The sequence below is a fragment of the Cupressus sempervirens genome, chromosome 11 (assembly GCF_028749045.1).
Source record: "Cupressus sempervirens isolate cs-2001-9-10 chromosome 11, ASM2874904v1, whole genome shotgun sequence".
In the NCBI taxonomy this organism is placed as follows: Eukaryota; Viridiplantae; Streptophyta; class Pinopsida; order Cupressales; family Cupressaceae; genus Cupressus; species Cupressus sempervirens.
In genome coordinates this window covers 558,485,243-558,557,331 of record NC_143128.1, presented here as the reverse complement: position 1 = coordinate 558,557,331, position 72,089 = coordinate 558,485,243, and positions in this window count along the sequence as shown.

The following is a 72,089-nucleotide window of genomic DNA, read 5'->3' as shown; positions in this document are numbered from 1 at the left end:
ATTAAGCACTTATCATTGTAGAATTATATTTTATATCCTTGACTTTCAATTTGAGATATTGAAAGTAGGTTTTTAATTTGGGGACTAACTTCACATTTTTGAACAAACCATTATCAACCTTCACATCACCAATCCCTTTAACTTCTAAACCACTATTATCTCCCAAATATATTTTCTCTATAATATTTTCACTTATTGATTCAAGTTATTCCATATTGTGAGACGTGTGTTGTCTAGCACCAGAATCAATAACCCAATCATCTTTGAAAGTATTATTTTCTTTAAGTGCAACATAGTAATGCATTTCTTTTAGAATGACCAAATTTTGAGGAATTATTTATCTTCTTCTCTGTATATCTTTTCTTCTTTAATCATTCATTTTCTTTATGACCAATTTTGCCACAATAATTATATTTCCATTTACTTCTATTATGATCTATGGAAGAAACACTTTTATTTTCGTATTCCAATTTATTTCTTTAGATTGATTATCTTGTGACTTCTTTCTTGGCATAACTTAGCACACAACTCTTCGGACTTAATACTTTGTAATTTATTTACAGTATCTAAACCCCTTATAAATGATTGATAAGATCCTAGAAGACTTATAATAAAATTTTCTCAAAATCTTTATCATCTTTATCTTTTCCAAGAAAAGCAAGCTCATTCTTCTTTTTCGTAATCCCTTACAGCTCAATACCGCCACAAGAACCAATTTTTGCATCAACACAATGAAATAATCCCTAACCCTAAGCCCTTTTATACAAGTATTGTTATGTCGCTTTAGGGTTACAACATGTCAGCCATATGTCTGTCATATGTCGGCTACAAACCGAAAAAATTTCCAAAGAATTTATGAAGTATGTATAGTACTTTCCTGATTAACCACCACAAACTAATAGTGTGAATGTAAACATGTGGGGTAATGTATTTGTATGCATGGATGGTGTGTGAGCATATATGCATGCAGGTGTGTGTGCATGTGGGTATGTGTACATGTGTGTGTATGTCTATTTGTATGTGCACACATGTGTGTGGGTGTATATTTATATGTGTGTGTTTGTATATGAGTGTGTGCATGGAGTTGTGCATATGTGTGAGTATATGTTTATCTATGTGCGCATGTATATGGGTGTATATTTATGTGTGTTTGTATATTTGTATGTGAGTGTGTGCATGGGGTTGATGTGGGTGTGCATATATGGTTGTAGGAATGGGTGTTTTCATGATCAGTTGTGTGTTTATGTATGTTAGGGAATGGATTGTGAGTGTGTGGAAGTCCAGGTTAATGTATATGTATGTCTAGGTGTATGTGTGCACAAGTGTGTCAGTGTATGTCTATATGTGTGTATTATGTTTTGGTATGTGTACATGTGTGTGTAGGTGTATGAATGTGAGTGTGAAAATAAGGGGTGATATTGGTGTAGGCATGAGTGTGCACATGATCAATTATGTGTGGGTGTGTGTTAGGGAGTGGAATATGTGTGTGTGGAAGTGTAGGTTAGTGTATATGGATGTCTAGGTGTACATGTACAAAAATGGGTCAGTGTATGTCAATATGTGTGTATTAATGTATTGTGTGTGTACACATGTATGTGGGTGCATATTTGTGTATGTGTGTGTGTGTGTGTGTGTGTGTGTGTGTGTGTGTGTGTGTGTGTGTGTGTGTGTGTGTGTGTGTGTATGTGAGTGTGTGAATGGTGTTGATGTGGGTGTGCACATAAGGGTGTAGGCATGAGTGTGTGCATGATCAGTTACATATGGGTGTGTATGTTAGGGAGTGGATTGTGTGCGTGAAGAATTCTAGGTTAGTTTATATGCATGTCTATGTGTATGTATGTGCAATTGTGTCAACATATGTTTATATGTGTGTATTCATGTGTTGGTGTGTGTACACATGTGCACGCGTGTATGCATGTGAGTATGTAATAAGAAGTGATGTGGGTGTATGTGGTAAAGAAGAATCATGGAAAAACATTGATGACTAATTTAATAGGTTATATTTTTTTTTTCTTGTCTATAAGGCCCCATGGATCATTTGATGTAAGTATGTAATAGGAAGTCTAAAAGTAGAGTCAAGTTTTGGGCCTAAATGGTCGTAAGACATATTGATTAAATATGTCTAATATTGGTTAAAAGGATAAAAATACCATGTAATGATCCATTTTCATAAAAATTGATGTAAAATAACCTAATATGGTCTTTTTAAGGGTTCTCATAGAGCAGGTCAAAATTTTTGAGTCAATAAACAAAAAGTTGCAAAATTGACAAAAAGTTTTCAATGCAACTTTTGTAAAAATTGATCCCAAATGGTTAACCAATTCAAATAGTGGTTGGGATCAATTGGGATAGTTGTAAAATGGAAATATAATCCCTCTAATTTCTTCATGTATACAATGTATTTCTATATGTGTGTATATTAATGTGTTGGTGTGTGTATACACATGTGTGCATGTATGTATGTGAGTGTGCACATAGGGAGTGATGTGGGTGTATGTAGTACATGAGCATCATGGAAAAAATAAGAGGCCCTATCTAATAGGTGATATAATTTTCTTGTTTTCTATAAGGCTTCATGGATCATTTGATGGAAGGATGTAGTAGGGAGTCTAAAAGTGGATTCAAGTTTTTGGCCTCAATGGTTGCAAGCCATATTGATTAAATAGGTCTAATATTGGTTAGAATGCTATAAATGTCATGTAATGATTCATTTGAATAAAAAATTATGTAAAATGACCTAATATGGTCTTTTTAAGGGTTCTCATAGAGTAAATCAAATGTTTTGAGTCAATAAGAAAAAAGTTGCAAAATTGATAAAAAAAAGTTGTTAATGCAACTTTTGTGAAAATTGATCCCCAATGGCTAACTAATTCAAATGGCAGCTGGGATCAATTTTGATAGTTGTAAAATGGATATATAAGACCTCTAATTTATTCATGTATACATGTGGTTGGAAGAGTAGGTGTTGAAAATGCAATAAAATACTAAGAAATTTCCTATTTTTACATTGTTTCTATAGATTTTTTGTACATATATTGATTGGCCTTGATCCCTAACTAGTATAAATGGATTATAGAATGTGCTATATTTCATTTCAAATTGGTTTGAAGTTTTTTTGTGAAGATTAAAATATTTTAGAGAAACATCTTTGTGATTGGCCTGAATATCAAGGTTTTTCTAGTGTTTCATAATAAAATACCGCTAGTTTAATTTCTAACCCTTGAAATTTTATGGCCTTGGATGGAATTCAATCCAAGAGGATACTATAATAATTTTATAGTTTTGGAGAGGAAAACCTTAGGAATTGTGAAAAATACAAAGCCCTAACCCAACATCCCAATGTGCTTGGGTGAAAACAAATTGAAAAACTAAGTGGATTTAACCAAAAAAATGGTGGATTTGTTTTTTTTGTATGTCTTTTGGAGTGCCTAAATAGTTGAAAGTTGTGGAGCCTAAAAAATTAGGCCTAATTTCCTAATCATCCCTCTAAGTGATTAGAGGTTCATTGGATTAGTTGATAATTAAAACTTGGGGTATCAATAGATACCCCGTAATGTTGTCTAGAAGGGTAATTTATTTTGGGGGGATTTTAAAGTTCTATGGAGTCAATCCTCAAAAATAGAGAAGACATAACTAATTGAATTAGGCATATTCACTAGGTCTTAAGGGACCTTTTGTGTCTAAGAAATTCTAAGGGATAAGTCTTGTTCAAAATAGTTTAGTTAAACATAAGAGGGTATAGGAAAGACACTCCACCCATCCTAATTTCTTTAGAACCTATTGTGTTGGTTTTCGTGGTTTGGAAGGAGAGTAACCCTATGGGGAAGAGTCATTGTTAAGGAGATCACTTGATGGGAAGAGGTTGTGAGTATATAGTGGTGTTGGGTGATTCATATTGGACTCCTAGATTCTATGTCTAAGTCATTCTACATCACATTTCATCCATTGGTTTTGAAGGTGATAGATAAGATTGGTTAATTAAGTCACTCAAACCCTATAATTGAATCATAGTGATTGTGTTAGGCCTATTCACTAGGTCTTAAGGGACCTTTTATTTTTAAGCAATTATAAGGGATACGTCTTGTTTAAAGTGGTTGATTTGAATGTAGGAGGGTATAGGTAAGCCACTCCACCATCCTAATTTCTTTAGAACCTATTATGTAGGTTTCGCTAGTTTAGGCAATGCTTCCATGTACAAATACATACATACATACATACATACATACATACATACATACATATATATATAGACACACACACACACACACACACAATGAAGTACACTAGTCATATGATTGTTTATTCTTCCATATGACATTGAAAGACAACATTCAAAACATAAAAATTAAAACTAAATATAATCAAACTCCACATTGATGAGCACTAGATACACAAATCTAAAGGAATGAAAACTCAATAACATCAATATGTATCAAAAATACAACATACTAAACCACAAGAAACCTCTACTCTAAGCCATCATATATACTGTTATGATAAAAAAATGTATCAAGTATAGCATGTGCATAAAGAATAGAATAAGTTCCAAGTAATCCATAAATATTAAAAAATACAACATACTAAACCACAAGAAACCTCTACTCTAAGCCATCATATATACTATTATGATTAAAAAATGTATCAAGTATAGCATGTGCATAAAGAATAGAATAAGTTCCAATTAATCCATAAATATTAAGCAATATAATTAAGGACATCTAACAATGTATTCTACCAATAACATCTCTAGATCATGGTAGTGATAGTAAGACATGAAGTGCACATGTGAATCAAGAAAAAAATAAGATACAACATCATGATAAGACAAGGCACCAAGAAAATAAATAAATTTACAAGTGACATAGTTTAGATGCATCAAAGCTCCAAATGAACATCAAGCTCTAGCCTCAAAACTAGAAGAAAACCATGTATAGGTAGCTATAGTTCCCAAACATGTGGTACCTATAGGCCCATACCTATCATGCTGATGGATATTATAGTGACCCAACCATAAAAATTATTCTCAATCATACAAGGTTAATACTCATGCCAAAAATAATGTAAAACCAACACCACTATCATGAGGATGATGAGTTATAATAGATCACCAATCATACACTGTATGGGATAACTATGTAGTGATTGTACTAGAGTCTAATCCACCTAGTATATACAAGCCAAGATATATATGGTATGGGTTAACTCCATAGGAAGGCCACATACCTAGAATGCCTTAACTTGAATAGAAGGTATCTATGTGTTCTCATACAAAATTCCAAAAAAGAATGGTATTAATATAGACAAGGCGTGCCCTCATACTGGGTCCCTTTGGATGCTCAATAACTATACACAAGCTCTCTTATCTTATCATTAATTTTTATTACCAATTAATTAAGTTGGTTTATCACTTATTATAACCTCTTCACATTACCTTATTAGTCACTTCTATGCTGGGGTACACAAGGGAAGCCACTACACACATCTACTCTACATATCAATTCTCATTTCATGATGAATTCCTGTAGACAATGAAAGCTACCAACTCAACTTCCAAAGAAGAATGGTATTAATATAGATAGGGCACCCTCATACTGGGTCCCTTTGGATGCTCAATAACTATACACAAGCTCTCTTATCTTATCATTAATTTTTATTACCAATTAATTAAGTTGGTTTACCACTTATTATAACCTCTTAACATTACCTTATTAGTCACTTCTATGCTGGGGTACACAAGGGAAGCCACTACACACATCTACTCTACATATTAATTCTCATTGCATGATGAGTTCCTGTAGACAATGAAAGTTACCAACTCAACCTCCAAATGAAAATTCTCTCAACTAACCTATATCTAGGAGTTCAGACCTCATAAGATCTCATTATAAGCACACACATGTTCTCATATGTGTGCACAACCAACTTCACAAATATAATAGAAAAAACCAATGCATAGGCTAGTTATGAGACATGTAACAAAATCATCAAGTCTAATAAAATTAGTCAACTGGCCTAAATATGGGAGTATGAATTTGACACAAATCCCAATGTTAATAAACTAAAACCTTGACATAAAAGACAACATAAACTATAATCCATTTTTACAATCTAAAGAAATGATACAAAAAATTGAGAAAATATCGGTGGTAGACAAAATGAGGAAAGAGGAAATTGCACAAAATTCAAACTTCTAAGATCTCAACGAAAATGAAAACCTATTTCTAAATGAGATAAAATGACGAAGGGTTTAGTAAAATTCACAAATGAAGATTAGATTCACAATCTAGAAAAGCTAGAAAGAATCCCAAGTCCACCAAAACTAATTTGAAAACACAACTTCAGATTAGGAAAAAGTACCCCTGAATGTTGTCTAGTCATGTTGACTCCATGGTCCTACTCATTGTAGAAAATGATACTAAATCAAATCTCTAATTAAACCAAACCTAGTGACAAGTGAAAAATGGATGGCATGCAAAAATAGATGATGCAAGAAAAGCTCAAAATTTTAAAACCTTATAATTTAATGAAATCAAAAACCAATTTTCTAATTGTGATCAAATATCCAAATATCACATAAAATTCAATCTACAAGACCTGAGGAAAATTCCAACATAAAAGTGCTAAAAGTTACATTTCTTAAAACCAATGATAAAGAAATGTTCACACATGTCCAACCATTTTATGGAATCACATAAAAATGGAGGGGGGCACTATTTTTCTAGTCCCTAATATTGACCAATCAAAGGAAGCACTTAAAATAGAGTAAAACTAATTAAACCAAAAAGTCCTTTCACTAACATTTGATATAACCATGGACAAAAGGATATAAAAGAATACTCTTTCAAGTCAGTTAAAAACTTTAGTAAAGGAGAGAAATCCACAAAAAAATCCAATGTGGCTAATCTCATGAAGATCCATCCAGCCAAGCTCTAGCAATAAGAAAAATAAGAAAATCACCCAAAGAGGGTTTGGAAGAATTTCCCCAAAACCATGAAATAACAAAGCAAGAAGTGAAAATGAACTCACTTTTTTTGGCATGATATAAACCCTTTAGCAAGTGACTTATAATACAAATTATTAACCCACTTAATAATATGTTTGACCCTTTCACAACTTAAATTAGATAATTCCAAATAAGTTAGAATTTAACAATGGAAAATTAGTTTATAAAGTTGGATGTTATTCAAAGAAATTTCCTATGGGCTAGAGTTGAAGAAAAAAAGAGACTTTCTATTTTTAAATGGGAAATGTTCTTCTCTAGCAAAGATCAAGGTGGCCTCAATGTAAGGGACTCCCATCTCATGAACTTAGCCTTCATTTCAAAGATAAGATAGAACATTATGAGGTTAGATTTTAATGAGCAAAAATATTAAAAGTAAAGTATCTCAATAATTGGAATGGGATTAGCCTATTGTTAAATCCTCCTAGTAAGGGGTCAATTATTTGGAACAATTAGAAGAAGACCACGCCTCTCCTTACTCAAAGGCTCCTCTTTTCTTGTTGATAATGGGGCTACTCTATATTTCTGGGGAAATTCTTGGGAAGATATTCTTTTGTTGGATTTCCATCCCCTAATCTCAACTCTTAAGATTATTGTCACTATAAAGATGGGCCTCAAGGTTTGGGATTATTGGGAAAGGAAGTACAATTGGGTGACCAACAAGATATACATAATTAATTGGTTTGAAGTAGCTTTGAAGCCCATTTATTTAGAACTCCTCAAGCATCTTAATAATTTAAGATTTTATAGGCTTGACCATAGGGATGAAGTTATGTTGAAAAGATCTAAATCAAGGGACTCTACAAATAAAACTTGTTTTAACCTGCTATTTTGAAGTTGGCCTAGTATGTTTTATTGAAAAAGGACTGGGAATAACAAGGCTATACCTAAATTCAAGTCTTTTAACTAGACTATATTTCATAAAAAGATTCGTACTATAGATAATCTTCAGAAAAGAGGCATTCATGTTGTTTTTGATAAGAAAAATAGGTTTTGAAGGGAGTTTAAAACCCTTTACAAATCATGAAATTTTCAAAGAAACCCAAACCAAAAAAAACTATAGTCCAAAGGTGTAATAGGTCACTCGACATGACACAGTGACCAAGGTGGCATCACAGAGAACACAGAACTCATCAGCAACACAAATAGGCTTTGACTGATCACCTAAAACCCCTAACAGGCTTTTTAGGGTGCCTAAAACCCTACACAAAACAACAACTCAAGGTGGAACATGTCACCAAATAAAAGGTGACTAAGGTGGCAACACATATAAAATAGAACACTACAACCATAAAAAATAGGTTTTTGACTAAGCTCCTAAAACCCCATGGTGAGACACACTATAAAGAACTATAGGCCAAAAGAGCCAAGGGACACTATAGAAAACAAAAGGCCAAAAGTCAAGAGATCCAAAAAGGACAACCACTTCAGACTTTTCCTTTTGACCCCTTCTTTTTGGACTGTAATGCCATATCAAGAGAGGGATCAGAGGGTTTGACCCTTTTTCCATTTATTGTGGTTCATCCATCCTCCACCAAACTAGTAGCCTTCTGCCATTGAAAATTAGCACCATCATAGCCAAAAATTGAAACCCCTAAAACTAAGGAAAAGGGCACAGTAGAGGAAGTGATAGCAAAAACCTAAGATGGAGCAACAACACCCTGAAAAGGAACCATAGGAGGAGCCACCTTAGAAACACCAAAAAATGGGATAGCAAAATCTAGAGATAGAACATCTACCACCACAGAAGGCATTGAAGGTGAATCCAGCATCAATATGCCAAGAGTGGATGGAATAATAGAGACAACATTCGAGTCCATGCTGCCAAAGGAGTGGATGGATTAAAAGAAATAGCAGCAAAATCCACATCAAAAATTGGGACAATAGAATCTAGAGACGAACCAGTAGCCAGGGCAGGAGAGACAACAATATTAGCCACCACCATAGGGAAAACATGTCGAACAACAAAAGAATCCACCTTCAAATTATCCTAAGAATAAACACCCAACCCATCCCCAATAGAGGGAGCTTTCTAAATAGAGTAGTGATTATCCAAAACCCCCTTCCACTAAGAAGATGACTTATTTGATCTAACCTTTCCAGTGGAGCATCTCGCTATGAGGTGGCCAATGTTTTGGCATATCTGACATCTAAATGGGATTTTCTCATAATCAAGAAGCTGATTCCAAGAGCTATTGGGAGAGACCAATTTAATCATTTCTAGGAGCCCATTAGATACATTTATCTCCACAAGGATGTGTGCATATGTCATTTGAAACACATTGCAAGATGTAGAGTCAACCATCAAAAAATCCCCTAGGGCATCTCCCATGGCCTCCAGAACTGACTTGATCCATAAGAGAAGGGGAAGGTAAGGTAGCTTTACCTACAAAAGAATCTTGTTAAATGATTTAGTAGATAGATCAAAACCCGCATACCAAGGTTTAGCCATCAAGGGGAACCTCTCCTTCCAAGAGAAACCATGACTTAGGATGGCATTTCAATCCTCCATAGAAGCAAATTTCACAATGAAAAAGCCCTTTTCTATAGGGAAAATATGGACAATACCTAAAACTAAAGGCTCCCAAAAATTGGAAATCAAAGCATGCAGATCCAACAGAGAGGGCTAGAAACCCTTGAAACAAAATCTGGCAGTAGTAGAGGAGTAGTCCTCCACTTGAGTATAAATCTCATCAACAATATCAGAGTCAAGAATAATCACAGGGTTACTTACTATAACAGGCACAATAGCATGAGTCCCTAGATGCATAGCCTAACCACCAAGACCAGCTTCATAGGAAGCCACATTAGCAAAAGAAATGGCTAAACCACCCATAATTCCTATGGAATGAATATCGCCACCAAGAATAGAAAAAGCCCTAGCTCAAAAATTTGCAGCAGAAACCACATCAAGACTGGAAGTCAAAGTAAAACCAGATGCAAGAGCCAAATATTTACAAGGCTATGTTGACTCAGATTTGTTAGTAGATATTCATACTAGGTGGGGTACTACAAGTTATCTATTTACAATTGGTGGGTTAAGGCATTCATATTGTTAATAGATGTGTTCGATGTGAAAACAATGTTGAGTCTATTAATCATATCCTATTCTCTTACCTCTTTTCTTTGGAAGTCACACAAAGCATTATGATTCTATTCAACTTGCAATGGTGTTGGAATAATGACCCAAAAGTTATTTTCAGCTCTTTGAAGTCCCCATCACCTCATTCTTTGTTACTGAAACTTTGGTGGAAGTCTCTCTTGTATGGTAGATGGTGCATGTGGAAGGAATGTAACAACAAGTTCTTTGAGGACAAGTGCAAAAATGAAAAATATGTGATTATGGGTTTCATCCATAGTGTGAAGGAAAATATGAAGACACCAATTCCTACTAACCATTGTTCCTCCCTATCTGCTTTTGATTGGGATTTTAGTCATCTATGGGGGTTATTGGGTAATTTGAGAAATTTCAAAAATTCCATGAAAGTTATCCACAGGAATAAAATTCCCCCATCCTCCCACCCCCTTGACTCTAATTAGGTTAAGAAAAATTTTGATTGTTCTTCAATGGGTAACCTGAGTCAGGCATGTGGGGGTGGCCTTTTTAGAGGCTCAAAAGGTGAATTTTTTTGTGGCTCACTCTGTCAACTTGGACATCCAAATAGCTTGCTTGATAGAGATTCTTCCCCTTTATCATAGGGTTATTGTGTTGACTAGGAGGAATTTGAAAAAATTCATTATTAAAGGAGATGCCTTAAATATTATTAATATTTTTAATGACGCGGCTAAGATTAGAAGGAATGACAAAGATGTAATGCGAAATATTAGACACTTACTAATGAATTTGGAGGAGGTGCCAATTTTTGATACCTATTGTGAAGGCAATCATGTCATAGATAGGTTGGCAACTATGGAAATATATGGAAGGCTTCAAAATTTGGGATGACCCTCTATGTATACAAATAGAGGCATATGAAGTGAACTTGCATGAATGCTATGAAATATCACATTTATAACTATACCAATATTTCCTTTATTGGAATTGGATTCTCATAGACTTTTGATGAGCTAGGTTTCTTTTTGGGTGTTGGATTTATTTAGCTTGTCTGTGAATCTAAGTACTTGTTATTCAACTTTTTTGGGTCTATTATTTCTTAACATAGTCTATAAAATTTAGAGTCACTAGAGCAAGAGAAGAATGGGGGGATCATTATAAAATTTATCATAATAAATTGGGGGAGTATTAGAGTGAAAAAGAGCTTTGTGAGACCCTTAAGCATGGTGGGATCACTAATTATATCAAGGTAATCAAGGACTATAACCCAAACCTCTCCCAAAAAATTGTGGAGTCTTGGGGTTATAGAAAGGTAATGGTGGGTTGTGTTTCTTTTGTGATTACACTAGAGCCCATTTTTGCAATTACTAGGTTGAGCATGGATGGTTGAAGATTTTGAACAACACAAAAATATCCTTCAAAGAGGCTTTGGAGAACTTTCTTGACCCAAGAGAAAAATTCCCAAGCTTCATCATGGGTTTAATAGAGAGGTGATTAAAGGGGTGAGATAGGCCCTAATGAACATGTTCATATAATTCATTTCTTTTGACAAAAGGTACAAATGGTTCCATTCCCATAATTTCTACATGTTAAATCAGTTTTGGAGGAGTGATCTATTCAATTTCCCATTTTTGATTAGTTCTTCTCTTTATTCATCTATAGAAACTAAAAAGTTAAAGGCATCTTAATCAAACACCAAGGAGCCTTTAGTCATCCCTTGACCTTGTGGCTGAACTCAGTAAGAAGATTTGTAAGTTCATTGCTTCCTTAGGAAGGAAAGCTTGTACCCCCACCATTCCCATGAACTCCTCTAGCTTAATTATTGGGACTATGTCCCCCATCCCCTCGCAAGCTAAAAATAAGAAAGATCTCTCATTAAATTATGATGATATTATGTTCATCTTGGAGGACTCTATTAGGGGTTCTTCCTTGGCTACAGAGATAAACTAGACCCCAAATAACTCTTCTCTACTTTTTATTCCCCTTTCCATGGGATCCATTTGTAGACACCTAAATCTGATTACATCATTTAAGTTATCATATTTAGTCATCTCCTAAGGCATTATTGATTAAATATTTAGTACTAAATTTATTTATTTACATCCCTTAGTTAATTAATTCAGTTAATTGACTATAGTCCAATTAACATTCTAATTATCAATTAAATACCTATTCTCCTATTGAATTAAATAATTGCACCATGCCTATTCAATTTAATTCTACAACCCCTTTTGAATTAAATAAATTATTTTAAATCAAATCCCTAACCTCTAGCTATTCCTAAATCCACATCATTAGATAAATCCAACCCATTGAATCATGCTAACCTCACTTAGCCAACTAATCAACCCACCTCATTAATGCCACCCACTTTCATTTTACTAACATGCTAGTCACCTCCTACATCCCCTCCTAAGCTAAGCCTAATCCTTTCCCTAAACATGTATGAAAATTTGAGCAAGGGTTAAGAATTCCTAAGCCAAAGAAAAGTCAAACTCCATTCCATCCCTCTTACATTCCTATCCAAACATGACATTATAAGCTCATACATGGACTTAATAGCTCTTACATAAAAATTTAAAGCCTCTTACATCCCTCTTCCAAACTCCATCTTCCTTATAATTCATTTGATCATCCATTTTTCTCATCCTCTCACATCCAATCTCCTTCTGACACTTGCCACATGGCTATGAATTTGAGAAAGCACAATCCACATGCTTCCCTATCCTTGAATCCTATCCTTCCCTCATCCCTCATCCATCCATGCATCTTGGCCCTCCATCCTCACATCCTTGGCCTATAAATGAACCCCTCTCCCTTCATAATTTGGAGCCAACTCCTATGCAAACTTATAATGCCCTTTTGGAGAGAAAATCACAAAACCATACCCTTACCATGTAGGGATTCATACTCACCCCATATACAAACTTTCATCCATTGAAGTCTTGGAGCACACATATTTCCATCTTGGACACATCTACTCATCAAAGGAGGCTTGGAATGTTGATCATGTGGTTTGGATTCTCTTTTACCTTGTTTCCTCTTGCCAATTCATAGGTGTTAGCCTTATTTTTTTGTTGAATGCTTTGTTTAACCACTGTATTCCGTTGACACTAGCAATTTTTAGGTGATACATTTTGGCATGCCCAATGAGAGACTACATATGGGTCATTTTCTTATCCATATCTACTAATGTTGGTTTATAAACTAATGAACTAATAAGTTAATGGTGTTTTTGTTTCTTGTATGTGGTTAGGAATGGTTGTTATTGATTATGCAAGTTGGGAGACACATGTAGGAGGAAGAATCATACCTTGAAACACTAAACAATACTCAGAAACCTCTTGGCCATTTTTCTTCTCTGTCTTGGCACTTCTAACTCTTCTTTATGTGAATCTATGCACTTGTTTGAGATATTCATGACTTTTATTGACACATTTCCACCACATTTGCACATTCATCATGCTTTTTAGCACTTTTTCACAATATTTTTTGTAACTAGTGATACACACTCCTAGAAATTTCTAGTTGTGTAGTTATCCCTTACAGATGAACATTCATTTTGTATACCATCATATTTTCTTTGTATACTTGCTAGTGAACCTCTAAAAGTCCATTATTTTGAGAACCTTTTATCCTATTTTTAGACAATTTTCTTGCAAAAACATTTTATCACTCTATGGTTTAAGCAAAGGAACTTATGTTTTTATGAATATATTATCTATATGTTAAGACATGAAGATTGAAATATAGATAGTTTAGATATGTTGTGTTTGTTTGAATCTATGGACTTCTATGGTATAATGAAGGAATATTACATGTTGATAAATGTTTCCTCATCCATGCTATGTTTGGGTAGATTCCTTCCTGTAGCCATAGGATTTGCAAAGAGTGATAGTTTGAACATTGTACCTTTTCTAACATTGATGATGAAATGAATATATATGTATGTGGAAGCTTTTGTGTTCAATGTTTTTTAGGTACTTGTCACACATATTCAAAGTCAACATTTCAACACTAAGTCAAAGCTGACCAATTGATGAATCACTACAAAAAGTAGATTATTGTGTGATTCCCATTATGACAGCACAAAAATATAGCTCCCTCAACCTGCTATATTGTTTGAGGAGTTGAATCACAATTAATGATATTTCTATTGTAAACTTTATGAATCTGTAATTGATCCTTGTTGGTGGAATGATCGTAGAAGTAGGAAGTTGATGTAGTTTCCCATTAAATAATGCACATTGTAGCTTTGAATGAAGTTCTTTTTGCCGAAAGAAAGAAAGAATAGATTGTTTATTCATAACAATAGTGTGTAATCTTGTTTTTAATAAGATTTAATCTCTTACTATGAATGAATAGAATACAAAGTTCAAGGTCCCATTTTCTATCTTGATCATTTTTTTGTTTGCTTATCCAAGGGGGCCCACTTGGTGAGTGAATTGCTTGTTAGAATAGATTTCATTTCCTTGTTTGTTTCTTTGTAAAGTAGACTTCTATTGTTCCTATAGCCATTGATAACAAATTATTGAATTATTTTTGTAGCATAGGTGCATAGATAGATTTAGTGTTTGTAGCAATACTCTAAGATTTCAAATAAGATGTCATTTCAGCTTGTAGCTTAGTTTCCTTTAGCATTATTTTTCTATTTTAATTGTAATGACTTAAAGAGGAATCAGAGCATATAATTTGCAACCACCCTCTCAAGATTATGCTCCCAAGTTGAATAAATAAAATGAAGTCAATGTGTTATTCTTAGAAAAATACATGATTCTATCAAATCATGGAATCGATGTGAAAGGACATCCAATCCTTTGTTACTGAGGTATTTAGCTAATTGACCATTTTTGGTGCCACTTCCAGGGAAGGTTCCAATCTAATTCAAACTTGAAGTCATTATGTTAGTTTAGATTTTGCATTGTTTCGCATGCATAGAAGAAGAGACCTCCTTGGGAGATTTCTTCCCTGTAATATTTATGAAGACATTTTTTATCCTGAACTTGAAGAACCTCATAGCAAGAATGAAGAAGAACCTTTTGAAAATCCATTTTCTAATACTCAAGAAAAAATACTCTCATCCTCTAATGAATCCTTGTATCTGAATGATCTCTTTGTTGAAACTGAATAACAAGATAATCGACTTTCCCTTGTTATCTATCAAGCACTACTGCTAGTACCCCCTCTAGGAATGGCTCAACCTTGGCCTCAACCAACATTTCCTTTTCCTATCCTCCTCAAAAAGGTAACCAAAATTCGAAGAACATGCCTGCTACTACACTTCCCAAGTTTTATGGCTTGATCACTAAAGACCATGAATCCTTTCTCCTTGAGTTTGACACACTATGTAGAAGTTATGACTATAAAATTGATGTCCATAAACTAAATTTGTTTCCTTCTACCCTCAAAGAAGCTTCTCTAAGATGGTTCATGGAGTTGGGTGCCAATGCTATAGAAGATTGGCCTACAATGAACAATTTTTTTCTAACAAAGTATAAGGAATACTGCAAGGGATGAGATTTGAAAGGGGATTACATTTTCAAGATGTCCCAAAAGGATGATGAAACATTGGAAGATTAAATTTCTCGATTCATATTCAATGTACAATGTAATACAAAACATCAATTGAATGAGGAATGAAAGAAACATCTTTTCGAAGAGGTGTAAATGATGGAAGCATTGAAGCTCTAGACCTTGTGACAGGACTAGATATCACTCAAAAGACTTGGACTGATATATAGAGTATATGCTTGAATTATTCTAGAGCTACTATGAAGAAAGGTAGGGGGATTCAAGATCTACCACATAAGTCCAATGGTAGTTCAAGAGTATCCAAGATGGAATTATCTAATTTGGTGTCAGACTTCAAGCAAGACATCATTAATGATGTAGTCACTCAACTAGACACCATGCAACCTATAAGAAAGAAAGATGAAGTTGATGCCATGTTGACTAAATATTGTCCACATTGTAGAGAAAAGAAAAATCACTATAGATGTAAGTCTGTTGCAAGTGTGGAGACACAACCAATGTTGACTAAGTTCAAAGCCATTGATGAAAATGGAGAGCTACTTTATGTTTCTCAAAGAATTCCATGGGCTTAAAGATAAGGTATGCCACAAGATCTTCTTCAAAGTTATAATAAAAATAATCAATGACAAAATTTTAAAAATACTAATTTTAGTAGAAATAATAATTGGCAACAACCATAGCAAGGTTGGTAGCAATCTCAATAGGGTTGGAAGCAACCTCAAAATTGGAATACCCAATCTAGTTAGAAAACCTTATTGCCACCACCTTAGTAGCCACTAATACTTCTCCCAAGGAGACCCAACTACTACTTCAACCTAATCCTAATATGATCAATACTAAATAGTAGGCTCAATAGCAAAGCTATACCATCTCATTGAATGATATTCACTTAAGGTCAAGCATCACTCTTCCTACACCCCAAAAGCCTATAATAACTAAAGTTGAAGATCCTCTAACTAAGCATACAAATGAGTCAAATTAGCAAACCTCTCCTATAGCCAAAGAATCTCCATTTACCCATATGTTGATAGAGCAAAGCTAGCTCGTGGAGAACCAAGTAGTCATTGATTTTCTTAATCAGCTAAAGTCAATTATAGTAAAGATACCATTGTTGGATGTTATTAAGGAAGTCCCTTCTTACACTAAAGTTATTAAGGAAGCATGCATTATGTAGCACCAAAGGAAGAAGTAAGATCCAAAAATAATTCATGTCCTAGGACAGTTGTCTAAATTAATGCTAGAGAAATTAATTGTACCTAAATGCTTTGACATTGGGAGTCTTGTAGTTATAGTCACTATTCGTGGGATCTAAGTTCAAAATGCTTTGGTTGACCTAGGAGAATCTTTTAATGTCATGAAAAAGGAGGTATTTTCTTAGCTACATATCATTAGCCTAAGAGAGACACCCACCATACTTCAACTTGTTGATTGCTCTACCATTAAACTAGATACGATGATATAAGATGTTATAGTCACCTTAAATTCCTAGGAGTATCCAATTGGTTTTTTTGTTTTCTCCCCAAAGGCTAATATGGGAGGATATCCTTTAATATTAGAAAGACCATGGTTGGCCACTACAAATGCCTATATAGCTTGCTGATCTAGGAAGATGATAATATCCAATGGTATTCATATGAAGAACCTAACTTTATACTCCCCTACTCAACCATTATTACTAGATGACCAAGTAATCTAGCTAGACTTGGGTGATGATGATCTAGAAGTCAATCCCATCCATCAGTTGATGATGAAAGGTAGAGAATAATTTATAGCTACTTGAGAAGAAGATGAAATAATTTCATCCATTATTCTAAATGAATATGGAATAGAATCTCCAATGTGTGGACTCAAGCTGAATGTATCTTAGAAACCATTCTACCATCCTTGAATTCACCACATCATTCAAAAGCTTTAGAGTTTCTCCATTCATTATTACCTCATGAGATGGATTCTTCTCCTATTGCCCAATTATTCATGGTAGATAAGCTTGTTAAGATGGAACTTGGTCTAGACAAAGAACTGAATGTAAACAATACCTGATCACCCTCTCAATAGAATGCTATGTTGCAGTTACTAGGATAGAATCAAAGCACATTTTCTTGGGATTACATGGAAATGAAAGGATTAGAACCTATGCTCTATACTCACAAGATTTAAATCAGCCCTAACTTCAAACCTATTTGACAACCTTAGAGGAGAGTTAACCCTATCTTAAAGATTTAGTTAAGAATGAATTGCAAAAACTATTAAGTGCCAATTTTGTATAGCCCATCTCCAATAGCCAATGGGTCTTACCCCTAGTTATAGTTCCCAAGAAGGGAGGAAAATGACGAGTTTGTGTAGATTATAGGGGGATCAATTCAGCCACTAAGAATGACCATTTTCCCTTGCCATTTATAGACCAAGTAATTGATAACCTAGTTGGCAAATGATATTTTTCTTTTCTAGATGGTTTCAGTGGTTAAAAATCAAATTCAAATAGCCCTACAAGATCAAGAAAAAAAAACTTTCACCTGCTCATGGGGAACATATGCCTACTCACTATTGCCTTTTGGCTTGTGCAATGCCCCAGCCACATTTCAATGAGTTGTCATCAGTATCTTTTTAGATATTTCTACTAATTGTATGGAGATCTATATGAATAATTTTACTATTTATGGTGTTACTTTTGAGGAATCAAAAGGAAATTTAGAAATAGTACTCAAAACATGTCAGGATTATAATCCTTCCCTAAATAGTGAGAAATTTTTTATGATTATGGAGGAAGGGGTAGTGCTAGGCCATTTCATTTCATCTAAGGGCATCCAAGTAGATCCAACAAAGATTGAAGTCATTAGTACCTTGCCTATACAAGAGAAGGAGAAGCATGTACATAGTTTTTTGGGACATGTTAGATATTATAGAAGATTTATTATAAACTTTAGTCAACTTGCAACACCTCTCTGCAACTTACTCAAAAAGGATTCTGAATTTTCTTGGGACTCTAATTGTGCAACATCCTTCCTACAAATTAAGGAAGTTCTTACCACAACACCTATTTTGAGAGGACCCAATTGGGGCCTACCTTTTCACATTCATATAGATGCCTTAAAATATGCCATTGGTGTTGTGCTAGGATAGAAAGTAGACTTAGTTGAACATGCCATTTATTTCATCAATAAGAATTTGAAAGGTGCAAAATTTAATTACATAGTCATTGAAAAGGAATTACTTGCACCCATCTATGCCCTTAATAATTTTAGGCACTACATTATTAGATATTAAATATTTGTTCACATTGACCATTATGCTATAAAATATTTGGTGAACAAACTTGCAATTTGAAGAAGATTGGTTTTCTGGTTGTTGCTCATGCAAGAATTTGACATCACCATAGTTGATAAACCTGGAAAGGCCAATGTGGTAACTAACTTTCTCTCTTGGTTACATGTCCCTAATGATCGTGCAATCAATGATGATAATTTTCCAAATGAGTACCTTTTCTCTATTGTTGTCACAAAACCCATGGTATGCAGATAATGTTAACTACCTCACCACAGCTAAAATGCCAATTCACTTCTCTTCTAAAGCAAGAAAGTTACTAGTAGAGAAGATCTTTAATTATTCATCAATTATTGGATTTATGATCAATATTGGACTTGATCAAGTCATGTGTAGGTGTCTAAGAGAGGATGAAACATATGATGTCTTAAAGGCATGTCATGATGAGCCCTATGGAGGTCACTTTGCAACCAAAATAGCAGCCTTCAAAATCTTGATAGCTAGGTATTATTGGCCAAGCTATCACAAGGATGTAGCCAGATGTACGAAGAAATGTGAAAAATGTCAACAAATAGGAAGACCCACTAAATAAGATGAAATTTCCCTATAGCCTCAAGTAGTTGCCACACCCTTTGACAAATGGGGATTGACTTTCTAGGCCCCATTGATCCTACTTCACAAGGTAAATCCTACATTCTAGTGTGCACTGACTATGTAACCAAATGGATAGAGGTTAAACCTATGAAACAACCAAGGGATATCAACATGGAATTTTTTTTGTGTGAATCCATCTTTACATAGTTTGGCATTCCTAAGAAATTGGCATCTCATCAGGGGACTCAGTTTACATCAAATTTGATAACTACTCTTATGAAGGAGTATACTATCAAGCATGGTAAGTCATCACCTTATCATCCCTAGGCTAATGGTCAACTAGAAGTTACTAATAGGAAGCTGGAATCCATTCTCACAATGACTGTAGCACTCCATAGGAAGGATTGGGCAACACACCTTCCTAAAGCTCTCTAGGCTTATAGAACCACTTGGAAGTCAATAACTAATTTTACTCCCTTCGAGCTTGTTTATGGAAAGTTAGAAATAATGCCTATAGAATGTGAATATAAAACATTGAGGAGTACCTTGGAACTTAGGATATAACTCATTATTTCCCAACAAGATCAAATCCTATGTTTAAATAGTCTTGATTAATGGAGGAAATCTATACTGAATAATAATGAGCTCATTCAACACTAGAGAAAATAGTTTCATGAAAGGTTTATCAAATAGAAAATGTTTTTTATATGAGATTGCACACTCCTTTATGACTCAAAGTTCCAGCATAACCTAGGGAAGTTCCAAACATGCTACTTAGGTTAGAATGAGATTGTTTTTGTATTTCTCAATGGTGCAGTTTAGCTATCTACCATTGATCTTATTCTCTTCAAGTTGCTTGTCAATGGGCATCATCTCAAGCCATAAAATAAACCAATTATCCGTGAAGAGTTTTTGTAGCAATTCCAACACAATGAGGATATTTTCATTCCTATAGCCAAAGAGTTTGGTCTCCTACCCTAACTCCTAAAACTTCTTGACTTCATTCAAGGAATTCATAATAAATACTTTCTTCTTGAAAGTACCTTCTTCACATCCATTTCACTTCACCTTCTCTCTCTTCCATCTTACCATTCCATCCCATCACTTTATCAATTTTGATGATCTTTTCCAGAGCATCTTTCCTATAGTAGTTGCCAGGTACCTACAACATAACTTTTCATTTTAATTTATTTTATTTTATTCATGCTTTGTTAGGTTTTAGTATTTTTTATAATTATTCACTCTTGAATATCCTATCCTAGTGGGACCCATGCATTTATTTAGTTTGGGGGAGGGAAATATATAATATTTTCTTTCAAATCAATTTCAAATTGCATGTAACTTAAAAAGTTCATTGAGATGACTGGAAATAATTGCATGCTTAATGTCACATGTTGATGACTTGTCCTTCGATGATTGTGTCATTATGAAATTAAGGACATTAAAATTAGTTACTTAACTTTTAATGATGATTTTCAATGTGTTCAGGTGACAGACCTATACATAAGTAGAAATTATGAAATTTGATGCAAGAAGGATATTATGAGATATTGTCCATTAAAATCTCCAAGTACACATCATTTTTCTCAAATAACTAGGGCTAGTGTCATAATATTATAAAGTTTAATTCACCAAGTTCTGAAACATCATAGTATTTCCACAATTTAGCTATAATTAACCATGGTTGGAGGTCTACAGAGGAATGAGCCAATTGATCACTGAGTTCTTTTGGGTGATGCAGGTAGTTGTGAAATGTTTAGAAGGGGATGGTTGGATTATTGTCTTAGTTTAAAGGGATTTTATGAAGAGTTCACTCTTCAATTCATGGGCACCTTAAAGGATGGCTTTGTAGTAGTTAAAGGTCTAAGAATTGAGTTTTCAAAGGAGGTGGTAGTCGAGGTCACTAGCTTTCCCCAAGAAGGAAAAAATTGGGAGAAAGTGTTTGACCTAAAGATAGCTAGGGCACAATTCAGTATAGATTAGGATCCTCTACTAGACATTGATAAAAAATAAGGTACTTCTAGGTTATCCTTTCTAATGGAGTTTATACAACTAGCCTTGTTTATCATCTAGTCCTTCATGTATGAAGGATGTTACACATACTTGCATGCCCTATTTTTCAAAATGTTGGCTCACTTACGACATGATTGTAGACAAGTAAACCTTCCAAACTTTTGGTTTGACATTGTTAAGAAGCAAGCTTCTCTAGTGTAGTTAGGAAAAGATCAATCTATCCCTCACCATTACTTAATAAAATTAATTGTAGAAAGGGAATTGAATAAGCAAGAAATTGGGTCATGGGAGGAGTTCTTGTAGTTAAAAGAGGTAGAGCCTAGGTTGGTCAACCCTAGAGGCTAGGGTGTTGGGAAAAGGGAAAGAAAATTCACTAGTTTATGTAAAGTTTTTCCTAGAGCTGAAAATTCTCCTAAAGCCTCTCCCTCTAGTCCCAAACTAACTAAGAGGAGGATTTACAAAGCTTAACCCTCCATTGTTAACAAAAAGAGAAGCAAAAGTGGAGATGTTGCTAGTGCTCTTGAGGTCCCATCATTTTCTAAGAATAGGTGTCCCAATGAGAAAGACAAAAGTAAAATTTTGGAACCTAAAGCAGAAAGGTTCGAACAAAAACTAGATGAGGAGAGTAACCTTAATGAAACCCTACACTCTCAAGAGGAGTAAGAACTAGAAAAGAATCCTGAAGCACCTATGGTGGAAATACCTTTAAGCAAGAGGAAACGAGGAATCCTCCATGCTTGTCAACACCAACCATGAGGTGAAGTGCAAGAGTCTCCAAGAGTAGGGTTCCAAAAGAATCTATTACCATAGTTACCCCTAAAGTTTCTAAATGTGAAAAGGAGTCCCCTCTAAAGGAAAAATTGTAGCAAACTGAAACTACTAAAAATGAGAGCAAAACCCAAAATCTACAGCTAGAAGCTGATTGTAGTGTTGATTATGTGCTTATTGATAGTGATAAGGAGTTTGGTGAGCTTGAAATATCTAAGGAGTTTAAACAAAACCTTCACATTCAAGATATTAGTGAAATATTTGCATAAATCCCTTTGGAGAATTATCTAGAATTTAGACCCAAAATTGTTGAGGAAGTACTATAAAAATTGGATCAAGAAGGGTTAGACACATTAGCTACAATAGACACTAAATCAAGTAGGAAAGAAAATGTCAAGACAATAGTTGTCATAAGAAAAGGAGAGTGCTCCATACTATAGAGTGTCAATAAAACTCTCCATTTGGCACTTGAATGGATAGACCTCTTTAATCAAGAGTCATTGCCACCACCTGGTCCATCTACACCTTTATCTACATGAATTAATTTGTTTCAATAGTTGTTATGGGAGAGAGCTCAATGGAAACTAGAGAAAGGAAAATTAAAGCATGTTATTAATGAGAAGAGTTGCTAGTTGAAACAAAGTTTGTATCAAAATTAAGTCCTAAAAAGAAGAATTGAGTAGATCATAGGATTGATTCTTGAGTTAATGGAATGTAGATTGTCATTACTAGTATATGCTTTATTTCTTAAAGAAAAATTTGTAGATTATAAATTGACTAGAATTATGGAAGGTCTTGATCCCTCTATCTCTACCCCCATGAGTTTTATGATGCATTTCGATCTGTTCCCATGGCTTTGAAAAATTTATAGTGTGAATTGTATCTTCACAATCTAGCAGTGCCTAATGACACTAAATGGAACCCAGTCCTGTATGTAGGGGATGTGTAGTTAAGAGCCATAATATCATTGATACAGAATGAAATAAGTAGAGAACATCAAGCTACATACTATAGGGAGAATGAAATGACAACACCCTTGTTCACAAGACCAAAAGTTCAACATTCTAGATGAATATATCTAGATTGGATTTCTATTTTGGGCAATTCTACAAGATTTGGTAAGGTGAGTATAGTTAGAGAGTGGGCCTTTACAGAATGGGAACAACACTTATCTTAGAATGTTGAGACAACAATTGTTTCCTCAAGGAAATGATGGCTTAGAATGACACATGACCTAAAAATAAAAAAACCCCACTCTCCACAAAACTTGACACTTGCTACAATTAGGATTCCTTGGTATATTGACTTGGGGAGAAATTAGTGCAAACATTGGTCACCATTAAGGTATCAACCCCTGATTCTCCTACAACCATTACTAGTAGCAAATGACAATGAAGAGGATCATGACATGACTACTAAAGTTTGGTACTAGAAGAGGCTCAAGAGAAATTATGGTTACTTTGATTATATGAAGAATGAGCCAAGAAAGGACACCTAGTGATTGGAGAGTGTGGGCCCAAATTCGGAACTTCATGATTGTTGAGGACCAGTAATAGATAAGTTGAGGGGAATGACAAGCCTCTAAAAGGCCATTAAATTGAGAACCTTTTATCTTATTTTTAAACATTTATCTTGTAGAAACATTTTATAACTCTATGGCTTAAACAAAGGAACTTATGTTTTTATGAATATATTATCTATATGTTAAGACATGAAGATTGAAATATAGATAGTTCATATATACTGTATTTGTTTGAATCTATGGACTTCTATGGTATAATAAAGGAATATTACATGTTGATAAATGTTTCCTCATCCATGCTATGTTTGGGTAGATTCCTTCTTGTAGCCATAGGACTTGCAAAGAGTGATAGTTTGAACATTCTACCTTTTCTAACATTGATGATGAAATGAATATATATATGTATGTGGAGTTTGTTGTGTTGAATTTTTTGTAGTTACTTGATGTGCATATTCAAAGTAAGCATTTCAATGCTAAGTCAAATCCACCAGACTAATGAATCATTGCAACAAGCATATTATTGTGTGATTTCTATTATGGTAGGACACAAATATAGCTCCCTTAATGTGCTATATTCTTGGAGGAGTTCAATCATAGTTAATGATATTTCTATTGTAAATTTTATGAATCTATAATTAATCCTCATCGATGGAGTGATTGTAGAAGTAGGAATTTTTTGTAGTTTTCATTTAAAATAATGCCCGTTGTAGCTTTGAAAGAAGTTTTTTTTGTTGGAAGAAAGATAGAATAGATTGTTTGTTCATAATAGTAGTGTGTAATCTTGTTTTTAATCAGATGTAATCTCTTACTATGAATGAATAAAATAAAAAGTTCAGGTTTCCATCTTCTATCTTGATCATCTTTTCTATTTACTCATCCAAGGGGGGGCACTTGATGAGTGAACTGCTTTGTTAGAATAGAGTTTATTTCCTTGTTTGTTTCTTTGCAAAGTAGACTTTGTTGTTCCTATTATTAAGAGAATTTTGCAAGCATGAACACTAATGATATTCCCATGGGGGAGTGTTATAGATATGTTACTATGATGTTATGTTATATTCATGACTAATTTTGTCATTGATGTCAACATAGCAGCCTTCTATGGTATCTGACAAAAGAACAATAGAAGATCAAGTTGGTACGGATGACTGGTTGAGTATTATCACTATTTGAGGTTATGAGAGATACTTCTGAGTATCTAGTATATGAAGTTAACATCAGATAAAGAAATGATAAGTCTTGAAGAAGTTATGTATGTTTTGATGTCTATTCTGAGATAGAATTTACAAAAGCATGTTCTAATAAACTTGTTATATCTCTTAGAAGAATTGTCATTTTGAGAATTGAGGATGAGGATGTGTAGAAGACATGTTGGTGATGACATGGGAAAGCTCACTTGTCATAATATTGTGTGTACATAAAGGTATTCAAGTTGCACGGTGGAAGATTAATGTTATCACTAAGTGTAACATGTGTTTTTAATATGATCCTATAATGATTAATTGAGAAGGTCTAAAAACTGAATCAGGGAATTATTTTATGGACTTGATATAAAAGGAAATTTTCCTTTATCATGATATGGATGGATATGAAGGTGTATAGATGTCAAGTGATAGTAAGAAACAGAGAGAGCAGAATACGAAGTTGAGCAAAGCAAAGTGGAAGTGAAGGAAACTTCATTGCCAAGGTTTTTTCGAGTGATCTAAGGTTTGACATTTGGATATAATGTTTGTGACTTGGTCTACAAGGTCTAATAGTCTTTGGTTTGGTTGATAGAAAAAAGGAAAGAAGAACATAATAATAAATTGTATGTTTGAGTAGTGAGCTCTTCTTGTAATTGAAATTGCATATTTGGGTAGTGGGCCTTTCTTGCATACATTGTACTACAACTCCTAACAGGGTTGAAATCTCCTAACAAGGATTCGAAGTCTCCTAATCGAGACTATATGTACTAAATATTGTGATAGACACCTAATAGGGTCCATCCTCCAACAAAGAATATTTATATTAGTACATCATCTTATGAGCGTCATTCCCACTGGGGCTTTCCCTCTTATCAAGGGTTTCCCTAGTTAACATATCTGGTGTGATTGTCTATGTGCATTCTATTATGGTTGTTGTTTACTTTGGTTGAATGGTTAAGTTTATTTTAAAAAGATAAATGTTTTAATAGTTGGATAACTAGTTCACCCCCCCATCTTAGTTATCTTGGCAGACTATTGTATCTAACACCTATAACCATTGATAACAAAATCATTGAAATGTTCCTGTAGCATAGGTACATAAAAAACATTTATTGTTTGCAGCAAATTTCTAAGCTTTAAGATAAGATGTCATTTTAGTTCCTAGCTTAGTTTCCTTCAACATTCCTTTTTTGTTTTAGCTATAATGACTTAAAGAGGAATCAAAGCATATACTTTGCAACTGCTCTCTCAAGGTTACACTCTCAGGTTGACAAAATAAAATGAAGTTAGTGTGTTATTCTTAGGAAAAAACATTATTCTATCTAATCATGGAGTCAATGTGAAAGGATGTCCATGTCATGCCCTAATTTTAACAAGGAAAAACACACCCAATTTTTTTTTCTGAAAGGGAAACTAAAAGTAACATGTATAGAGCTATGCTAATTATGAACATTCTATCAAATTGTGATGTTGTAGTGCCTGCCCCTAGTCTACATTTTCGAGTTACATTTCTGATATCATTGCCAAACTCTTTTAGGCCAATTTATGTTTGATGATTAGTATTATTATTTTAGAGATAATCAGATGTTGTTTTACACTCAGTTTATTATATGATGAGATTACTTGGTACTCTATATTTCATGCATGTATGATGATTATTCAATGGTTTCAGTTATCAATGATGATTAGTTAGATGGTTTATTATTCCATGTGCTTCTTATGGATACTTACCCCATACTACATGTGTATGGTGTGCGTGTTGTTTTATTTATGTATGGTGTTTCTGATGTGGTTAAGGAAGGGAGTCATAGTCACCTGCTAGTCAGGATCTACACGATGCACCACTTCCTGCCATTGTCTGTTTAGCTTAGAATATTGTGTTTGTACATGCGTGAATTTTATGCAGGTTGCAGGTATCGGGTATCGACTTTCCTGAATTGTCAGGATGAGCGTACCCTATCACACTGTCTCAATGGTAAGAGAGGGGAGATAAACTCTTAAGTCCAATTCCTAAAACCTGTAGCCAATTGTCCTAATTGATAATTAGGACAAGTATCTGAGTTAAGTACCCTCTGAATGCATCAAATGATGTAATTTCAGGATTATAACCTTTTTGTTTTGATTTAGTATATGCTTTTCTATGTAGGGTTTTCGTATGTTGTTATATGAGTCCTTGATGTGTTTTCTATTAATTAAGTCTAATTAAAAAGATTAATTAATGATTTAATTTAATAGAGAATTATTATGATATCTTTATATTTAATTAATTAAGAAATTAATTAAATAAAAGAATTAAATTTGGAGATTAAAGTTCAAAGATAAATTTAGAACAGGATAATATTTATTTAATTTAATAATAATATATTTGGAGTTCATTTTTAAATAAATGCTAAATATTATTGTTATTTAAATTAATTAAATATGTTATCAATTAAGTTCTAAAATAAATTAAAAGTTGAAAGATATTAAATTATTAAGAATTCTAGATTGCATGATCTAAGCATGAGTTTAAATATGAGAATTAAATTAAAAGATTAAATTATAGAAATTAATAATGTTATTTTAATTTCTTAAAAGTGCACATAAGATTTAAAGTAATAAATTAATTTAAAATAGAAGTCAAGTGGAATATTAAATAAAGTTATTTAATAATTCAACTTAATGTGCATGAAAGTTGAGTGCAAAAGAATAAGAAAAGATAATAAAGGTTAATTTGGAGTTAACTGAGTTGTGCAAAGAGTCTTCTCGGGTAAACGCACAATTAGTGCCCCGAATTGAGGAGAAATTGCTTATCACAACTTTGGGGGTTCATTTTTGAGATATACGAAGTTGGACGAGAATTTTTGGAGAGACAACTTTTGGAAGCGAATTTCAGAAGGCTAATACCAAAGGAAGATTTTCAGAAGAAGGTTATTGAGAGGAGCGAATTCTCTTACAGTTCCTGGAGATTGCATAATAGCATCAGGATCAGGTAGGGTCTTGTGTTTTTGATTATCGATTAAATACGCAATTATCCTTTCCTGTCTTCTTCGTGTCTGGAGTTTGTAAATCTGGAATTCTCTGTGATGAATGTTAAAACATTACGATATTGGAATTTATTAGATGCTTGTCAATAAACTTCTGTATACATAAGATTTAAATGGGAAGGGTTGAATCTAATACCGAAATTCTAAATTAGAAGTTCGAATGGTTGGCTATATTTTGTATATCAATTTAAAGAAGGGAACCAATTTTTCAATGCTTTTATTTATATATATATATTTATAAATATATATATATATATATATATATATATATATATATATATATATATATATATATATATATATATATATATATATATATATATATTCTTAATTAATTTGTTTATTAATAAAAATCTTATTAATAACGAAATGGTATTCTTTTGTTTAAAAAAAAATATATATATATATTCATATGTTATTAGTGGGGGGGAGGGAATTATCCCGTGACCACCCCCACGGTCGGCGGAGCTGACAGTACCTGCGTCGCAAGTACTGCAATGGCAGGTACAGAGTACCTGCTGCCGCAGGCCTGTGGCAGACCGCAGGGTCTTATTCAGCCGACGGGCTTTAAAACATTTTTTTAAAAAAGATTTTTTTTAAATTCATTTTTTTATTATGTATAAATTTTATTACTTTTTAAAATTTTCAATTTATAAAATTTTAATATATATTAATTAATAAATATTTTTAATCTTGATTAATATTGATTAGTTAAATAATAAAACATTTAACATAGTTTGTGAATATTAATTTATTAATAATGTTGGATAAATATTAATAAATTAACAATTAATGGATAGATTAAAATAAGTAATTAGAACAAATGATTATTGATTAATTTAATTAAAATTAGTTTAATTAAAATTAATTAATAATGAATGTTAATTGATTAAATGGTAGATTTGAAATATTGACTTAATGGAAGTTATTATAGAAATGGGTTAATCGTAAGGGGTAGCTATGAAAACTTAGTTACTTGAAATTCGACATTAAACTGAAACATAAACCTTACCTTAACTCAAATAATATACTTTCTGATCCAATCTTTGAGACTTTGATGTTGTCTTTGTGCTTTGAATGTTTTGGGGTTGGTTTAGCGTTGACCAGTTTAAGTTGTTACCAGAGGCTCGGGGTTGTGAATGTGATGTCATGATGATTTGGTCTTGATCTTTCTTAACCCGACCATGGTAATGTGATGAAGTGCTCTATGACATGATTGTGTTTACTGTTTGTTATTGCTTTCCAGTTTCCTTGTGTGAAGTTGAGATGTACGTATTTGAGATACTTGACTTAACCATTTTCGAGTCTTGATCAGTTATATTTGATAACCATTTTTGAGTCTCGATCAGTTATACTTGGATTGCTTTTCAGTCGCTTGAAAGGACTAAAGTGGTTGTTATGTTCTTGATGATGTCATGTGTTGACTTGACCATTTTGGAGTCTTTGATCAGTATGGTAATTTACTATTGGGATACTTTCTGGTTGCTCATTGGAGAACCATTGGATTTTGTAACTTATCATTGATGCCTTCAGTTGCTAATAGAGAACTGTCGTGATCATATGATTACTAATTGATATTATCTGTTGCTCATGAAGAACTGATGTAATTTTGTGGATTATCTTTTATGATGTTTTTCAGTTGCTTGTATAGGACTGAGGTGGTTTTATTATGATTCTTTGATTTATGATTTCATGAGCCTAGGGTAGGTTATCTATGTGTAGAGTCGGGAAGTGGCTTGCAATGGGGGTCGGAGCCCTAAGAGGCTGCCTTGAGAAACCCATTGTAAGTCATTTTTAATAAGTGAAAACATTTACACTAAATGAGAGAAAATGAACCTAACAAGATAATTGTATGTTCTCTCCCATGCCTTGAGTGCTAGTACAGGCTAGGATGGGGTAGAGAGGACGCTTGGTTACGACCCTGCATTCCATAGTAGGCCTCGTCAGTACGAGAGGATACTAGTGGCCGCAGGATCAGTAGGGACCTGGGATTCCTAAGGGATTGCTCGAGTAACTTCTGCGTGACTTTTGCGATGACACTTTCCCGCTTGCATATTAGGTTTCCTACGTGTCTTGTGGTACCTCTGGGATTTAGATGTCGATCTTTTTAAAAACCCTTGAGTTAGCATACTTATAGGATTTCCTAGACTTAGAGAGTATTTATGATTATAGGTTTCGTTATCCTATTTGGGACTTGAGACTATCTCCTCAGCGTGGTGGGAGTGGACCATTTAGGTTCCACGCGGTCGGGTGGTAGTGCTTTTACTTTTACCATTGAGATCCGTTCCGTGGTCACCGTGGCTGGAGTTTTCGTGATTGACATTTACCTTCACTATGTCCTTGGATTATTATGATGGATGGTTAGATTTTATGATAGATGTTTTATCATTATGGATGTATGGACGTATCAAGTATGGTGAATAGTTTTGTATATATCTTTACTGTACTTTGTATCATGGATTCATGGAGGTTGATGTATTTCTATTTTTACATATATATATTCTTTTAAGCCTTTCATACCCAGTGACTTGTACAGTGGATGATTGAGCATTTTGAATTAATTTGCCGAGAGGCATTCGGAACAAATGTATATTATGGACATGGGGCTTTCTGATTATTCTTTCATATGTATGTGATAGTTGTTAGACTTAGATTTAATTAAATTTTAAATGTGACTCAACGTCTTGGGATCTTTAAGAAATGTAACTTACAATGTATGTTTGTCGATGATTACATGTTATTGCTTCCGCTACTATGTGTTTGATGTGTATGTTGTACTTTCTTACTTTAAAAAAAAAATGTTTAGCAAACTCAGTAAAACTTTAGGTTAATTCTTTTGGATCCCTTGGCGGGGCGTTATAGATGTATCTAAATAATCAATTCATGTTTCCTTGGGGATGTTAGAAAGTTACTACTTTGATCATTGGGTTTACAGATGATATAGGTAGTTCGTGACAAGGAATTTGTTCATTCAAAATCTAGGCTTCAAGTTTTGCATGAGAGGTCACCTAGTTGTTTATCATTGATTGCAATTCCAAGTTATAAGGATAGAGTTAAATGATGTTATTGTTTTTGAATTTTCACCTTCTATACCCCAATTAAGACACTTCATTTATGCAAGTGAAGTACAATTTTCGTATCAATTTAGTTGCAATGATTCAAGGGTTTGTGAATGTAGAGATTGTTTTATGATTGTTCCAAATGTTCCAAATACAAGTTTCCCTACCACATACATATATATGCACCCTAATTTCATGCCTTGTCCATTTATCTTCATTTCCACCTATTTGTACATATATATCCCCTTTAATGAATAACTCACATCTTATCCCTTTTCAACTTCAATCATATTGGTAAATCACTAATTAGGTAGTACAATCTAGGTCATTAGATTAATTATTAATTATTTATTTGATTTGATTTTAATTAATTAATTAATTAATTATTATAATTCTTTCAATCTACTAATTAAATCCTACAATTCTATGTCTATTCACTACAAAATCTATTAATCTGTGTTTTGCTTTAATACACCCAAATACTAACTTAATTATTCATGATAACTACTAATAGAGAATATTACACCCCCAACATTCCACAATTCCTTTAATAAGAACTTCCCTAGATATGCTAATAATATTAATTAATAAAATACATTCCCCAACCATCCTAATAATTCCATTTCATAACATATATTCCTTTATACATAAATATAAAAATAGAAAAAAAATAATAATTTAATACCATTTCTCATTCTAACTTACCGCCTACACTTCCATTATGCAACCTAAGTGATGCAGAGGGAATCAATTAAGGATTCAAAACTGCATCTATCTTTTATAAGCTTTCTTGATGTATAGAGAATAATCAACTGTGTTCTACAAACCTGCAAACTTCACAATAAATATGATTCCTCTTGAATTTGCATATAATTCTATTCCCTCTATGAACATTGATTGAGAGGTTCACACATAACAACGTCAACTAAATATAACCACTTTAAGTATATCTTATAGTTCATACTAAATCTTTGATTCATCTCACCATTATTCAATGACTGGTATAAGTGTTACAATTCCTTCATCCCGCGTCTGACTATCATAGCATGAACAAATATTGTATTTGCCGCCATTTATATCTTCAAAGGTTGAGAACAAATGTGATGTTATTCCTCTGCAGCACCCACAATGTTCATTGTTATGAACCGATCCCACACCAATTTCCTTCACTGTATATCTTTCATAAACAATATAAAAAGAACCAATATCAATAACATAACTTCTTCAAATGAAAAACTGATTCAATACACATTAAACTATAATAAACTCGATACATAAACTAAGAAACAAATAACTAAATCTTCACCAGCCAACTTCAATCTTCAAATACCGATTTCAAATAGCTTTTAAACTCCTTCCTTTGTCAATGCTCAGCTTCCAAACTTCTTCGAAGGGCCTTCAACACTCTATTCCAAACACATCGAACTCTGATAACGATAATAGAAATCAAGTCACAATAATATAACGGTTCTTGAAATCACTTTAACTTACACATTCAATTATTTGTAATCGAATTCTGATTTCAATCCTTGCCAAGTAAAACTGATCTTTAATGTCCCCACATTGGGGCTATTGTAAACAGAATATTTGTAGACAGCTCAATACCCAAAATGAAAACCAAACTCGATTACTAACTGTTAATAGTCAATTTTGGACACCGAATTCAATACAATCAAATGACTTCCATCCATAGTTGGGACATGATATAAATCCATGAAACATGATCAACTGTGTTGGTTTTGAAATCGTTATACCAATAAACTAATGATATTCTCATAGAACAGAAATTCATGACATTATTTAATCCATTCACATTAGTATAGTCAACCAAGAATGTAAGAACAGAGAACTATAAAGGGAAAATGAATGAACCACAAGATATGAACCAAAAACTTAAATCTTCTTTTCATTATTCTGTTTTTGGCTTACATTCATCATTCATCGATTCTTAACTCCTCTTTTCCTATTCTATCCAACTCTCCATTATTTCATCCTAAGCTACCCTACTACTATCTCTCACATGCCATTCTCGGGTTTGACAGAGTATATAAAGTTTTTGACAACCTGATAACTCCCATAAATGGCTTGATAACCACCCAACTATTAAATTATTAAATTGAAGGACTGAATTCCACCTGACTAATAACCACTAAAAATACTTAAAACTCTATCCAACCAGCTACAGTCAAAATGACATATAGAATCTCGATTGTTGAAATTTATTGAATCTGGCAATGCCCCTGCATAATGCTCTCCAGGAAAAAAGAATTCAAGTCCCTTTGAATTAGCCTTCTTTGAGACTTCCAGTTCAAGGGCATCATTCTATGAACCCCTACAAAAATAAACATATTAGCCAACATTTCACACATCTATTATCTTGGGTGAAAAATATTGCTCAAAAGTAAAGCTTCAAAGTGCATGAAGCCATCAACAATAGGATTCACCAAATATATTTCTTCATTGCCTGCATAAAACATGTAAAAAAAAGCCAATATTTTATCTCCATCAAGATGAACAATGAATTGTTCCTCCAGGCAAATGTCTACATTGTCATTTCCAGCCACTAAAAAAATTTCTTCATTTGCAACCACTACAAAAACTCCTGCATTGTGAAAAAATTTCTTGTCATCCTCCATTTGATCATCATGAACCATATTACTATCCTCAACTTTTCCAAAATCATATTGTTATTGCCCAAATCAACAATCATTTCAGCATCGTTGTCTACAACTAGAACCTTCTCCACACAAGGCTCATCCACAACCTTCTGCTCTTCATCAGCATCGATTTTCTCCTCTTGTCCTACCAATGTACAACTCTTCTTCTTTGTTTCTACTTCTTCTAATGCAATCTGGGCTTCAATTAATTCCAATATCTCTTGTTCTCTTTTCTCCATCAATTCTAGCTTCATTTCATATGCCATTAAATCTTCAATCTTCTTTCTTCTTGCTTCTTCTTTTCTCCTTTTCTCTTCTACTTCCTCATAGGCAATCCAAGCATCTAATTTCAATAGGAATTATGACATTTCTTCTTTTCCTTTCCATGAATGTAACTTGTTTCTGATACAACACTAATAAATGCTTGTGAAGGATGCAAATCCAATTAGTAAGGTTGAATTTGGTCTCCCCCAGCAATCATCCACAAATGGGTACTTAGCACCAAGAAAATCTATCAACTTATTAGCAAAACATATTGAAAGAATACTTAAATATCAAAGAAAATCTAGAAATTTTATTTTAAAAAATTTGTGAAAAGTATGTTCAAGAAAACATAATTTGTCACTGCTATGTCCTGGTGTGATTTTCCCTATCAGATGCTCAGAATCTTCTGAGCTCTGATACCACCTAATGTAGAGGGAATCAATTAAGGATTCAAAATTGCATCTATCTTTTATAAACTTTCTTGATGTAGAGAAGATAATCAATTGTGTTCTACAAAACTACAAACTTCACAATAAATATGATTCCTCTTGAATCTGTATATAATTATATTCCCTCTATAAACATTGATTAAGAAGTTCACACATAACAACATCAACTAAATATAACGACATTAAGTATATCTTATAGTTCATACTAAATCTCTAATTCATCTCACCATTATTCAACGACTAGTATAAGTGTTACAATTCCTTCATCACATAGGTCTGACTGTCACAACATGAACAAATATTGTATTTTATGCCATTCATCTCTTCAAAGGTTGGGAAAAAATATGATGCTATTCCTTTGCTACACCCATAGTGTTCACTATTATGAACTGATCCCAAACCAATTTCCTTCACTGTATATCTTTCATAAATAATATAAAAAGAACCTATATCAATAACATAACTTCTTCAAATGAAAATTCGATTCAATACACATTAAACTTTAATAAACTTGATACATAAATTGAGAAACAAATTACTGAATCTTCACCAGCCAACTTCAATCTTTGAATACCAATTTCAAATGGCTTTTAAACTCCTTCCTTCATCAATGCTCAACTTCCAAACTTCTTCGAAGGGTCTTTGATACCCTATTCCAAACACAGCCAACTCTGATAATGATAACAAAAATCAAGTCATGGCAATATAACGGTTCTTGAAACCACTTTAACTTACACATTCAATTATTTGTAATCGAATTCTGATTTGATCCTTGCCAAGTAAAACTGATCTTTAACATCCCCATATTGGGACTATTGTAAATAGAATATTTGTAGGCATCTCAAAACCCAAAATGAAAACCAAACTTGGTTACTAACTATTAATGGTCAATTTTGGACACCCAATTCAATACAATCAAATGACTTCCATCCATAGTCGGGATATGATAAAACAATCACTGATATAAATCGATGAAACAAGATTGACTATGCTAGTTTTGAAATTGTTATACTAGTAAAGTAATGATATTCTCATAGAACAGAGATTCATGACATTTTTTAATTCGTTCACATTCGTATAGACAACTAAGAATGTAAGAATAGAGAACTATAAAGGGAAAATGAATGAACCATAAGATATGAACTAAAAACCTAAATCTTCTTTTCATTATTCTATTTTTGGCTTACATTCATTGTTCATCGATTCTTAACTCCTCTTTTCCTATTCTATCTAACTCTCCATTATTTCATCCTAAGCTACCCTACTACTATCTCTCACATGCCATTCTTGAGTTTGACATAGTATATAAAGTTTTTGACAACCTGATAACTCCCATAACTGGCTCGATAACCACCCAACTATTAAATTATTAAATTGAAGGACTAACTTCCACTTGACTAATAACCACTAAAAATACTAAAAACTCTATCCAACAAGCTACAACCAAAATGACATTAAATGGCTTACCAAGCCATAGGACAATGCAAAACATAATCATTTATAATACATATAGAATCTTGATTGTTGAAATTTTAATACCATTTCTCATTCTAACTTACCACCTACACTTCCATTGTGCCACCTAAGACACTACCTTTTTCGAAAGCATTAAAAGCTGATCTCATAAACTTTGTTTGTGCTAACTTGATCATTTTTAAACCTTGCACTTTCCCCCTAAGAAAATTTCCTAAGTCCTAGTCTTAGTCTCATGTGCACTTATCTCTCTCTCCAAGAAATTTAGCAATGATGTTATTACCTCCCTCATAAAGCACCTAGTCGCAAGGCCTAGCCACATTGATCCTAAGGTTCATAATTTGACATGGATCATGCTTCCAATACCAAATTTCTTCTCCCACATTCAAATTCCTAACTCCCCTTCTTCTAGGCATGATGTGTTGAATAAAGTTAGAATTTAATCTTGCACAATCCTAAATATGCTAGGTGCCTAGGAAGGAGAAGTAATTCTTATGTCATGTCTAAGGGTCACCATCATTACCCTTTTCCATAAGCTCAAGGTGAGACAAAGACAACTTGCCTAGTGGGGACAAAAGAACTTTCTTTCCATGTTACTTTTTGTTTGCATATGGTATTAAGGTGATGCCTAGGTGAGATGGATTCACCAATAGTTAAGTTTGGAATAAATATAGTAATCTCTATTTTGCTTTGGTTAAAGTGTTATGAATTTATATTTATTTTTACTTTGTTCAAATTTAAAAGTGAACACACCTCGACCCACAAGACCAAACTTAGAGATGGAGTGTTTTATCACATCCCAAGGTAAGTAGACATAGCTTAGGTACCTAAATGGGTTCATAGGTTAGTTTATTTATTATTATGTTTTATTTTGTTTTAATGTATTTATTTTTAATTATGTCTTCATAAAAGTTTCTGATCATATGTTCTTAGAATATTTTATTACTCTATAATCTAGGTAAGGAATTATTCTCTTTCCCCTTACATTTTCTAGAGAATGGAATATGCACCTACAACAACTATTCTCATATGGTTTTTTTTAACTATGTCATTTAGGATTTATTTTTGGCTACTCTTATCTTAGGAGGCCGTGCTTATGAGTTGACATTGATTTATTTTTGAATTCTCTATTAATTCTTAACTTGCAAGGGTATATTATTATAACATCTATCTCATCTAAGGATCTATTAGAAGTTGGAATCCAAATGAACCAATATACATGCATGTATAATGAACTATCAAATATCATAATTTTATTCCATTACATTGAATGCATAACATACAATTTTGCAATGCAATCATCAATATTAAATCAATTATACCAAGTGATTTACAATTAACATAAGAAGAAGGATCTCACTACATAAATTCTTCATAATATGTCAAGTCACATATTGTGAAACTCATAATGAATATTTCTTGCAAAGGCTACTTCATTAAGTTTTCTCAACTTCACAATTTCAACAATATGCTATAAGATGAAAATATCATTTTACATCACATTGAAACAAATTTTTTTTGATAACATGGGAAAATTGGTCTCTCTACGCACTTGATTTCTCAGCATTGTCAAGGGTGAAACCCTAATATCCTTAAGGAATCCATCTTCACAAAACTTGCACACATACACAAACTAGGAATCATGGAGGCTGACCTCCCATCCTAGGAAACTATGAAGCCACCCATCGAGCAAGGAAAAAAAAGTCCAAACAAGATACAACACATCACTTGTCAATGTATGAATCACATCACATAACACAAAACAGTCCCATCCCAAGGGTATTTCACAATGGTTCACCAATGGAACCTTGAACATAGGGTGAATGTGTGCTTTCAATTAGGAAACTTGCCATATCATACCATATCTACAATAAAAACATACTACCATTAGTTATAGTTTCCTTGAAGCCCATACTCCATAAACTTCCTTTCTACACCATCTTTCCCTTATCACCTCCAAAGCTAGATATGAATGAATATGGTATACAATGGAGCCCATACTCCAAGGTTCTCAACTATATTTCAAGCCCAAATAAGCTCTACATCCTAGACTTCTCTTCCCTTTCCAAAGGGTGAGTGAAGCCCTCACACCCATAACAATACTTGACATTCAAATCAAAATAAGGAGATTCCAGACAGAAAATAAAAAAATTTCATGAAACATAATGCACAATTACACCACCACAACACAATAGCAATACAAGATCCCATAACAACACTCCATTCTTGTAGATTCATTATGCAATGCTAAAAGAAAAATGATCATGGTTTGAACACCAACCTTGGTCCAAGCTAAAGGTAATGATAGTTGTTGTAGATCTCCCTTAGTATTCCTCCAAACCCTAACTATCTCTAAACTTAGAGAGTGGGTGAACACCCCACTATTCTATCTAAGACTCCCTAAAAAGGCCTTCCCACTAACTCTTTTAGCAAAAAAACCAAGTCACTTCCTCTTACAAACTTGTCTCCCTCCAAGTTTCTATATTTGACTTAGTGGAAACATGGGAGATGATGCAGGAGCATCCAGAGGTATAAGGGCAATCCTGTGTCAACCAAAAAAATGTACTTAGGCTTAGTTTCTATTTCATGTGTTTTCATTTCTGGATACCCATTTCAGTCAAATAAAGATTCCAACTCTCACAATTCCACTATCAGTGTTCTAGGATAGAGTATTTGAAAACCTTGGGATACGTGTAAATGTCAAAAAATAGGAGTAAGCAATTGAGCCATCATTTTGGTGAACTAGAAGGTGTAAATTTTCCAGATGAATGTAATTGTAATTTAGAGCATTCCAGAAAAAGAATCAGGTCAAAAGGCCCCACGGTTTGAAAGTTAATGCAATTTTTTGGTTTTTGAAGACCTCCTAACAATGCTTCAAAGTCAGTTTAGGGGCATTAAATGACCTCGAAAAGGGCTGAAAAATGGGGTATGAGAGAAGTTGGTCCATAGGGCTATAGAGCGCTTCAAGAGCTTTCCGAAAATGTAAACGGTTTGTCAATCGGAGCTATAGTTCAAAAGCTATGCCTCCCAAAAGTTCGGTTACTGTTTCTAGATTCTTCTAGATTTGTGTTGACTTCTAACATAGCTTCTGGAGCCTTCTATTTGGTTGGTGTATTCCAACTAGCACTTTCTAGAATGTACTCCTAATTCTTAACCCTTCGGGGTCTATTTAAGAAAATTTCTAGCATTGTAAAAGGTAGTTCGGAGTGGAGTTTGAGAGGAGGTACTGAAAGGATAAATTATCTCTAGATTTATACTATTGTAAGCCCATAGGGCATGTTTTGAATTCTATTTTCTTTGTACTAAATGTATTAGCTTATTTACAAAGTTAATAAAATTTCCCCTTTCTTGTTGTGTCCATTCTGTGCTTGGGTTGTGTCTCCATTAGGAGAGAACACGTGTGACAACTCTAATTTCGAATTGATGGAAGAATGCATGGGTAGAGGGGCTCCCTAGGCTATCTAGTCACTATCATGGTCAAAATTAGGTCACTAACATGCTATACTATCACATGGGTAGCTCATTTTCACATAAAAGACACTTTGGGATTACCTAATGACCTCTCAAAACCCTAGTCAAGTCCAAATTAGAATTTCCTTTGATTGTGACCCATCCTACCCCTTGCAAAGTGAGTTTACTTACTCATTAGCAAGGTAATTAGTCTTAGGGTAAAATGCCACCATAACTAAAACCTTAGATGATATTTCATTGCACCCCAAATCCACAAGTGTCAAGTGACACATAAAAGCACATTCCACATCACCATGACATGTCCCTAATGCATCTTTATGATTAAAAATTTCCACATACAAGAAAACTTACATTTACAAAATAAAATAGATCACAATGAGGCTTTCAAATCTTCCATAGATTCACCTTGGTTAAACTATATTCACATAGGTTTCGATCTTGTTTCCCCCAAAATTTCCATGGCTCCACTTCCTACACATTAAACTCGAGCATCAGTAGTCCCAAGGAGGTCATATAAATATATATCATAAATGCATATAATTTCAAATGCTATGCATTCTTATTAGCATAATTCAATTAAATTTCCTTTCCTAATCATTTCAAATAAATCATTCAAAATGTTAAAATATCAAGATTTGCATATCATAAACCATCATAATCAAATCAACATTTATCTACATATCATATTAAATCATAAATCATCATTATGAAATTAACATTTATGTACATATCACAATAAATCATAAACCACCATAATCAAATTAACATTTATCTACATATCACATTAAATCATAAACCATCATTATCAAATTAACATTTATTTGCATATCGCATTAAATAATAATCCATCATAATCAAATTAACATTTATCTGCAATTCATATTAAATTATAAATCATCATAATCATCATATCATAATCTATTTCTATCATTTCATAAAGTTTCATCCATATATGTTCAATCATTCTCTTCACAATATTAGGTTCATAGTACATATCATAGATGTAGAACACTATTGTAAATGTCAAAATAAATAAATAAAATAAGTCATTGTCATACTAAGTCTTGAATAATGTCAAAATATCCAAATCCTAAATATCAAAAAGCAAGTAACATACCCCCACTTAAACATTACATTACAAGCATTTATGTAATTTAGCTTCTATCAAAGCAATTGAAAAAGGTTAGTAGAGGAACAAAATCATTAATTATATCATTTATGTCTTAATGTGCAGACATAAGTGCGGATCATCAAAATGCAAAAATTAAGATAACATAATCCTATAGTCTCAAAAGTATATGAAAACATCAAATTAGAAGTATCATAATGAAAATATGTCATCTATACTATGATGAATTGGGTGAGGCCTCATAGTCTTATCCTTTATTACTAAGGTAGTTAGCTAACGGGCCACTTGTGCATATATGATTTTAGTAGTCACTTTTATCCCATTTTTCTATGCATCTATTAGTTAATTTGGCTCAAATGTAATCCTTTTTTAAATCTTTCAGCCACATAGTAAATCCAAACCTTTGCTATAGTTACACCTCCATTTTGTATTTTGGTGCATTATTTGTGTTTTTTGGTGCATTCACCTTGTCTTTTGGTGCATCCGTCCAATTCTACAATGCTTTTTTTCATGCTACACATTTGACCCTTCCTATTGCACTTGTTCTTGTTGTTACTACACATTTGTTTTGTTTGGCAACACATTTTTAATCTTCTATTGTGTGTCTTTTTTAGTTTTCTTTCCTTTAGAATTAACTTGCATTTTTTAATCATTATTTTAGAATAGATTTGGGCTTGAAGTGAACCTCATCAAATATTGAATGATAATAGTCCAATTGACTAATTTCTATCACACTTAAATCTTGGAATTTAAAATGAACATCATACTTCAATTTTGGGACTAAAACAAACAAATTGCATCAAAATTTTGAATGTTGAAAAGGTCAAAGAAACTACATATTTCATTTTGGGCTTAAAAAGAATATTCAAAACACTTCAATTTGGGGCTTAAAAATAAAATTCAAAATCTTTTGTGATTAAAGGTAAAATGTTCTTATTCTCATAATTTTCCAAAGATTTCACAAATAATTTATTTTGTTGACTGATTTTATTTTGTTGACCTTCACTATCAACTTTGAAGAAACATTAAATGATAATCACAAGTATCTTCAAAATAGATAGAAAATCTAAAATCTTCAAAGATTGGAATGAACCAAGTGTTTTGTGTGCCTTAAAGTTATCTTTTCATTTTAAAAACAGATTTCTTAAATTATGTGATGCATGTACTAAAAGTTATTAGCAACATCATTCACAAAAACCAAGGAGTTCTTTTGGCAAGTTCATCATCCTTTGGGAAGCATCACCTCTTTGGATATAAACTCAAAGTGGTAAACCTGTCCGGCCGGTATATATATGAGAAGAAGGTAAACTTTTTTCTTCATCTAGAAAAGTTTGGGTGATGTATTTTTTATGGTAATCTGAGGTGGGAAAACTTTCCCATGATTTTAGTGTGGTCAGAATAGACTCTTAAGTGAGTCATGCATGTAACAACTATTTGATATGACTCCATGGATCTTATTACAAACCAATCAGTAGCTACCCTTTTATCCTTGGTATGTTATTTTTAGTGTAAGGGAAACAACATCCCTCGAGATTACTCACCATTGTGCTCCCCTGGTAGAGGCATAAAGCCACTTGCATTTGATCCCCAAGATTCATTGTCCTTGTAGAAGGGGGTCTTCTATTTTTCATGCCTTTAAGATTCATTGATGTGTATCATTTTTTGATTGACTCTTGTATCAACTCATCTAATTGAGAGGAATGTATTGCACTAGAATTAGGAGACATCAAGTTGTAGGTCATCAAATAACATATTGAAGACAATTTCACCTTATGGATAATGTTTGCTTGAATTATCTTCTTTGTGACTAGAATAGTGAGAAATATTTTTTTGTCAAAACATACACATTTGGTTCTATAAAAATCCTTTTGCTAAAGAGATCATCTACTTGTCTCTTTCAAATTTGAATATTGTTGGTTCACTGATCATATCTATTATCAAAGAGTCTTACCATCATTTATTGGAAGGTTGTTAGCAAGTCTATTCATAATAACCCTAGGTTTAGTTTGTTCCATTTAATCTCTTACTTCTAACCTAAGAAATTATATAGTCCATTGATAAAATCATTTTTTGCCCACTTAGATTCATTTTCTATCCAAAGATAAAATGTTTTCCAACATAAATAAAAGGTATTCTTAGTGTAGTCACTTCCTTAAACCAAATTTGAGATAAAACTAGGGCCAATTAGTGGAAGCCTCATGTCATACTAACCAAAACCCAAGTTTAAAAAGGTCAAACTTAAGCAACTTGCAGTATATAGAGAGATAGAAGTAGAATGCAAGAAACACAAACCTAATCCAAGACTTGCCAAACTATATAGAATTGAGAAAGAAGGTATTGAGGTTTCCCTACAATCCAAGTAAGATCAAAAAATTCAAAACATGACCTTAAGATGTGGAGTCAATCAAAGCCTCATCAACTACACTAGCTATACCCACTTTTATTAGGTCTGTCCTCTTCCACACACACTTTGCACTTATCACATCATATATTTGTCTCTTAGGGTTATCATATAGGTTATTATCCCCATTAGGCATTTTTAGATCCATCATCCTTCAGTCATGCTTTAGAAACCCATCCCCATCCAAATCCTATCATAGATCAAAATCCTCCATCATCCTTATCATCCTTAAGAATTTGTTGTCACTTTGTTAGAGTTGTCTATCCTACATCCATCATACTATTACCATTGTCCCTTTGACAAATAATTTTCTTGGGTAGTATATCTTTTTCACTTGTTTCCCTCATCACCTTGAGCGAAAGGTTGAGCTTCATATTTGATCATTATTTATCTTCCAAAAGGTCACACATCTATCCTAGAGTTGATATTTGTTGACTTGATGGTCAAATCATTTTTTAGTTAGTGACTAAACACTTAATCAGTTTGATTGGTTAAATTCCTACCAAGCTTCACAGAGTCTACCAAGATCATCAGTGCAAACCAAGGTTTTTAGTGTTAACTAAGCGTATCATTTTCTACTAAGAGAGTCATGTTAACCAAGTAGAAGGAAAGTAGTGTTGATTGACTAGCTGTAGTGTCAACTAAGCCCTTCAGTGTCTATTGAGTTACCCAATGTTTGTTGAGTTACCAAATGCTAACCAAGTTCATGGATACTCCTGAGTGATCAATGTAGACTAAACACTAGTGTCAACTGAGTACCAGATCTTATTGAGTCAACAGTGTTGCTGAGTGTTAGAATATAACCCAAGTGGCCTTCAAAACATAGGTATCAACAATAAGCCAACTCAGTGAATATTGTTTGAATTTAGTGTTGTGGCCAACTTCATAAGGTAATTAATTAGATTGGTATATATGTAATATAGCTTATCATATCCAAGTGTAAAAAAAGAGTAACACATAAGAAGTAGAATGAATGTAAATTAGAAGACAAAGGCTACAAGTAGTATACAAAAAATAAAAGCCCCATCAATGAGATAAAGGTGATTAGTTTATATCAAAGAAATCTCATACATCAAACCAAGTTGTAGAAAATATATCAACTATTGGTTCATCCTAACAAGTGCATTAGTCAAATCCTCTAACAAAGAAGACTTAATAGTCTTATGCTAAATCTCCTAACCGAGTGCATACTTCATTTTATTGCATAAATCCTTTCACAAGGTGGACCTACTAGTCCTTATTGCTCCTAATAGGGTAGATTATGAGAAGTGATCAATTATAAGCCTTAATAGGCCAAATTTATACTACAACCATAAAGCTTGTGAGTATCATCTCCACTCCAGTTTTACTTTCTATTTGGAAGGTTTCTAGGTTACCAAATATTGTGTCAAGTATTATGAATGTTTTATTGCTTTCAGTCTTTCATGCATGCAATTATATCAGAATAGCTTATGAAAGATTAATTCTAAATAGAAATTAAAGTTTTATTGGATCCTAATTCACCCCTATCCTAGTCACTTAGGCCCACATACATTTCCAAAAATTGGTATAAGAGCATTTGGTTCTCACATCAAACGTTTAGCAACTTTAGAAAAGATCAAATGCAATGAAAGTGTATAGACTAGAGAAAGCTATTGAGAATGAAAAGTTGGATCTGCAATTGGCCATGGATCAATTCAAGAAAATGAAGGAGCAACTCTCTCAATCCCTAAAAAGAAGAAAAGAACTAGCAACACAACTGACTGACAACCTCTACATTGGAGAAAGAATGGAAGACATTTGCTAAGATAGAAGTTCAAATGAAGCTGATGCAAAAATCAAAGACCTAATTGAAAAATAATCTTACTCTTCATGAAGAAGTCAGAAATTTAAAAAGAGAACAAGAGATTCAATTAGCCAAAATGTTTGAAGACATGGAACAAAATGAAAAAGCTAAAGAAGAGAAAAGATTGCTAACTAAAACAATAGAAGAAAAGGACAATGAAATTCATCACTTATCTCTTCAGCAAGTAGATTTGATTGATCAAATCAATCGTGGAAATCAAGAGTTTATCACCTTGAGGACAGAGAATGAAGGATTGTAGAATGATCTTAGCATAGAAAATAAAACCAATGAGAGGATAATGAAACCTCAAGAAAACATGAATAAATTGGACAAGAAAACCCAATTTAGACACAAAGGTAAAGAAGGATTAGGCTATAAAGATGAAGGTGAATCATCTCAGCAAAGAGCTCAAAAGAACAAAGGACCTACTTGTAATCATTGTGGAAAGATAGGGCATACATCAAAAAAGTGTTAGAGCAATGGGAAATCAAGATTTAGTGGAAAATTTTATTGGCATTAAGCTATGTTTGTCATTAGTGACAACACTTATTCATAATTATATATGATTATTGAGTTCATCATTTAGTTTCTAGTGTTCATTGAGCATTCAGTGATCGCCAAGTGAGTTCAGTAGTTCAGTAGTTCACACCAAGCATTCTAGAGGTTACCAAGTGAAAATAGGCAGTGTAAAGTTCAATAGTTATCATCGAGTAGTCAACAGTCATTGAGTTTCATAGTATTCACTGAGTCATTAGTTTCTATGATGTGAAGCCAATGTCAATTGAGTGATGGGATGAGCAGTTTTTACCAAGTACAAGCATGGTAAACATAGTATTCAATTCTTACCAAGTTACACTATATCTATCGAGTCTCCAATTTTCATCGAGTTCAAAGCTATGTTGAGTAATTAGTATGGACTGAGGCTCTACTTCTATTGAATTCTTGATGATGCCAAGTAATGCAGTGGATGTCGAGTATTAGAAGGTCACCTAGTCAAATTTCAAAACCTAAGTTTGTACATCTGGGCCGACTCAATAATATTTGTGTTAACTTGTGTTTTGGCCAACCTTGTAATTATGAGAATTGGAATGCTATATATGTAATGTATTGTATCATTTCTAAATAGAAAATATGAGGAAAATTAATGTTTTGAGAAGAGTGAATGTGAAGTAGTAGTAGAGCAGAGTATTCAACAAGGTCTATAAGGAGTAGTCAAGTCAAATCTATCACATAGAGGTGATCAGCATTTCAAGGATCTAATTAGAAAATTAGTTGTAAGTCAGATCTACTGTTTCATCCTAATAGGTGAATCAAATTCAAATCCTTTAATAGGGTAGACTTAACAGTCTTTTCTTTAAATCACTTAATAGAGTGCATACTTCATTGTATATTTGTAAAACCTCTACCAAGGTGGACCTAGCAGTCCTGATTGATCCTAATAGGGCAAATCATTAGAGGTGATCATTGTAAACCTTAACAAGCCAACTTTATAGTACAGTATTGAAGTTTTGTGGGTATCATCCCCACCCCAGTTTTACTTTCTATTTGGAAGGTTTTTGGGTCACCAAATATTGTGTTCATGTGCCATGAATTTTTAACTTTTAGTTTCTTATGCATGTATTAGATTAGATAAGTTAATGGCGAATGGATTACATTGATAAGTGTTGAATTTGTCAAAAGTTTTGAGGTTACTGATTCAACCCTCCCCTCTCAATAACCTAGCTGGTCTTGATTATTTCCAAAAGTTGGTATCAAAGCTTTGTGGTTCTCAAGATAAAGTTTGATAGCTTGAGTAAAGATCAAGGATAATGGAGATATTCATACTTGACAAAGCTAGTGATAATGAGAAGTTGGATCTGGAGATGGCCATAGCTCAACTCAAGGAAGGAAAAGAGCATCTTTCCCAATCCCTAAAAAGAAGGAAGGAACTTGCAAAGTAGATGAATGATCTCCAGTATGCTGCAAAAATGATTGAAGACTTTTTCCCTTCAGGCAGTTTAGATGAAGCAAATGAGGCAATCAAAGAACTCCTAGAAAAGAATGGTTCCCTGCAAGAAGAGGTAAGAAAATTGAAAAGAGAACAAGAAATTCAATCAATAAGATTGAGTGAAATTTTGGAATAGAGAAATAAGACAAGTGAAGACTTGGAGGCAAGAAACAATGAAACTCAAAATCAATCCCTTTAGCAAGAAAGTCTTATCAATAAGCTCTCCAATGTAAATGAGGAAATCATGAGTCTGAGATTTGAAAATGAAAGGTTAAGGAATGATTTAAATAGTGAAAGGAAAATAAATGAAATATTTAAAGTTGATCTAAATTCTAAGAAGCAACTCAATGAAAGAATAATGAAATTTTAAGTACACATGGATCAATTGAATCAACAGAGTGAGCATAATCTTTATAGGCAAAAGGGCAAAGAAGGACTTGGATACAAAGAAGAAGGGGAATCCTCCAAACAAGGTGCTTAAAGGAATCAAATACCTACTTGCAATCACTATTGTAAGATAGGTCATACAATAAATAAATGTTGGAGAAATGGAAAGGAAAAATTCAATGGAAATTGCTATAATTGCAGTTAGCATGGTCATAAAGCTAATGAATGCAAGGAGAAACCAAATTTTGATGGTAAATGTCACAAATACAAGAAACAAGGTCATAAAACATCTGAATGTAGATCTAAACCATTCAATCCAGCTGAACAATTTGTAAAGGCAATATTTGGTTGATACTACAATATTTAGTGTAGATGTCATTACTATGGAGAATACAGACACACTAGCATAAACTGTGCAAGGCATCACTTGAGAAAGAATGGTACTACAGTAAGATGTTACACATGCATTGAACTTGGTCATATTGCTAAGAATTTCATGAATATAGGTAGAGTTGAAGATGAAAAGAAAGCTAAAGCTAATAACATCAGGAAGCAGATGAGACAATAGTGGATTCCCAAATCTACCGAGAAAGCTAGTTCAAATGATGGCCATGTCACTCAATAAGTGGGTGACTCCACCATTTCCTATTAAGTTCTTAAGGAAGGAATGGAACTATATTTACAAGGCACATCTTAGATAGTTCCAAATGATAGGAAAGATCCAAATCAGTATTTTAGATACAAAGGGATCACATAAGTTTAACATTAGTATTCACCGAGTGAGGCTAGTTCATATCGAGTGAGGTCGGGAATAAAAAAGTTTTGTTTCATCATTGAGTTACAAGGTTCTACCTAGTTATCTAGAAAAATAGTGGATGACAACCTATCAAGAACTATGTCATTATGGCTCTCTTTGTATTGAGCATTAATGGAAGGTTTTCATCAAAAGGGCCAAATTTTGACTTTGTTTTCACCATAAATTTAGTCTATGTAGAGTAGAGCAATTTTCAGAGCATCCACGTGATCTTAAGCATAATTTGCAGTGATATTTTTGAAGAAAATTTTATCAATCTATCAAGTGATCATGGCTTCTACCAATAGCAGCAGCAAGGTGAAAAAAGGTTTCAAGATGTTAATGTGAGGTGTCGAATGGAAGGCTTCAAACTTCAAGTTGGTGCCAATAATTGTGGAATCACTCAACCCTAATGGAGCTTAGTCTCAAATTCCATAAAAGGAACTTCTTATAAATGATATTAATACTCATTTCAAATGTGTTGTGCAAGAAATTGGAACCCTAGAAATGGATAGTGCCCTAGGAGAATTGTGTGTGGATGGAACCCTCAAACTTGAGCATAAACACTTAGAGGAAAAAGGTGTGACCCACATTCTGCATCTGCAAAGAAACTTCCAAATCAAACCAACTAATTATCAAGAAGGTTCTTGATGAATACCAAAAAAAGGATGAAAACCTACTACCCTATAAATAATTGGTCAATCAATTAAAGAAACATTTCACCTAGATCCAATTTACATGGGTAAAAATGTTCCAAAACAAAGCTACAAATGCAATGGCCACTATTAGTTCACTCTTGGAAATTCCTCAAGAAGATAATAGTATGAGTTCTTAGTCAAGAAACTACACAAGCTTGCATACAAGATTGATGAATCAACACAAGTATGCATCTTGGTCAGTCCCCTTTCCCCATGGTACCACAAAATTTATGCTTATCTAAAAAATGGTATCATATCCCCTCAACTCACATGAAACCAACACCAAAACCTCATCCATAGAGCATCCCGCTACACTATTATAGCCAACACCCTATATTGTCAAGGTTATGATGATACTCTCTCTAGGTGTTTAGACCAAAGTGAGGTTGTTGTGGCATGAAAAGAGGTACATTTTGGACATTGTGATGCTCACACAAATGGTATTTTCCTAGCATGATAAATCTTGAGAGTAGGCTACTATTGCCCTACTATTGAAGATGATGCTTGTGAATTTTTCAAAATGTGTTTACCTTGTTAGCAACATACAAATTTGATACAAGCTCAAGCTCAAGATTTCCAACCTATCACACCACCATGGCCATTTTTATGTTGGGGGTTTGACCTTGTTAGATTCATTGCATCCCTATCTTTAGAATTTTACAAATGGATCATCACTGCTATCTATTATTTTACTAAGTGGGTTGAGGCAGTGCCACTTTTCACTACCACATGAGTTTAGGTATCTAAATTCATTCTCTATCATATCATATGTTCATTTGTATCCTTGCTACCATTTGTATAGACCATAGTGGTAACTTTGAAAACCTCAATATGGAAGAGTTGTGAACCTCCCCTCTACATTCATCACCATTTTTCTAGCCCATACTTTCCACAAGGTAATGGTCAAGCTGAGGTAACTAACAAAAACATTACTCAAAATCCTTAAGAAAGTTGTCAATGACTCTGGTTGTGATTGGCATCCACAAATGAACCCAACCTAATGGGCTTACCATACCTCATTTTTCACATCCAAAGTAACAAATCCATACTCCTTGGTATATAGTGTCAAACCAATCCTACCTAATGAGGTTGAACTCCCATCCTTGTGCATATCTCCATGAGGAAAAATATCAAATGAGGACTAGAGAGTCTCCAAACTCACATAGCTAGATTTCTAGATGAAAGAAGGAAACATGCCTATTACTACCTCATAGTCTACCAAAATTGATTTAAGCACAACTTAAAAAAACATTCACCAACAACAATTTAAAGTATGTGACATGGTCCTCAAAGAAAGCATGAAAGTCAAGGTAGATTGAGAAAAGAAGGGAACGGTTGATCCCACATGGCTTGGTCCATATGTTGTCATAACATCTTTTAGCTCAGGAGAATATTAGCTATCAATACTAGAAGGGGAAACTCTCAATGGTCCCACCAATATCATTCATCTCAAGAAGTTATACACCTAAGCCCCTCAATATATCTTGCTAATCATGAAGAAAGAAAAAAATAGTAAAGAAAAATAAGCATCCAATGGTGAAAACTAGGCAAGGCAAGCACCTTGGATAGGTAGTTTGGTGAAAACATAGAAATAGGTAGCATTTGTACTTGGACTTCCCATTATCTATTAGTGACCCACACCCTCTCACTCTTTCACCTAATTCAATCATCCATCTTCCCATGTTTCCATGATGTTCCAACATTGCATTGCAATAATGTATGTATCACTATCCCAATTCACAAGTTTGGAATCATTATCATAATAATATATTATATTGCAGTAGTTTCACATTGTATCATGATCACTCAACACATGTATCATATCCCTATATAATATCTATGTATCATATCTTATATCATATCTATATATCATATCCATGTATCATACCCCTATATTATACTCTATGCATTATATTCCTTCCACTGTCTCCTCATCTTGAGTTTTTCACATTGCATTATATCATGTCAATTCCTCTATCCTATCATACTGATCTTTTTATTCAATGATCCTTGTAAATACCTTGGTCATTCATATCTAAAACCTCTAGAGTTAGTCCTTAGCTTAGTCCAACTATATATATCCCATCATTGTGTGTCACTTCATGTAACTACTACATTTGGGCTCTAATTGTGATGGTCACCTATTCAATGAGTGAGAGTAACTAGAATTGGCCCCAGTTAGGTGCCAAAAGTTTTCTATCACAAATTGTGATGGCATGGGCTTCTATCACAATTGTGATAGACAAAGTAGTCACAATTTTGAAAAAAGAAAGGTCAAGAGTTCTTTTTCATGTTGTTAGAGGTTCAACAAAATACCATCACAACTACAATGACCTATAATTTCAAGTGGCCACCACAGGTCCAATGGAATTTTTGTAGGCCTAATGGGCATTTGACCAAAGAGGCGTCACAATAAAAATGGGTGGGCAATGACAACATTGTTAGAGTGAAGCATAGCCATCAATGGTTATCATCGTAGTAGCAATGATAATTCTATCAAAGTGATAAATGACCATCGCAATTGTGATGGATTTCTATACTATCAAAAAAAATAATAAAAATTCAAAGCTTTGCATAGATTAGTTGTCATGCAATCATAGGTTAATATTCAGCTTCACTTGGTTTATAAAATAGTTTAATATTCTCTACTAATTAGGGCCAACCATGTGAAGGTGGAAGCTCATTTGGCTCCACACCCCTACCCCCCTCCTCGCCCCAACATCTAAATTCCCCATTAGAATCTAAAATCTTTAAGAAATGATCAATCTTTAAAGTAGAAAAAAAAGGTTCTAGACCTACAAAAGTGACATCATTTTCCCATCTTCCAATGCATGTCATTTTTCTATCACATCCAAAAAAAGATTCTATCATTTTGAATTGAGAATTCATGTTAAACTATTTTCTATATGCATGGACAATAGAAGAAGCTGAAAAACCTAGCATATTTACACTTATTTAATAGGTCTATGCAAACCTCTAACAAAAATGAAAACTTGTTGGGTTTTTCAGCTACACTTGATATCATATGCATATGAATTGAGATTGCATATTGAACTATGGCATCCTTTTGCATTGCCTGAAACTAATAGATTCACACAATTAGTTGTTATATAATTATAGGTTAATTTTGAGCTTCACTTGGTTTCAAAAATAGTTTGACATTCTCTACTAAGCAGGGCCAACCATATGAAGGTGGAAGCTCATTTGGCCCCATGCTCCCCCAACATCTAAATTCCCCATTAACATCTAAAATCTTTAAGAAATGATCAATCTTTAAAGTACAAAAAATGGCTCTAGACCTATAAAAGTGATATCATTTTCCCATCTTCTGGTGTATCTCATTTTTTTGTCACATCCAAAATAATAATTTTTCACTCTAAATCAAGAATGCATACATGTAGCTACATTCTATATGCATGGACAATAGGCACAACTAAAAAAATGCAGCATGATTACATTTATTTAATAGATCTATTAAGTTTTTAAAATTATAGACCATCATGATCATTAGAACTCTAGTTGCTATGGCCAAGAAAATGTTCATGATGGTCTATAACTTAAAATATCTAATTAAAGACCTTTAAGAAAAAATTCAAACCTATTCTAGTTTTCAACTGCACCTGATGTCGTATGCATATGAGTTGAGATTTCATATTGAACTATGTAATCCTTCTACATTGCTTGAAACTAATAGATTAACATAGTTAGTTTTCATGCAAACATATAAGGTTAATGTTATCTTCACTTGGTTTAAATAATAGTTTAAATATCTCTACTAAGCCCAACCATGTGAAGGTGGAAGCTCATTTGTTACCCCCCCAACATCTAAATTCCCTATTGACATCTAAAATATTTTAGAAAGGATCAATATTTAAAGTACCAAGAGTATCCCTATCACCTCTTGCTACTCTCAAGAAAAGTCCATCTTCATTGCTCACAAGCAATTCATCACAATTCTTTATTGATTCTTGTACATCTAACATAGGTACATCCATGAATATCCTCATCACCTCCTACATAAGATGAATCCAATATTACAAAATGCCCCACATGAAGAGAGAGAGAGAGAGAGAGAGAGAGAGAGAGAGAGAGAGAGAGAGAGAGAAATATACTTACAAATAGGCATTGCCATTGCATCTATGGCCATGCTATGTGTTGAGTGAGTTTTTTCTCTTGTACCAAGATCTTTTTATTTATATATATATATACATACATACATAGAAACACACACATATGTGTATGTATGTATACATACATATACATATCTATATATGTATATACATACATACATATACATATCTATATATGTATATACATACATACATACATACATATATACATACATATATACATACATACATACATACATAAAGATATACATACATACATACATATACATGCATGCATGCATGCGCGCGCGCGCGTGTACAAAGAGATCTTTTTTAAGGTGCTAAGTGACATACCTCAAGATCCTCCACAAAAATAATGTAGACTAAGAAAAATAGACAGAGTTCACAAGAAATTTTACAAAAAACATATCATGGTAGATATATTTAAAAAGAAACAAGCCATAACCTAGTTAAATGGGTCTAGTTGCTGATTAGCTAGGTTGATTAAAAATTCCTGTAGAAGGATCATCATATTAGGTATAATAAAACAAATGATATGAAGAGAGTAGATGGGTATGAGAATGAGATGCAGAGATTAGAAGGGCACAACAATGAAATGTAGCAATCACAAGGTCACAATAATGAAATCCTAGATCTCCACATGATACATACATATATATGTATGTATGAATGTATGTATGTATATGGAGAGATATTTTTTAAGGTGCTTATTATGTCTTAGTAGAACAAAAAAAATTGATCCAGCTCCACACATATTCCAGAATCCAAATAATTAAACAATAAAAATAATTGAACCCATATTGAGTGACTTAGCTCAAGATCCTACACAAAAATAATACAAAGTTATTGGGCAATATGGGTGTGGGTGTGTGTATAATGTATGTATGTAGGGGAAATATAATGCCCATTAAAAATGGCATTAACTCTACTCATTTTTCTTGGTTTGTATATATGTATATAACTACATACATACGTGCATACATAAAAATATATACATAAATATATACATACATACATACATCTGCATCCTCTATATGGTTTAGAGGTAATGTCATTGTTATAGAGGCTTCTATAAGGGAATGAGCCTTGTGATTATGGAAATTATGCAAAAAAAATGGGGAATGATTAATGTCATATTTTCTTTTTCTTTTTGTTTATTTTATTATGAAATCCTCCATATGGTCTATAGTAAAATATGTATTACATCTACATTTACTCTGCCATTACAGCAACAAAATTTTATACTTGGGATCCCTATAGGGAGAGTGTACCAATACATGCATCTATACATCCTTGGCTTCCATTGTTGGGCCAATGTATGGAGCCTTTATATCAAACCATTCATTATAAATTTTGGAATGTGCTTCATTCATGGCATTCAAGTGATGCATCTGCATATGCAATTTTATCACCTTCAAAAACTTTATTTGATCCTACTAGCTAGGAAAAATTGATTATTCATTTTATTGTACCTAATTTGATGATATTTCTATATGAATTTGTAATCAACCCATCTAATCAGCAATGTCTAGACCCATTTAGCTAGGTTATGGCTTGTATATATATCTATATTTAACTAGGTTATGGCTTCTACAAGAGAATGGACCTGCTGATAATGACATTTACAGAGAAGCAGAACTTGCTTCTCTAACTCCTTACACTCAAATCTTCATTGAAGTTATTCTTTGTATCAGTGAGAATAGATGCTAAAAATTCCTAGGAGCCAAGGGACCATAAAACTATGTTTCATTTTCTAGAGACATGGGAGAAGTTACTACCAACTTCAATACTTCATACTATTCTGGATCATATAGTGATGCCCAAATTAACAATATTAGTAGATACTTGGGATCCTCACAAGGAGAGCATGCCAAATACATGCATGGTTATGTCATTGGCTTCCATTATTGGGCCAATGTATGGAGCCTTTATATCTAACCATTTTTTATAAGCTAGGGAATGTGCTTCACACATTGGATTCAAGTGATGCATTTGCATATGCAATTTTATCACCTTGGGAAATTGTATTTGATCCTACTAGCTGGGAACAACTTATTATTCATTTTATTGTACCTAATATGACGACAGTTCTACAAGAACTTGTAATCAACCCAAATAATCAGCACGTAGACCAATTTAACTAGGTTATGGCTTGGGCATCTATTATTCTCATTTATCATACGGTTTCAATGTTGGAGGCAAAATTTTTTCCAAAGAGGCAATAGATTCTATAAAATAATATGTGCTTGCACAATCTAGAGATAGATGGGAGATTGTGTCATTGGTGTATCTAGTTGAGATGCACCATAATCAAACTGGAGGAAATCAATGATAAACCAAATATATAATGAAGAAAAAACTTGAAAACTAAATGTTGAAATGCTGAAATGAAAGCTATTGAGGATCAAACATTTATGCTTGAAATAAAAAACAATATAAAGTTGATTTTAGATATGGTAGACGTAGGTATTTAGAAGTTTGATAAGAATTTAAAGTATGAGAAAGAGTCTGTGGAAATATATATAGGAAAGTGTTATGGTGGGTACTTCAAAATTGGATTCACTTGCAAGTGTCTTTGAGAATTTATAGTCCAAATATTAGGAGGACTACAAGTTGTGCAATTTGTCATGTATTGCATTTGTATTTAGAGGAATAACAAATAGTTTCTCATCTTTTTCTCATTGTTGGACACAAAGTGTGGTTGAAATAACAAAGTTTAATCATCTTCCATTAGTGGATAGAAATAATCCTCTCACTGAATACTCTTCCTTCATAGAGCACATGAAAAAAAGTCTCTAATCAGTTTTTACACATTTCTATCGACTTATTGGTTGGTTGAAGAAGGGAGAATCTCATGGAAGAACACAAGTTGATTGTAATAATGGATGGGTATGTATATGGAACTAATGCAGCAAGCTCTCCAAGATTTCCATTGTACGAGATTGATTTTGGATGGGGAAAGCCATTGGATATCTAGATTGCAACAATGAATGAAATTGGATTAATGTTTTTGTCATGTAGAAAGGATGGAGGAAAAATAATTTTGGTCTCTGCTTGCCTTCCTCAACACTAGATGTAATTCTTACATAAATTCTCCCTATTTAACTATAATGACTTGCAATATTCCCTTATATGATGCAAACTATGGGCGATGACTAGTAATAATTAAGGTTATTACTAGAGGCAATCCATAGAAACAATACCAACAAATCTATATTTAAGTCTATACATGATTTCTAGTAGCAATCCCACATATATGAAAGTCAAACCCATAATGAGACCACAAAAGAAAAATCTACAAGATAATTTACAATATACACATCAAATCATGAAATGAAATCTCTATCTACTTCACTATACCAAAAGATTTATAATTTACATATGAACCATTTAAATTTACATGAAACTCATCTCCATTATTAGATCATCAGGAACTTCCAATCCTTTCATAACCTACATACATATGTACCAATTAAAGTAGTAATTAAGAAACTCATCTCGATTAGTACATCATAAACTTGAAATCTCTTTACAAACCTCTATTGAATATACAAATGAAAAATAATGTACTCACCAATTCAAAATCAGTTCCACAGTTAGACAATAAAGAGATTTTCGTTATAACCCACAACACCAATTGATAATCCTTTTGAATCCACAAGAAACTTATAGAAAACCCTAATTGAGTTAAATGTGGGATGTGTTTTAGTGTAAGAATAGTCCCATTTTCTAAACATATAAGTATACCCATATGTTTCATCACCTAATACAAAATATGATGGATTCTTATAATAAATTAATAAAGAAATGAATGATAACAAGAAAAATGCATATGAAAATTTAATAATGGAATTCACCTTGATGAACTTGTGTATGCTCTTGGAAAACATATCATTGAAAATGTTCATGACCTTTTTTGCTTCCACATGTTTTTGCATGGAGACTTCACACACCTAGTGTTCACAAATGTCTACTTAAGAATATTTTGTTATTTGGATTCTAGAATATGTATGTAGCTAAATCATTTTTTCTATTGTGCCAAGATCTCTTTGTGTATATACATATATATACATATACATACACAAATATATGTATATACATAATACATTCATACATACATACAAATCTACATACACACATACATATATATATACACATAATAGTAATATATGTATTGTATCTACATTTTCTTTGCCATTTCTTATAAGAGCATTTCAAGGTTGGGAACCACTTCAACATCATTTGCACGGTTTAGATAGAATGTCATTGTGGCAAAGGATTCTACAAGGGAATGAGCCTCACAAGTTAACATATAATGTCTTAAAATAATTACGTGCTACCTAACTATGTCCAAGGCATCGACACACTGGAGGCATACTCCACCTACTAGGTTGGCTACATACCCATATCCATAGGATCAAGACCCTTGAACTACTCACTCTAAAGAATATGCAGTTTTGGTTTCTAAATGTTTTGATGTAGTTGTATTCCTATAACCACTAGTGAGCTTTACTCACATAATACAACTCTTCACCATCATATACCCACTCAAGAAAATTAGGTGGTTTTCTATAATTACAATACTATAATACCCTGTGCAACCTTTTTGTTGCAGTTTATAGTTAATCTAAGCTTAACGTATATACATCCTAACTCACTCCTTATCTAGTCATGTTTAAAAGCTATTTTTGAAGCACATATTCCTTTTATTAAATGTAAGGCTGATTTCATAAAGATCCATATCTATATAAGCATGATAAGTTACCTAGAATGTCATGAGATCAATCTTTAAAGTACCATGAATATCCTCATCACCTCCTTCTACTCTAGGGTAGACTTTAAGAAAGCCACTTCCAAAAAACAATAATAAATATTGGTGAATATTTTATTATTTTGAAAAAACAAAATTATTTCTATTTCTGAATCTCTCAATTTTTTATTCTAAATATGATTAATATTGGTGATTAGTTTCAAATCATAATTTTTTTTGTATAAAATATTGACAAATCTCAATAATAATAGGAAGTTCATTAATCACCATGGAATATTACAAATCAAAATTGAACATTTTTTACCTCATGGAATATTATGAGGATTCTAACATACACTTTAAATCAATAGTGAAAACTAAATATTGGTGATATATCCCTAAATTAACTAATAATTATGATAATTATTGGTTAGTTCAATTTAATTTCTCCAATAATATATTATATTTAGATGATTCAAATCTAATAATGTAACAAATATTGTGGCGAATATTTAAGTTTAAATTTTTCAATAAAATAAATTATTGAGCAATTTTAAATATTTTAGAACTAAATTTTATAAAACTATGGTGATATAGGTTGTATCAAATCTTAAATTATTAGCCAAATTACTAGCCAAAAAAAATCTAAAATTAGCCAATTTGCGAATATTAGCCACTAAAATATACCTTGTTCTACTCTTAGGGGAAGTCCATCTTTATTGCTCATGAGCAATTCATCACACAAGTACATCCAGGAATGTCCTCATTGCCTTCTAAATAAAATGAATCCAATATTACAAAATGTCCCCTAACAAATAAGAGTTCAAGTGAAATAAATACATGAAAAATGAGAGAGGAAATGAGGAATCTACTTAGCAATAGGCATTGCCATTGCATCTGTGGCCATGCGACCTATTGAGTGAGTTTTATTGTTTTTCTATTGTGTCAAGATCTCTTTTTTTATATACATACATAAATATACATAAATACATACATACATACATACATACATTTGCATATGCAATTTTATCACCTTGGAAAATTGTATTTGATCTTGCTAGTTGGGAATAGTTGATTGTTTGTTTTATTGTACCTAATCTGACGATAGTTTTGTAGGAATTTGTAGTCAACCCAAGTAATCGACAACTAGACCAATTTAACTAGGTTATGGCTCAGGCATGTGTTATTCTCATTCATCATATGGTTGCAATGTTGGAGGCAACATTTTTTTCAAAGTGGTAGCAGGTTTTATATCATTGGCTTTCTTCAAGTCCTAATTTTAGTGAAGTAACAAAGTGATTTTAGGGTGGAAAGGACTATATAATGAAGAGGAAACTTGAAAACTTGAATGGTGAAATGCTGAAATGAAAGCTATTGAGGATCACACACTTATGCCAAAGTTACAACATAATGTGAAATATATATATATATATATATATATATATAAAGAAAACATGACATAAACCATTCCCCATTTATTTTGATTATGGAGAGCTCCAAATGAGGGTGGACAACTCTGAATGTTTTCATGCTGATGACAGGCCACACCGCCCGTGCCAACTCACAACCAAGATTACAACAAGATGGAGACAAGAGAGATGACAAAATGCTTCATAAAGCATCATCTATTTATACTTGAAATTCATTATAATATCCTCCAAATGAAAGGACTCCAAATTCTTACAATATAAGAGATATTTTCTCTCTAAGAGCTTCTACAAGAAATTACATCTAAAGAGCTTCTACTTGAAGAGCCACACTTGAAGAGATTCTATTTCTCCAACTTCCTTTAGAAGAGCTTCCATTTCTTGAACTTGATTACAAATGATAATAAGCCTTGCTTAAATAGGCACTTCTAACCCAAGGCATTACAAACACAACCAATGTGGGATCAAAGGTAAATACAACTACCTTTAAATAAATATTAAATTTCCACCCAAATACAACTAAGCACCCAACAAATATTAAATACATGATTTAAGGATCTTTCCACAAACTTCTAAAATGCCACCTACACACCTCAATTAATGGAATGACAACTGTTTTTATTATTTTCTATTTATGCCACCCATGCACCTTGAAAATAGAAATTCCTCTTTTCTCCATTTTTCCTATTTTTCTATTTTTTATTATTTTCCTTCCATTTTCGTCACTTTCTCTCTCCTCCACAAACCTTTTTTTTTTTTCTAATAATTTAATTTTCCCATGCAAGATGCTCCTGCATCAGACTCCCTTGGTAGATAGAAAAGTGTGTCCCACACTTTGATGCCAAAAGAAAGATATAGAACCATCTTCATCTTCACCACAAGCTTCCACCTCAATAGAGACAAGAAAACCAACATGCAAATCTTCCACATTTTTTTTGCTGATGCATGATGCTCCTGCATCCGACTCCCATGGTAGGAAAAATTTTGTGAATATAGATTCACAAAATGAAGTAGCCACTGTTGACATTTTTTTTCCCTCTTCCTCCAACACATAGCTGGAACAAGTATCCGATGTTGAAATTTCTCCTTTGCAATGAACTCTATCCAAGTATAAATCTCATCCTCATCCAATCTTGTTGAATTAGCCACACCTGTAATAAACCTAACAATACCATACCAATCTTTCTTTGCATACCACACATGACTAACAAAATCCTCATGGAAACCATCATCAATATCTTTTAAACTCATATCAAAGACAACATCCCATGATTCATAAGAATTTACCTCATTGACATAGTCATCTTTACTTGCCTCTTTCATGTCGTCAACAATGCATGCAACTACTTCACTTGCTTGATCTCCAACAAAGGCACTATATGTTTCCTCAATTGCTGCAATCTTCACATCATCTTGATCTACTTCAGGTTCATAAATCTTGTCATCTTGATGCTCTTCCTCTTCTTGTTCATCTTCTTCAACTTTAGGTTCACAAATGATTTCCTCTTCATCCGCTTGCTCTTCCATTGGATCATATTTCTTTTCCAAATTCAAGGAATTATCAACATCTCTTTTCTGGTGACATGCTCTTCATTTCTGAAACTTAGCTTCTAATTCATTCACTTGCTTCTGCAAATCAACTAGCAATGATTGTTGATTTCTTGCTCTAGTTTTCTCTAGTCGAGGAATCCTCAAAATCCATCCAATCACAAAAGTCATCTTCTTCTTTCTCTTCTCCATAATCAAGTCTTCAGAAGATAAATCTCGTCCAAAGCAAGAACCTCATGCAAATTGCCTCACAGTCGACGCTCTGTCTACACAATCAAGAACTTCTTCACAAACTTCACCCAACTCAAGGTCCTGGTGCAAACTGCCTCACATTCGGCGATCTGTTTGCACGCTCAAGAACTCCTTCTCTAATACCATTGATGAAGGTATGCTCTGCTACCATTGACAAAAGTATGCTCTGATACCACTGATGACGGGTCACACCACTCGTGCCAACTCACAACCAAGATTACAACAAGATGGAGACAAGAGAGATGAAAAAGTGTTTCATAAAGCATCATCCATTAATACTTGAAATTCATTATAATATCCTCCAAATGAAAGGACTCCAAATTCTTACAATATAAGAGATATTTTCTCTCTAAGAGCTTCTACAAGAAATTACATCTGAAGAGCTTCTACTTGAAGAGCTTCACTTGAAGAGCTTCTATTTCTCCAACTTCCTTTAGAAGAGCTTCCATTTCTTGAACTTGATTACAAATGATAATAAGCCTTGCTTAAATAGGCACTTCTAACCCAAGACATTACAAACACAACCAATGTGGGATAAAAGGTAAATACAACTACCTTTAAATAAATATTAAATTCCCACCCAAATACAACTAAGCACCCAACAAATATTAAATACATGATTTAAGGATCTTTCCACAAACTTCTAAAATGCCACCTACACACCTTGATTAATGGAATGACAACCATTTTTATTATTTTTTATTTATGCCACCCATGCACCTTGAAAATAGAAATTCCTCTTTTCTCCATTTTCCTATTTTTCTATTTTTTACTATTTTCCTTCCATTTTTGTCACTTTCTCTCTCCTCCGCAATTTTTTTTTTTTTAATGATGCAGGAGCATCATGCATCACATGCCCTTGTCATTTGTGCATTTCTTTGTTGTGATCTCTGCATTTCATTACCATGCCCTTGGTGGAGATCAACATAGATCTACAATTTTATTGTTGTGCCCTTGTGATTGCTACTCTACATTTCATTATCATGCCCTTACTCTACAGTTTTGTTTCCATGCCATACCCTTGTGATCTCTATGCCTGTCACGCCCTAAATTTATGAGGCAAAACACAAGCAACAAATTATTTTTTGAAAAGTGATAAAGCAACATGATGCATCATTATTTACTTAAGTTAATGTTCTATTAAACTTGATGTATAACATAGCAACTAGGTAACATCATAAGAGGCGGGTTAGGTTAACATTAACAATAGCATAACCATGTAGCTACAATAATCCAATCATCTACAAATATGACTATGTTTCCAATAGTCCTAGGGTATTCCGACTTTATGTCATGTAATTCTACTCATTATATTCTATGTTGATACTATCAAGGGATAGCTAATGGAATACTTTTATTTAGTAGTCTTTCGATAAAATTATAATTTATCTCTTAGGTATTATAAAATGATCTTCAATTATATATCCTATAAAGAAATACCTTCTATCATCACATTTATCCAAACTTAACATTCTTATTTTCTTCTTTAAAAAATAATAATTTTCATTACTTATTTCACCATTATTATTACTATTCATTTATTTTTCTTTTATTTTCTCCATAAATTTAACTATTGATTATTCACTTCATGAACATGCATTTGATTCCTATGAGTCCTATGGCCAAATGTCTCTTTTATTTTCAACTATATCATCAACCATTCATCTTTCTATTTTTTATTATATATTTAGACATATCTATATAGAAGGATAAGGTAGAAATGCTCATGATGGACTATACATTTTCCCTTTGATTATCAAGAAATTAGAAGCTTGTGATCTATAATAAAATTGTGCATGTCTTCAATTCCCTATTCAAAAATTATCCCTAGTAGGTTGGTTAGGTTTATCTCTCATTACCCAAGGATGTTAGGGAAGTATTGATGTTGACAAGCCATTAGAAAGAAAACCAACTACCTAAGTTTCCAATATTAATATACCTTAAGGTTTGCTATTTGTTCTCTCAAGCATAAGATTGGGTATGAACCTGAACTTTTCCTCAATGGGGGGGAGGGGGAGAATTACATTAGAGGGTACATTTTACTAGAGGTGTAAATAAATGTGCACTTTGATTTGGGCCATGATTGGATTGTTGATGATGCAGGAGCATCTAGTGTTGTAAGGGAAATCATGTATCACCCTAAAATATGCTTAGAGATAGTTTCTGTTTAATGTGTTTTTATTTTTGATACCCATTTGGGTCAAATAAATGTTTGAACTCTCATAGTTCCACTATTAGTTTTCTAGGTTATAGTTTTTAAGCACCTTGGGAAGTGTAAATGTAGAAAATGGGTTATTTTGTAATAGAGCCAAAATTATAATGAGTTAGAGGGCATAATTTGGAGGGATGATTATACTCATAATTTAAAGCACTCCAAAAAAAAGAATCAGGTCAAAAGGCTTTATGGTTAGAAAGTTATTGCAATTTTAATTTTGCTGGAGACCTCCTAAGATCACTTCAAAGTTAGATTTGGGTCACTAAATTGCATCATATAGGGTTGAAAAATGGGGTATGAATGAAATTGGTCCATAGGGTTGTAGAGCGCTTTGAGAGCTTTCCAAAAATGTAAATGGTTCATCAATCAGAGTCCTGGTTCAAAAGTTATGCCTCCCGAAAGTTAGACTAATGTTTCTAGATTCTTCTAATTTTACATTCACTTCTAAGATGACTTCTGGACCCTTCTATTTTGGTGTTGGATTCCAATTGGCATATTCTAGAATGTATTCCTAACCCTAAACAAATTGGGGTCTATTTAAGAACATTTCTAGCACTATAAAGGCAATTCTCAGTGGAGTTAGAGAGAAGGAACTATGTGGAGGATTTATTTCTCCAGAATCATACTATTGTAAGCCCATAGGGAATTTTTCATCAATAATAATAATTCCCTTTTCCTATGCGTTCATTCTAGCCTTTGGTTGTGTCTCCATCAAGTGGTATCAAAGTAGGTTTTCCTGAGTGTGTAGACAGAGCGTCGATTGTGAGGCAGTTTGCACCAGGACTGTGAGGTTGTGGGTTTGAGACAAGAAGATGCCTCCATGAAGGGAACATGGTGCAAGGGCTAGAGTTTTTGCTTCCAAGGTTAGAGCCCTTTAGAGACAAGATCTATAGAGGATTGAATGTTGTCGTAGGAAATGAAAGTGAGGAAGAAAATGAAGAAGAAGAAAATATTGGATAGGAAGGGGAAGACTAAGGGGAAGTCCTAAATTAGGCAAAGGAGACACTTTTTAGGGACATTTCTAAGCTTGAAAAAAACCCAAAATTGATGTGTATATGTTTCCAAGAAATCTAAACTTGGATGAGTTGATCGATTGGATCAATGAACTAGAGGAGTATTTTGAGTATGAGGATATTAGGGATCTAGATACGGTTAATTTTGAGAAGGCCAAAATGAAAGGGCATGCCAAAATTTGGTGGCAAGAGGTTCAACTAGAAAGAAATAGAAGATGAAAGGAGAAAATCACAAGACGGGATAGCATGGTGGACAAACTAAAGAAGCAGTTCATTCCTATTGATTACGAGCTTGATTTTTTCAAGAAAATGTAAGGATTAAAACAAGAAAGAAAATTTATCCAGCAATATATAGAGGAATTTTATCGACTTCTTATTATGGTAGAGCATGCAGAAGAAAACAAAGAGAAGGTTACCCATTACCTCAGTAGGTTACGACCTAGCATTTAGGAAGAGTTAAGTCTAGTTAGAATGACTAGCATTGAAAAGGCATACTAGTTTTCCCTACAAGTTGAAGAGAAGTTGAATAAAAAGTTTGAAGGAAGGCAAAGAGGGCATAGTCAAGGAGGAAGGGGAAGTAGTAGGTCATTTGGAGGCCAAAATGAGACCCAAAAGAAAAATGAAGATGTGGGTACTAGCAAAAATCGAAGAAACAAGGGTTTCCACCACTCCCATGATCAAAAATGTGGAGATCAGAGAGGAAGAGGTAGAGGACATGGACAAGGATCAAGAAGAGGAGGCTTTGGAGGTACCTATTTTCATTGCAATGAAGAAGGTCTTCATGCCTTTGAATGCCCTCAACAAGAAGGAAGGATAGATTGGAGAGTTGATGGTCAAGTAAGGGTTTATCATGTGGATGAGGATGCATAGTCATCACATTCAGAGGATGCAAAAAGAGGAGAGATTCTCATAAATGAAAGGGTCTTTCTAAGTGGTGAGACCAAACCTGGAAAAAGGAGGAGTTTTTTTTGTACTAGGTGCAAGTGTGAGGGTAAGTGTTGTGATGTGATTGATGATAGTGGCAGCACTAATAACTCGGTGTCTGAGGATATGGTCTCTAAGATAAAGCTCAAGAGGGAGAAACACCCCCAACCCTATCAGATTGCTTGGGTGAAGGATGATCATAAGGTCTTGGTTAGTGAATAGTGTTTGGTGAAGTTCAATATTGGGAGTTACCATGATGAAGTTCTTTGTGACATTATTCCAATGGATGTCTACCATTTATTGTTGGGAAGATTGTGGCAATTTGATAGACATGTTGTACATGATGGTCATGAAAATACATACTCTCTAACAAAGGATGGATTTCACCACAAACTAAAGCCCTTGATAAAGGAAGGTGAAATTGTATGCAATAGTGCTAGGATATGTCTTGTTGATGGAAGAAAGTTTTTGGATAGTCTAAAACATCAACGCATGTGTTATGCTTTGATTCCTAGAAAATATAAGGAAGGTAGTATTGAAATTCCACTTGAAGTTTCAAGCCTATTAAGTGAGTATGGAGATGTCATCTCTGATGATGTTCTAAAAGGGTTGCGACCAGTAAGGCAGATTAGTCATCAAATAGATTTAATCTTTGGAGCTAGTTTGCCTAACAAGGCTACTCATAGGATGACTCCTACTGAAATTGAGGAGCTAAACAAACAAGTTCAAGAGCTATTGAGGAAGGTTTTGATTTGAGAGAGCTTGAGTCCATGTGTAGTACCTATAGTATTGGCACCAAAGAAGGATGGAGAGTGGAGAATCTACACAAACTCTTAAGCTATAAATAGAATAACCATCAAGTATTAGTCTTTTTGGCCAAGAATGGACAATATTATGGACTACTTGAGTGGGGCTCAGTACTTCACATAGATAGATCTCAAGAGTGGCTATCACTAGATATAGATACAAGAGGGAGATGAGTGGAAGAATACATTCAAGACTAAGGAGGGTCTATATGAGTGGTTAGTGATGCCCTTTGGATTGACTAACATGCAAAGCACCTTCATGTGGTTTATGAATGAGGTACTAAAGAAATTCTTGGGAAATTTTGTTATTATCTATTTGAATGATATTTTAATTTTTAGCAAGACTTTGGATGAAATTTATTGCACATTTGTAGAGTCCTTGAAAGGTTTAGGGAAGAGAAAATGTTGATTAATTTGAAGAAGTGTAGCTTTGTAAAAAAAAGAGTTAGTCTACTTGGGGTTTGTTGTATCATCTGAGGGTCTCAAAATAGATCCATAGAAGGTAAAAGCCATCTTGGAATGGCCTACTCCAAGGTCTTCTACTAAGGTGAGATCATTTCATGGTCTTGTTAGTTTCTACAAAAAGTTCATTAAGAATTTTAGTGGCATATGTGCACCCATGACTAAAACAATAAGGGGGGATAGGAAAGAGTTCAAGTGGACTATAGTAGTTTCAAGGAGTTTTGAATTGTTGAAGAAGAAGGTGATAGAACAACCTATGTTGGCACTTCCTGATTTTAGTAAAGTGTTCTAGGTAGATTTTTATGCTAGTGGCAGTGCTATTGGGGCTGTATTGAGCCAAGAAGGTAAGCCTATTGCATATTTTAGTGAAGAATTGAATGATGCAAAGAAGAAGTATTCTATTTATGAGCAAGACTTCTATACAATTGGTTAGACCTTAAAGAAATGGAGGCATTATTTATTGCCAAAAGAATTTGTCTTATATAATGATCACCAGGCATTATAGTACACAAATAGCCAAGGTAAATTGAACCAGAGACATTTGAAGTGGGTAGAGTTCATGCAAAGCTATACATTTGTGTTGAAACATATAAGTGGAAGGTCTAATAGGGTTGCAGATGCATTGAGTAGGAGATAGTTGTTGCTAGTAGTAATGCAGGTTGAAGTGGTTGGGTTTGATGAACTCAAGAATCTATACCCTGAGGATCTTGATTTTTTTGAAGCATCGAAGGCTTGTAAAGAACTTGTTACTATAGACAGAACTAGGTGGCTAGATAATTTGATTCAAGATGGTATGTTGTTCAAAGGTGGTCAATTGTGCATTACAAGGAGTTCCATGAGGGAAAATTTGATCAAAGAGAAGCACAATGGGGGAATGGAAAGACACTTTGGGTGAGATAAGACCATTTCCATTCTTAGAGAACATTATTTTTGGCCTCAAATGTCATAAGATGTGAAGAAGTTTGTGCAAAGTTGTCAAGTATGTCAAGCACACAAAGGATTTAGTCATAATGCTAGACTCTATCAGTAATTGCCTGTTCCATTGAAGACATGGGAAGACATAAGTATGGATTTTGTTCTTGGATTTTTGAGGACACAAAGGGGTAATGACTTAGTATTTGTGGTGGTTGATAGGTTCTCCAAGATGGAACATTTCATTCAATGCCACAAGACACATGATGTTGTACATATTGCAGATTTTTTTTTTTAGAGAAGTGGTGAGACTACATGGCCTCCCAAAGAGTATTGTTTCTGATAGAGATACTAAATTTGTGGGGTATTTTTGGAGAAATTTATGGAAGAAGTTGAGGATAGAATTGAATTTTAGTTCTACACATCATCTATAGACTGATGGATAGATAGAAGTAGTAAATTGAAGTCTAGGCAATTTGTTGAGGTGTTTAGTGGGAGATAAGCCCAAGGGATGGGATTTGATTCTACCAAAAGCATAATTTTCTTACAATAATTTTGTAAAGAGGAGTACTAGTAGATCCCCATTCCAAATTGTGTATGGAAGTAGCCCAAGGACTGCACTAGAATTAAGGAAGATGGAGCAAGTGGAGAGGACAAGTGCCAAGGCTGAAGAATTCATCAAACATATCAAGAGCCTACATGAGGAGGTCCATGCACACATTACCAAGATGAATCAATAGTGTAAAGCTAGGGAAAATAAAAGGAGGAGACATAAGGAGTTCCAAGTAGGGGATCTAGTTAAGATACACTTATGAAAGGAACAATTTTCAATGGGTACTTACAACAAGCTAAAGATGAAGAAATTTGGCCCTTGAATTTTTTTGAAGAAACATGACTCGGGAAATGCATATGAGGTGGAGTTGCTAGATGAGATTCAAATTTATCCTATCTTCAACATTTCAGACTTAATAGAATATCATGATGATGGTGCGAATGAGGGGTTGATTCTAGAGCCATGTCCAATTCCTACTTCTCAGAAGGAGGAGATATAGGAGATTCTAGATAGTCATGTGGGTAGGAGTACCTAAAATTAGTAGTATGAAGAGTACCTGGTGAAGTGGAAAGGATGAACAATAGAGAACTCAACTTGGATATCAGAAATGGAAGTTGCCCATTTGGGTTTTCCTCTACCATAAGGTGATAGGGCCACTTTTCAATCTACCTTAGGTATCTGATGCAGGAGCATCTAGTGGTGTAAGGGAAATCCTATATCACCCAAAAATATTCTTAGAGATAGTTTCTATTTAATGTGTTTTTATTTCTAATACCCATTTGGATCAAATAAATGTTACAACTCTCATAGTTCCATTATTAGTTTTTTGGGTTAGAGATTTTAAGCACCTTGGGAATGTGTAAACGTAGAAAATGGGTTATTTTGTAATAGAGCCAAAAATTATGATGAGTTAGAGGGTTTAATTTGGAGGGATGGTTATACTCATAATTTAAAGTTCTCCAAAAAAAGAATTAGGTCAAAAGGCTTTACGGTTAGAAAGTTATTATAGTTTTAATTTTCCTGGAGACCTCCTAAGAGCAGTTCAAAATCTGATTTGGGGCACTAAATGGCCTTGTATGGAGCTGAAAAATGGAGGATGAGTGAAGCTGGTCCATAGGGCTATAGAGAACTTTGAGAGCTTTTTGAAAATGTAAACAGTTTGTCAATCAGAGTCCTGGTTCAAAAGTTATGCCTCTCAAAAGTTGGACTACTATTTCTGGATTCTTCTAATTTTACACCGACTTCTAATGTGACTTCTGGACCCTTTTGTTTTGGCATTGGATGCCAACTGGTGTTTTATTCCAACTGGCATATTATCACTTAGAAACATTACTTTCCTACCTTCACCCTCAACATAAAGGTTTAAGAAAAAATTTTGATTTATCATCTTTCCCAGCACTAGGATTTAGGTGGCATTGATCCCTAAATGGGATAGTTCTGACATGTTTCATATTCCAACTCCAAAACACTTATAAATAATCCTACTCTAATAAATCCCTTCTTGACTTAAACATGGTTCTTATCCCTAAATTTCTTCACACCCAAGTCATGCGAAATTCCTGAGACCTAATCCACTACCCACTTTTCAACCTAAGACATTCTTCCCTCCAAATCTTCCTTTATCCTAACCAATGACTACATTCCCTCACCCCCTCCAACACGTGGTCCTCACCTAGGCTCATGTGAGTCCTAAGGGGAAATTGAGTTTCTTAGGGTAGCCAATCATGGGCACTTACCTCCAAACTTATTGCTCCTCCACCATGATGTGATTGGGAGAAAACAAAACCTTTTTGTACTCCTTTCAAATCTACTAAGCACCTAGGGGAAAGATGTTGTCATAATTAATATCAGATGAAAAGTTTGTAGTTACCCCAAACATGTATTCCTAGAAAGAAAGGAGGGCATTTTCAAGTAATGGACATTTTTAACAATAAAACCAAGGTCATTTATTTTCTTGTCTTATCCAAGGAGGGGATGTCTTGGTGGGCGGTCCTAACTTTATGTCAGTGAGTAGTTCCCTTTTAAAACTTGTCACATGTGCCAATAAGGAATGCAGGCACTTAAACTTGGGAGATTTTCCTTTTTAATATTATTTTCTTTTTCTTTGACTTTTTTCAAACTGTATTCACTCCTAGGAAGATGAGCGCCTAGTTAAGTAGTTGGGGAAAAAAAAATCATTTAGGGCTTGATTAACCATGTTTAATTTACTTTTATTTCTTTTATTTTATTTTACTTGCTTTGTACCTTACTATGATCTAGTACTTGTGTTTATATGTCTCTTCAAAGAAACTTGTGATCTCCTTGGGGGAAACTTAGGAGATTATTATTATTATTATTATTTTTGGCAGCCTAAAATATACCCTCTACATTTATAGGATTCCTTCTAGTACTATCTAGAATATTCTTCTATCATTTTATTGCTCTGTATTCTTAGTAAAGGAATTAACTTATGTCCACATATATTTTCTAGAGGGATAATATACACCTATAGGATGGTTTCTTATGCTTTTTTTTCTATGTATCCATTTTCTCAAGTTGACTTTCTTTTTATTCCTACCATTGAATGTTAGGTGCATAAATTTGGTGATATGATGGTAGCACCTAAAATTTTATTAAATTTTTAAGTTCAAGTGACCTACTACATGAATGATCTATCAAAATATATTAACTTTCTTCCAACATATTGTGTGCAAAACCTATATAAGTTTACATTACAACCATTTATGCATTGAATTTGATCAACTATAACAAAGGGTGTAACTACTATGAAATATTTACACTAACTATATTGTAAGAAGAAATGTTATATTTATATAATTATCCATTCTACATCAATTACATAATGTAAAAATAAACTCACAATGAAGGTCTCCTTACAAGTAAACTATATAAATAATTTTGCATCTTTTCTGACACATTTTCAACAAGATGGAATGATGAGAATATCCCACTTTACATCACAATGGAATCACAATGCGAGCTTGATTCCACAATACATTTGATATGACCTAAAGCATTTGTCTCTCTTTACACACTCAATTTTCCAACTTGTCAAGGGTAAAACCTTGACATCTTAAGGGAATCCATCTTCTCAATCCTACACATAACACACTAGGAACCATGAAGGCTCACCTCCCATCCTAGGCTTCTATGAAGCCACCCATTGAGTAGGGGAAACAAGATCTAAACCAGGTTTCATTCCAATCTTCCAAATGAATGAATATCACATTACAACACTTAACAATCCCATCCCAAGATATTTCACAAAGGTTCACAAATGAAACCTTGAACATAGGGTGAAGGTGTGCTTTACAAAAGGAGGTGTGCCATATCATATCATATCTATAATAACAAATTTCATGCCCTTTTGGGGCTTTCCACAAATCAACATAATATCATGCCCTTTCGGGGCTTCCACAAACATCCTACAAAAAAAACACACTACCAGCAATTGTAGCTCCTTAAAACCATACTTCATTACTTCCTTTCTTCACCATTTTTCCCTTATCACCCCCAAATCAATATATGAATGAAAATGGCATGCAATGGAGCCCATACTCCAAGGTCCTCAACTTTGTTTCAAGCCCAAGTATGCCCTTCACACTGGACTTCACTTCCCTTCCCAAAAGGGTGAGTGAAGCCCTCACACCCATGATCACATTCACATTCCAATCCAAACAAGAAAACAAAATCAAGAAGGAGAACCAAAAAATCTTCAAGAACATAACACACTTTCACATTGTCACAACACCATATCAAAATCCATAATGCAAAGACTCACAATACAATGCTTACTCCATTGACACATTCTTCATACTTGTAGATCTACTTTTGCAAAACTCAAGAAGGAAAATGAAACATAGTTTTGGAAACACCAACCTTGGTCTAACCTAGGGAAATGATAGCAATAAGAGAGCTCCCTTAATCTCCCTCCAAAACCTAACTATCTCTAAACTTAGAGAGTGTGTGAACAACTAACTAATTTGTCACCCTTCCTCTAAAAAGACTCTCTACCCACCTTTTTCTAGTAGGACCATCAAGCCCCCTCTTTCTTACATTGTTGCCCCTTCAAAATAGGGAAGTTGACCAAGTAGGATGGTGAGGGTACACTCATGGAGAAACTCCAAATTTCAAATTGGTTCAAGAGAGCATTGTTTAAGGGGTCCCCTAAGTTACTAATCACTAAAATAGTTGAATTTAGGCCCCTAACATGTTATAATACCATTAGGGTGGCTTATTCTCAATAAAATGACACTCTATGATCCCATTTAGGCCCTCTAAAATCCCTGACAAGTTTGAATTCGAAAATTAATGTGATGTTGACCCATCCTAACACTCTCTCCCAAGTGGGTGTACTTAAACATTAATTTGAAGAAGGGAAAGGAATAAGATTAAGTGACCTTGTGACCAACACTCTAGGTGACATGTCCTCAACACATAGACAAGTACAAGTGTCAAGTGACACATTAAAATATATTACACTTCACCATGACATGTCCTTAATGCATCCAAATTATGATTAAACATTTCCTCATACAAAGAAATTTTACAT